The sequence below is a fragment of the Phaseolus vulgaris genome, chromosome 8, assembly GCF_051622355.1.
Source record: "Phaseolus vulgaris cultivar YP4 chromosome 8, ASM5162235v1, whole genome shotgun sequence".
NCBI lineage: Eukaryota > Viridiplantae > Streptophyta > Magnoliopsida > Fabales > Fabaceae > Phaseolus > Phaseolus vulgaris.
In genome coordinates, this window is record NC_143505.1 from 18,997,556 (window position 1) to 19,067,782 (window position 70,227).

Sequence of the window (70,227 nt, forward strand, 5' to 3'; positions counted from 1 at the left end):
TTATAAAAGGTATAAGAAAGGTGCGAAATCCCTAAAGAAGTTTGTTTCGGATGGCTTTCAAGAGAATCTAGCTTTGTTTGTTTTGAGTTTGAAGAGCAAATGGAAAAGAAAAAAGAGTGATGAATTGTTTTTCATTACAACCACTTTACCTTTCTCACTTTTTCCAATCAGAATATATATTCCTACCGATTAGTCAAGATATCTCTCTTAGATAAAACAAAATAAAACAATCATAATTATCTATATCCAAATCTAACTAACAATATTAATTTTTTAGAAAACTTAAATATAATTCAAATTTAGCTTATTTTATTTATTTTCTTAGACAGTCAATGTATTCAATGAATACAGTATCTTCATACAAATGTGTTAACTTGTAATTTTTCTCGGTTCATATGAAAGACTGATTATCCCAGTTTGTACATAATTCTTTTTCAACCATTTACGATATCTATGGAAAAAATGTTCATTTCATATTAATAAAAATATTAATACGAATTTTACTTTAAAATAAACAAACTAACCTGAAGATGACTAGAGATATGTGTTTTAGTTAATTTCGTTAATCCAGGAATATTCATTACTTTCTGGATTTTTTTGGGACGACGTCTACAAGATAATTAAAATACCATATTAGATCCTAACAAAAAATATTAATAAACAAAAGAAAAAAGAAGAGGCATTTTTACTAGTTCTTAGGCCGTCAATGACCTAAATAAAAGTCTTGTGTATAAAAAAATTATATAAGAAAATGGTAAGAATAAGAAAAATGAAGATGTATTTATTTTTTTAATGTGTATTTACATAACTCCATGTACAGGAAATATATACAAGTTTTCCCTCTCCAAATTATAAGCTAATTAGGTAGGATCCACTAATAATGAGATTTTATCAGTATTAAATTAATTGCATATAATTACGTATAATATCGTACAATAACTGCATACAATAATTGTGTATAATGTGACAATTAGTCCCCTCAAGTTGGTAGGCGAAGATCATGAATCTCCAACTTGTGTTGTAGCGTCATCTCCAGTGATTTCGTATAAATGTGGTAGATTGTAATTTTTCTCAGTACATATGAAAGACTGATTATCTCATCTTATACATGATTCTTTTTCAACCATTTACGATTATCTATGGAAAAAAAGGTTCATTTCATATTGATAAAAATATTAATACGAATTTTACTTTAAAATAAACAAACTATAACCTGAAGATGACTAGAGATATGTGCTTTTGTTTATACAGGGATATTCATTACTTCCTGAATTTGTTTGGGACAACGTCTACAAGATAATTAAAAAATAAAAAAAGAATTCTTACTAGTTCTAAATAAAAGTTGGGTGTATAAAAAATTTATATAAGAAAATGATAAGAATAAGAAAAATGAAGATGTATTTTGTTTTTTTTTATGTGTATTAGACAGGAAATATATATCAGTTTTCTCTTTCCAAATTATAAGCTAATTAGGTAGGGATCCACCAATCATAAGGTTTTATCTTTATTAAATTAAATGCATATAATTACGTACAATATCGTACAATAACTCCATACAATAATTGCATATAATGACAATTATTATTTTCTTAATACTCCCCTGAAGTTAGTAGGCGAAGATCATGAATTTCCAACTTGTGTTGTAGCGTCAAAAAATTTTCCTTGTCCAGTGTCTTCGTACAAATGTGGTAGCTTGCAATTTTTCTCGGTACATATGAAAGACTTATCCCAACTTGTACATGATTCTTTTTCAACCATTTACGATATATATGAAAAAAAGGTTCATTTCATATTAATAAAAATATTAATATGAATTTTACTTTAAAATAAACAAACTAACCTGAATATGACTAAAGATATGTGCTTTCGTTAATTTCGATAATCCAGGGATATTCATTATTAATTGGATTTTTTTGGGACAACATCTACATGATAATTAAAATACCGTATTAGATCATAACAAAAAATATTTATAAACAGAAGAAAAAAAAAACATTCTTACTAGTTTTTAGGCGGTCCATGGCATAAGTAAAAGTATAAAAGTCATGTGTATAAAAAAAATTATATAAGAAAATGGTAAGAATAAGAAAAATGAAGATGTATTTATTTTTTTTATGTGTATTCACATAACTACATGTATTTTCTTGTTTAGTGTCTTCCTACAAATGTGTTAGTTTGTAATTTTTCTCGTTATATATGAAATACTGATTATCCCAGCTTGTACATGATTCTTTTTCAACCATTTACGATATTTATGAAAAAAAAGGTTCATTTCATATTAATAAAAATATTAATACGAATTTTACTTTAAAATAAACAAACTAACCTGAATATGACTAGAGATATGTGCTTTCGTTAATTTCGATAATCCTGGGATATGCATTATTTCTTGGATTTTTTGGGACAACATCTACATGATAATTAAAATACAATATTAGATTATAACAAAAAATATTAATAAACAAAAAAAAAGCATTCTTACTAGTTCTTAGGCGGTCAATGTCATAAATAAAAGTATAAAAGTCGTGTGAATAAAAAATTATATAAGAAAATGGTAAGAATAAGAAAAATGAAGATGTATTTATTTTTTATGTGTATTTACATAACTACATGTATTTTCTTGTCTAGTGTCCTCGTACAAATGTGGTAGCTTGTAATTTTTCTCGGTACATATGAAAGACTGATTATACCAGTTTGTACATGATTCTTTTTCAACCATTATTTACGATATCTATGGAAAAAAGGTTCATTTCATATTAATAAAAATATTAATACGAATTTTACTTTAAAATAAACAAAGTAAGCTGAATATGACTAGAGATATGTGCTTTCGTTAATTTCGTTAATCCAGGGATATTCATTATTTCTTGGATTTTTTTGGGACAACATCTACATGATAATTAGAATACCATATTAGATCATAACAAAAAATATTAATACACACAAGAAAAAAAAAGCATTCTTACTAGTTCTTAGACGGTGAATGACCTAAATAAAAGTTCGGTGTATAAAAAAATTATATAAGAAAATGGTAAGAATAAAAAAAATAAAGATGTATTTATTTTTTTTATGTGTATTTACATAATTACATGTATTTTCTTATCTAGTGTCTTCGTACAAATGTGATAGCTTGTAATTTTTCTCGGTACATATGAAAGACTGATTATCCCAGCTTGTACATTACTCTTTTTCAACCATTTACGATATTTATGGAAAAAAGATTCATTTCATATTAAAAAAAATATTAATTCAAATTTTAGTTTAAAATAAACCAACTAACCTGAAGATTAGTAAAGATATTTGCTTTCGTTAGTTTCGTTAATCCAGGGATATTCATTATTTCCTGGATTTTTTAGGGACAACGTCTACAAGATAATTAAAATACCATATTAGATCATAAGAAAATGTATTAATAAACAAAAGAAAAAAAAGCATTCTTACTAGTTCTTAGGCGGTCAATGGCTTAAATAAAAGTATCACTACAAGAAAAAATGGTTTTAACGAAGGTTTATTTTTACATTATCTAGGGTTAAAACCTCCATTAAGTCATTTACCTAGGGTTGTAGTCTCCCCCGCTAAATCATCTCTGGGGAATGTGTTCCCCAGGGTTTTTTTAAACCTCAGGAAAAGCCTTTCAAAATACCATGGGTTTCAAAACCTCCGTAAAATACCATGGGTTTCAAAATCTCCGTAAAATACCATGGGTTTCAAAACCTCCGTAAAATACCATGGGTTTCAAAACCTCAGTAAAATACCATGGGTTTCAAAACCTCCGTAAAATACCATGGGTTTCAAAACCTCCGTAAAATACCATGGGTTTTAAAACCTCCGTAAAATACCATAGGTTTCAAAACTCCCGTAATATACCATGGGTTTCAAAACGTCCATAAAATGTTTTAGAACCTCCTTAAAAAATACCATAGGTTTCAAAATTATGAAATTTGTTTTTTTTTATTCATTTACCATTTAGGCATTCATGTGTTTTTTAAACCACAATTATTTACATCTATTGTATTTATTTATCTATGTTTGTTAAAGTTTTTTTTTTTCAATAAATAAAAGAAATAATTGGGACCAAGTTTTATCTTCAACAATATCTTAGGATGAAGATTAAGCAAAGATAAATTAGTGTTTAGCAAGCACTAAGGAAATGACTTTTCTATGTAAATTAGTACAATAAATAGTTATAATTGTTATAACATTTACAACTTTTAATTATAACTGAACAAAAATAGTTATAACTAAAACTTAAAAATATTATATTGTTTTTGTATAAAACTGAAAAGAAGATTGTGGCTGAGATAAATTCTTAAGGAATGAATTCTGTGAATTGTAAAATTGTGCAGGATTGGAATGCTAATAGAAATGGTAAGGTTGAGCAATATAAAAAAAAAAAAAAAGACAATAAAGAAATGCCTTGAAAACTGGTTCAACTTGTTTCTAAATAAAAAAAATTACAGCAGATAGCTTCTCCAATATTAAATACAAAAAGATAACAGAGTGGTTGATGCTATAGAAGTTGGAGAAGGCATAGAGAAACTATGAAGCTACGAAAAATTGAGAAAAAGTAAAAGAGATACATGAATTTTCAAGCTCTGGATACCATGATAAAATTAAAATAAAAAGAGTACATGTTTACAACCATTTCATAAAAAGAGTAGAAGGATAAAAGAAAATGATCTTCACTTTTGAGAAAGAACTGGCCCAGATTTCATGCATCCAATGTACACCCGTTATTTTGATCGGTGTCTCACTAGAGTTTGTCCTAGTGTTGCTGAAAAGGGAGTGAATAGTATAAAACAAGAATCCATGTGGAACAGTTTAAAGAATCCTACAATATTAATCACAAACACCTAAAGCAAGGTTAGTTTATGAGAAATTGAGAAAGCTTAAATACCTATATTTACATGAACATCGTCATCAACTTTGATATAGAAGTCAGCATCCCATAAGTTAACAGCAGTAGCAAAGTAGGTCTTTGTCTTTGCTGACAATTCAAGGTATCCTTCAACATGATCCTGCAGAATCAAAGCACTCAGATTTGTTGCATTTCTTTTAATTTTACCTCTAAATAAATGAATTCATGCTATTTTGTCAAGTGATTATTCAAGTAGAGACCAAATAAGTGAAGGGAGATTGGGGCAAAAATGCAGTAAGACAAATAGGACCATTACCAGTCTCAGAAAATCTTCATGCTTCTTATCTTCTGCTTCAATAGCTCTGTCTAGGATACCCCCTGATGTGGCACTGGTGAAAGAAAGGAAAAACCAAAAATCTCAAGTTACAATTAATTCAATATATTGAGTCTCTTCTTTTTCTGTTGCTGAAAGCAGTGTTGATTCCTACTACCATTAGGTACCTACTCCTACCAGATGATTCACTCATCTTGATATCTTCTGGTACTGGAGCACCACTTCGTATAGACTCCTGAGCTGCCTTTGCAGCTGCTAATTCCAACTCCAAGTTTGAAATTGTCTTATCAAGGGTTCTACATTCCATTCCATGTAGTTACACATTTTTAGTATAAAAGCAACAACAAAATAAAATTACAACAAATGGTAAGATAAGTATAACTTACTGTATGGCATTTTGTGTCTTGAAAGCCTCTTTATAGATGCCTTTAGTTTCACGTTTCACTTCCTTCTCTTGCAACTAAGGGAGACAAGCACACAAACACAGGAATTTCAAAGGATGATTTACATCATAGCCGAAACATTTAATTGAAACTATGTAGTGCCTTTGATAACTACCACGTAATTATTAAAACTGATCAAGCAGGGAGGAAATGTAACAAATGCTTACAATTCTTGAATTACAATCCTCTGAAACTACATTCAATTTTTCAGCTTCCATAGCTGTTGTCCTTCCAAGTCCTTTAGGTTCAGGAATAGTCCATATCCAGCTATACATTTAAATTTCTTATAAGCAAAGCACCACAATAATTGTGTAACAAAGTACCGCAGTAGGTACATAAACATGATGCATTATTGTCAAATCAGAATCTGAAAAGAAATCAATGTCAAGTTGTTATAGAAACTATGAACGTTGAATTAAATTTCTTTAGTGACCACGCTTTCATTAATCCTTCATGAGTCTATTATGATGTGCAAATAGATGCAATTAAAAATACTAAAGCACCCCAAATATGTTGGACCATTGCTATTTAATAACAAGGCAGATCCCAAAATAAAAGGTCCATTTCCACCAACTTGTAAATATAAAAATAAGTGCTTCAGTTGCAACTACCCAATCTCTTTTTCATAACCATGCTCTTCTCCCTGTTTAATTTAAAAGAATTATGGCCTAAATCATAGAAAAGTTAATACCAGTTGCTACTTTGCCCTCAAACTACCAGTTAGAATTTTTCGTATGACAACTGAACAGGCACACATATGCTGTGAACTGCAATAAAAGACCATTATTTTCAGCGTATCTGTAAATTAACAAAGGCATGTTACCACAATGAACCAAAGCATAATTTCTTTTCAAGAGCTGAAACATGTTGGAAGGGTTCTGAAACTTAGGGGGTAATGGTTTCCAAGCATGCAGGCATTCACAAGGCATGTTAAAACCGGTATAATTTTCTTATGTAGTTAAGAAGGGATAAAAAAGTGCATAAGATGCCATAAATTTCATACACTTCCACACAAAAGTCAGGTACCACACCACATACATGATTTCTGAATGAATAATGATGTGCATGGAAATTAAACTGAATTAGATAAAACCTAGAACTGAAGCGGAGAACCAGGCAGGGTCATGTTCGCGGGCGGCGCGGAGGTCGGTGATAGCTGCTGACCGGAGGGAGGGAATGCGTTGAGGAAGAGGTCGCAAGAGCAGCATTGACGACAGAGGTTGCGATATTTTCGGCGAGGAGAAGCTCCGACTATGACTTGGCGTCAACGACGAGGAGAAAGAACGAGAATGTGAAAAGACAAAGATGGAGATGAGATAAAATGAGAAGGTTGAGAGTTTCTCCAAGAACCGATTCCGTGGTGGAGCAAAGGCGGAAAGAGCTTCTCTGGAGCAGCAGCAAAATGAAGAATGGGTTTTGTGGCTTTTTTTATGGAAGTGTGGCTTAGCAATGTCGTGAGTATGTGGTGGAAAACTAAGTGTATAAGGAAGATAAAAAAAATTAATTATATTTGTTTAGGGATATTTAGGGAGGTTTTAGAAAACCTCAGGTATTTTACTGAGTTTTAGAAACCTCAGGTATTTTACTGAGGTTTGTACGAAAAACCTTAGTAATTTAACAATTAAAAAATATTTATTTATTAAATTTATATTTGAATTATATTAATATTTTCCTAAATAATTTTTGTTAAAATAATATTTTTAGTGATAAAAATACTAGTTTTTCTTATAGTAAATTTTTAAGAAAAATATTTATATAAAATAAATAAATAATTAATTAATTTTAATAAACTTATTTTGCAGAATTTTTAAAATAAATTTTTGTAAATATTAACTAAGATTAAAAAAATCTCTCTTATTTTACGGAAGTTTTAAAATAAATTTTAGAAATTAATGAAGGTTAAAAAAACCTCCGTTATCTTTGTGGAGGTTTTAAAATAAACCTTTGTAAATTAACTAAGGTTAAAAAAACTTTCGTTAATTTGTGAAGATTTTAAAATAAACCTTTGAAAATTAACGAAGGTTAAAAAAATCTCCGTTATTTTGTTAAGGTTTTAGAATAAACCTTTGGAATTTAACTAAGGTTAAAAAACCTCCATTATTTTGTTGAGGTTTTAGAAAAAAACCTTCATTAGTTAAATCAATTCCTAAGGTTATATTAACCTCTACTAAATAACTTCCATTAAAACCTTTTTTTCTTGTAGTGTATAAAAGTCCTGTGTATAAAAAAATTATATAAGAAAATGTCAAGAATATTGAAAAATGAAGATGTATTTATTTTTTATGTGTATTTACATAACTTCATGTACAAGAAATATATACAAGTTTTCTGTCTCCAAATTATAAGCTAATTGAGTAGGGATCCATCAATTATAAGGTTTTATCATTATTAAATTAATTGCATATAATCACATATAATATCCTACAATAAATGTATACAATAATTGCATATAATTTGACAATTATTATTTTCTTAATACTCCTCCTAAAGTTGGTAGGCGAATATCATGAATCTCCAACTTGTTTGGTAGTATGAAAAAATTCTCCTTGTCCTCATTATCCCAGCTTGTACATGATTCTTTTTCAACCATTTACGATATCTATGGAAAAAATATTCATTTCATATTAATAAAAATATTAATACGAATTTTACTTTAAAATAAACAAACAAACCTGAATACGACTAGAGATATGTGTTTTCGTTAATTTCGTTAATCCAGGGATATTCATTATTTCTTAGATTTTATTCGGACAACATCTACATGATAATTAAAATACCGTATTAGATCATAACAAAAAATATTAAAAAAAAAAGAAAAAAAAAAAGCATTCTTACTAGTTCTTAGGCTGTCAGTGGCATAAATAAAAGTATAAAAGTCCTGTGTTTTAAAAAATTATATAAGAAAATGGTAAGAATAAGAAAAATGAAGATGTATTTTTTTTTATGTGTATTAACATAACTACATGTATTTCCTTGTCCAGTGTCTTCGTACAAATGTGGTAGCTTGTAATTTTTCTCGGTACATATGAAAGACTAATTATCTCAGCTTGTACATGATTCTTTTCAACCATTTACGATATCTATGGAAAAAAAGGTTCTTTTCATATTAATAAAAATATTAATACGATATTTACTTTAAAATAAACAAACTAACCTCAAGATGACTAGAGATATGTGCTTTCGTTTATCCAGGGATATTCATTACTTCCTAGATTTTTTTGGAACAACGTCTACAAGATAATTAAAATAAAAAAAAAGAAGCATTCTTACTAGTTCTTAGGCGGTCAATGAATTAAATAAAAGTTTGGTGTATAAAAAAATTATATAATAAAATGGTAAGAATAAGAAAAATGAAGATGTATTTATTTTTTTATGTGTATTTACATAACTACATGTATTTCCTTGTCCAGTGTCTTCGTACAAATGTGGTAGCTTGTAATTTTTCTCGTACATATGAAAGACTGATTATCCCAGTTTGTACATGATTCTTTTTCCAACCATTTACGATATCTATGGAAAAAAGGTTCTTTTCATATTAATAAAAATATTAATATGATTTTACTTTAAAATAAACAAACTAACCTGAATATGACTTGAGATATGTGCTTTCGTTAATTTCGTTAATCCAGGGATATTCATTATTGTTTGGAATTTTTTGGGACAACATCTACATGATAATTAAAATATCATATTAGATCATAACAAAAAATATTAATAAACAAAAGAAAAAAAAATTCTTACTAGTTCTTAGGCGGTCAATGGCATAAACATGGAAAGAAGAAGAAAGTTCCATGCTTTCAACAAAAAGAAGTCCTTCATTCTTCTTAGGCATGCACATTTTCTTCTTTACTTTACCCAACTTCTTTGTTACACTTTTTATAATTATATGTTATTTATCATTATATTTATTCGTCTCTCACTTCTCTCTTTTCTCTGTAAATTTATTCTTTTCTTTAGAAAATTTGTTCTTTTGTATCTTCGTGCACTATTTTTTTCTTCTATTCTTCGTTATCCCTAGGTGTGTTTTTGTGTCAATACTATGTGAGTACACACTTTTTTTCACTTTTTAGAATTTAAAATTATTAATTATTCTTTTAAAATGGGTGATTTTGTTAGTCTTTGTATTTTCTTCGTTTGTTCAAAATCTATAAACATTGATTAGTTGTTGGATCCGAAAAAGTTGAATTAAAAGAAACATGTAAAAAATATAGTAAAGTGAAATTGTTTAAATTTAGAATAAAAAAGTAAAAAATGAAATTTTGCAATTTATTCATAATTGACATTCTTTCGTAGGAAACAAAATTTTAAAGAATGGAACACCTAGAAGGATGATAATCACTCGCACTGGTTAAGCCAATTCACACAAAGGTATACTAATTTTACATAATGATGATGTTATGACATCATTTTATTCTTAATGTACTATAAATTTATACGGTTGATACAAGTATGCGAATAATAACATTGTTTGTTTGAATTTTAATATTAAATATAAATAAATATATATATAAACGAAAAAATAAAAAATATGGATGGCACAAGAGTGCCTGTATTCCTGCTAGTATATATGATGCGATTTCTAATTTAATTTATATATGTAATTTTTCTATTTATTTTTAGTGATATTTTAAATTCATAATACAAAATCTATACCTATATATAAAGGGAATTCCCCTTTTTAATTGTTTTTAATTTTTTTTCCTATTTTATTCTTACATTAGTATTTAATCTTATTATTTTATTATGGGTATTACGTCATTTCTTATTGTTTTTACAACATTTAGTATACATGTAGATGAACGGTTTTTAAATTGAAAGATAGGTAGAGAAACGATTTTGAATTGAAAGAAAGGTGGAGGGACCGTTTTAATTTGAATTAAAAGAGAAGATTTATTTTCAAAATCTGTTACATAGAGGGAGTGTGTTCAAATTTTAAGAGAAAGAAAAATATTAGAGAAAATACTGGAAAAGATACGAACGAGAGACATTGAGCGTACACCACCACTCCCAACCACAACATCCATTTAATGGGACAGGGCTTAGCACAAGCGTGTCACGCCGGCGTGCAATGGTTTCGAAATAAAGAGTCTTGTGGAAAAACGACGCCATATCAGGGTGATCGAGGGAATGCAAGTAAATGAAGAGAAGCTTGAAGGAATTTCGCGAGCGCTAGAGTGCGTCCATGAAGCCCTTGCCGACAAAATTGGGCCCGGAAGAGCCGTAGTCCCTCTCGAAGGCAGCGACAAATCCATGGCGGCAATGGTTTCAGAACAAGAGTCTTGTGGCAAAACGACGACGTATCAAGGTGATCGGGGAATGAAAGTAAGCGAAGAGAAGCTTGAAGGAATTTTGCGAGCACTAGAGCGCGTCCATGAAGCCCTCGCCGACGAAATTGGGCTCGAAAGAGTCGATGTCTTTGATTGTGTTTCCAATAACCTCTTTCTCTTTACCATTGTTCTCTAAATAAACTTCTCATTATTCTTTCATTTTTATTTAATTTTATTAATAACTTTAGCTGTTGAAATTAACACGATTTGAAAATCATGAGAAAGGGTAAGGAGCATATGCACAACAATCGCCATTATTATAGGTCCAATTCCTTCCTTAATTTCTCTTTAATTTTAACTTTTCTCTTCATATCCTTCATCTTTACCCCTTTAATTTGGGGAAAATGATTATTAACATAACATTGATTTGTTTGTTTGCTTATTTATGTGTTTTGTTTGAGTTTTGAAAGGAAGTTATTTTTTTTCTAGTATATAAAGTAAAACAATTATTTCGGATACGAGCACTATAGATGTGGCAACTTCAAGTTGAGCAAGGATGGGGAGGCAAATTTTTTTGGTTGTTAATGGAAATGAGGTTGGTGGAAAAATATTACTCCTATCACATCTTTTTTAAATTATAATAATTTTTAGATTTTATTCATTTCGATGTTTAGCATTTTTTCGGATTAACAACAAAGATTGTTTGTTTTAGAATTGTGATCACTTGCCTGTGAAACTATTATGTATCACTTTTATTGTCATATTAAATCATTATTATTATCTTATTTTATATTTAGTATATTATTGCTTCTCAATTATGATAGTTGTTAGCAAATTACACGGAAGATAATGTAATTTGACCTTGAAATCATCATTAATGTTCACTAGATCGATCATGGGATTCCACTTATTTATATAGTTTTTTTCAATAATGTTTACATAAGTGTTTTTTCTTTTATAGTAATGTAATTGTATATCTGGAAAATTATGTTTGATTTTAATTCACCATTAATTAATATCTTTTGTCTTCCAGGTGTCAGACATGATGGTTGATATACTCGAAGGAAACCAGATGGTGACTCCTCATATTAAAGTTGATCCAGTTGTTGGTGTTGATGCTCAACCCAATAATGATCTAGTAGAGTCTAAAACACTTCTACACAGTAGTGTGGGAAAGTTTGATTGTGATCCGAACAAATATTTGTACAATTTGGTAACACACCCTCACAAGGAAGTTCCTGCTTCTAAAACATTGACTACTAATGATGAAGCAGTGGCATTGCCCAATCAACGTTTGGGCAACTTTGAAGAACCTGTGATCGACCATTCTAACAATGTTGATAAAAAAAAATTCTAACAATGTTGAGGCCTCACAAAGCAGTCAGACAGTTAACAATGAGGCACCATCCCCATTATTGACTAATGTATTTTCATATTCGTGGAATGTTTGTTCTGATATTTTTAGGGTGATAAATGGAGAGGATTAAATATAGTATAAAAGTATTCTACAATAATGATATTCTTTTCTTTTAATTCTCATGATTTTGAATCTCATACTTTTTTTTATTAATATTAGAAAAAAGCTGGTTTTTTTTATAAAAAGCATTAATTCATGTTAGGCATCACTATGCTACTTGACATCTCAACTAGGCTGAGACTTGAAGTAACAACAATCATTTTCCATTACATGAAAAAAAGTATTATTAAAAGAAGAAAAAATAAAAAAAATACAAAAATATGGGGATTAGACAAAAACTCATATGTTAACAAAAACGATACATAGGTAGACTATACCTATTCATAAAGAATTATAAGAACATACTAGATGGAAGCCTATTATATCAATGAAATGATTTTCTACGAATAAATCCTAAATTAGCCAACTTATCAGCACACGCATTCTCTTCATGAAAAATATGAGAAACCGTAAACCTGATTTTTCCATCGATTACGAAGCATTCAAAGAACAATTGCCCTAACAGTAAACACAACACAAACCAAGGAAAAAACAAAATCTTTTATTTTAGTATCTAACTAAATTTTATATATTTTATTTACAAACTCGCGATTTAACAAAGAACAAAACTTAAAAGTTAAAAAAATTACCATATAAATTGACATATTAACATGTCATATATTTTGTGATATGTTTTTATTTTTTTTTCTTTACATTTATTATGCATTTGAAATTTAACATTTGGTGTATAAAAGAAATGACGTTTTTTTCTATCTCCTATTATTTTTAATTATTTTATTAATTTTTTAACTAAAATTTCTATACATTAATTTTGTTGCATGGTCTAGTTTAATTATTAAGTTTAAATTATCAAATTCATAATAAAATATAAATATAAATAAAATTATATTATATTTTATTATTTTAAAAATATATGAGAGGAGATATTTTGTGACTTCTTTATTTTTAAAAACTAAATTTTGAATTTATATTTTGAATTATGAATTATGGAGTAATTGTAAACATAAATCAAAATGTTTTTCTTCTTTTATTTTTAAAAGCTAATATTTTGTCAACATAATTCAAAATTGTAGCTATATGATTTATTCAACCAAACATTTTCCTTCAAACCCCATTTTTCTCTCTTTCTTATTCAATGATCCAAAAAAATCACTTACGTCATTAAACATGTAACTTTCTTAATTCACGTTGAATTTAAAAAGGGAACACTTTTCCCTAAAAATGTAAATGTTTGTAATGATGCAGGAAAGAAGAAAAGAAAGAAAATTTCATGCTTTCAACAAAAAGAACTCTTTCATTCTTTTTAAGTATGTACATTCTCTTATTCACTTTACCCAACTTCTTTATTACATTTTTTATAATTATATGTTATTTATCATTATATTTAGTCGTTTCTCACTTTTTCTTTTTTTTTGTTTTATTTTTTCTGTAAATTTGTTATTTTCTTTAAATATGCGAATCACCTTGTACATTGAGAAACTGTGTTTCGTGATTCTTGAGTGCAACTTCAATTGATTCCTTCAATTTTTCCTCCTCCTGCAATTTGGACCTTGCAGTTTCCAACTCAAATTTTTTTTCTTGCAGTTCTTCTTTTGTTGAGGCCAGTAGATTTTGAAATGCACGTCTTCCTTTAGCTGTGTTTCTGATGTCTTTATCAGGTTTACTTCCTGGGTCAACTCATCAACTAAAACTAAAGAGTCCCTTGAAGACGGTCTTTTCTCAACTTCCAACAACTGTGATTTTGAAAGTGTCAACTCCTCTTGGATAGTAGAAAGTTCAGCAGTGGTTTTTTTTAAGTGCTTCTTCAATCTTTTGATTTTCAGAAATCTTATCATAAACACCTTTCAGTTCTTCTTTAAGGAGGCCAACTCATCTTCCATCCCTTTTGCAATTCTTCAAGTAGTCTCTCAAATTCTAAGACCTTCTTTCCCTCGGATTCAGCAAATGAACCACTCTGCTTATAGTAGCAAAGGCATTGTCTTCCTCTTCTTTCTTTACTTCACTTGGCAAACCTCCATTTGTCTCCTGCAATAAGTAAATAAAAAAGTGGACATCAAACATTGGTATAGTTTGTACTAAAAATGGACATCAAACATTGGTATAGTTTGTACTAAAAGCCTTTGCTACTATAATACTATCAAATATCAACAGTAGACCGTGCAGTGGAACATCTACAAATTTTGAAATATGGTAAATTACTTTACGGAAATCGTATATTAAAAGTTACAGGAAATAATCTCAAACAATTGTAAATGGAATAAGAGTCCAATAAGTAAAAAAAGGAAGTAGGTGTGCACAATATGTGCATTCCATTAAAATATTCAATTGAAACTAGATGACTAGTGACCAGTGCAATAACTATAGAAAAATACAACCTTGTTCTATTATATAACTCTCTTTCTTTACTTAAAATTTCAAATTATATAAAATGTCAAAAATACTTTTCTTTTTTATATCATTAATAAAAAGTTGTATAATGAAACAAGATGTTATAATATATCATTGCTGATAACGATAATATGTAACATATATGAAGCTAAGAGAAGCTTTAGAAAGAACTTTTAACTCGAGACTACTTTATACAAAAAGAAAATTCTAAAATAACTAGTGCAAGAAGAAAATGATACCTTGATACTGTCATTGTTATGATATGCCTCCACAACAACCTTTGTTCCTGGAACTTCCGATATACTTTGGTCTCTTCTTACATGTTCCTTCCTTATATTGACTGCTTTGCAAGAAAAAAAGACACTAGAGGAATTTAGATGTAGTTGTTGTTGAGGTACTTAATTCACATTCCCTCTAATGTGATAAAAGAAAGTGGATAAAAGAAGAACAGGAAAAATACAAGAGTTTGTTGGACCAGAACACTATTATTTTCATTATCATTATACCATACAAATAAAAAAAGTTAAGGTGAAAATGTTTATAAAAATAAACAAGTTTAGATTAATATGTTAATTTACTTTTTTTTTTAAGATGAAATGTGAAATATTTAGTAAAACGACAAAATTGCTCTCTCTCCCTCTCCTCCTAAACATAACTTTCCAACTCTAAAAGCACTATTGCAGAAAGGAAAAATAAGGGCGTTTTATTAAGTGCAGGTTTACGAACAGACGCATTCGAAAAAACACGGTGACATTTTGAAATTAAGTTCATTTACAAATACGGCTATTTATAATAGCCGCACTCGTAAATCAAGCGCTTTGATTTACAAATGCAACTATTTGTAATAGCCGCCCTTGTAAATCAAAGCGCTTGATTTACGAGTGCGACTGATACAAATAATCGCCCTCGTAAATCTTTTTTTACCCTAACTCACTTCAGAAGCGCGTCATTCACTACTCTTTCTTTCTACATAAGTGTTTCACCATTCATTATGCTCTCATTTGTGCTTCGCGTTCCTTTGTTCTTGAAGCGTTAGTGCCATAGTGGTAAGTTTGTGAGCTCTCTTTCTTCTTCACCAATGTATTTTTCGTCCATAGAACGTTATATATATTGTTCATACTGTATTATTGCCTTCATTGATACTATATCGTGTTTGTATTGAGTTCGAGGGTGTTCCACCCTCTGCATCTATGAAAAACATTTGGAAGAAGAGATCAATCTTCTTTGATCTTTCGTACTGGTCGAGGTTAGAAGTCAGACATTGTACAGATGTAATGCATGTTGAGAAGAATGTTTGTGATAGCTTAATTGGTACACTTCTTAACATTAACGTGAAGACGAAGGATGGTCTAAATGCTCGTTTAGATTTGATTGAGATGAACATACGAGGCGAGTTGACACCCATAGAAATGGGTAAGCGTACATATTTGCCCCCAGCCTGTTACACAATGTCAAAAGACGAAAAAATTAGTTTTTGTCAATGTCTAAAGGGTGTGTAAGTGCCACAAGGACATTCCTCAAATGTGAAGAGCCTAGTGTCAATGCAAGATTTGAATTAGAAGTCTCGTGGGCGGAGAGGTAGGTTCGTAAGAGAACACCTCCCCTCTCGAGTGAAAGCGCCAAGGTCGAACGAAACAGTTCGTCAGTTAAATCCTCCTCTCCCTCGAGCGAAGCTGAGGTCAATTAATAGTTCTTCTGTTCAATCCTCCTCGCCCTCGAGCGAAGCCGAGGTCAGTTAATAGTTCTTCAGTTAAATCCTCCTCACCTTCGAGCGAAGCCGAGGTCAGTTAATAGTTCTTCAGTTAAATCCTCTTCGCCCTTGAGCGAAGCCGAGGTCAGTCAAGAATTAGTTTCCCTTGCGTTAGAAGCCTCGTGAGCGGAGAGGTAGGTTCGTAGGAGAACACCTCCCCTATTGAGTGAAAACGCCAAGGTAAAACGAAATAATTCGCCAGATAAACCCTCCACGCCTTTGAGCGAAGCCGAGGTCAGTTGAAAGTTTGTTCCCCTTGCAATTAGAGGCCTCGAAGGTAGAGAAGTATGTTCGTAAAGAACACCTCTCCTTTCGAACAAGAACGCCAAGGAAGAACGACCTAGTTCACAGTTAAAACTCCTCCTCACGATGAGGGGAACATACGACAAAACGCTAGAAGAAACATCTTGGCGCCAGACACCATGATTGAGCAGTTATGCAAGTCAAAAAGCAGTTTTCGATCTAGAAATAAAAGCAGTTATATGCTCAAGAAAGTAAAGTTGCGGGCAGATAATAAAGAGCTTGTCTGCCAACCAAATACAAATTAAGGAAGGACCCTGGGAACGATTTGCCCGTTTTCAACACATATTGATACTTTAAGGGCATAATATCCATCCCGGGATGTGCGCAAGCAACTTGAGCAAGGGCGTCCCCACATCCTGCGTCATAAGCATCAAGAACATCTCCGGTCAGCTCAGCCTCAGCTTCTTCAAACCTCTTAGCTTGTTGATGAAGTTCGGCCTCTACTTGACCCAACTGCACCTCACGACTGATGGACCTTTGTTCAAGTCCCGTAATCTTGGACTTGGACACCTCATCAGCCTCTTCTAGCTCGAAGACCCGGATCCGTAGGGACAGAACTCTTGCCTCCAGTTCAGTAACCTCTCGGCACTTGGCATAAAGTTGTTTAGAGAGATGAGCTAACTCCTCTCTCAGTGCAGCCTCGCGGGAAGCAAACGAGCGAGCCAACGAGGATGGTTCCCCCGATTCAGCCCTGGATAGTAGAGCATTGGACTGAGCAAGAAGAGCCCCAAAATTGAAGCCCAGTCTCTCCCTCGCGGCGGCCTCATCCAAGTCCACAGTCACCCCTAGTTGGAAGCCCTTAAGGGCGGGCTGTAGGACAAGGGGCAACTCAAGGACAGGAGGAGTCCCAGAAGTGCCCATCTCACCAAGGTCAGGGAACAGGGGAACGTCGATCGTGTGATCCAAGGGCAAAACAGAGTGATCGGTAGAGGAAGAATGGGAAACCATCACTGGCGTAGGCTTGGGCCTTTTAGAGATTGGCCCCTCGGAGGAGTCCTCGTCTGATTCGATCACCACCGCTTTAACCTTTCAAGGGAGTGGGGTGGGAGACGATTGGACGACAACAAGAGGGACCGCGACCCCAGGATTGGAAAGAATGGGCGAAGGCGCGACGGTGGCAAAAGCAAGGACGTGCTGGCGAGAAGTGCCCACGTCCCTAGAAATCTCGCGGAGACGAGCGAGGATATCAGTCAGTCTAGCCCATTTCTCTTCACTCGAAACCATACATGCGTACAAATTTTAGAAGAAACACAAAGATAAAGCATGCAAATGCGCAGAAGTAGAGCGCGCAAACATGACATTACGATAACAAGAATCAGCTCCCCCAGAGTTTCGGGTTTCTTGAACCTTAACTCGAAGGAAACCCAGAAATAGAGGGTGATCGATACAGAGATTAAACAACACATACAGTTATCCAGAATCAGAATCAATGAACGAGTGAAAATGGTAATTAGAGTTCGTACCTACGAGTAGATAACGAGAAAATGCAGGAATGTGTAGAGGAAACACGAGTATACTTGAAGAAGAAGGCGAAACAATCAAGAGTTTCAAAGGATGATGGAACAAGTGATTGGACGCGCGCGTTTTCGAAAGTTTAAAAGCAAACAAAGAAGCATAAGCGACGTTAAGCCCTAGCCGTTGATCAAAAACACGTGTGCACAGATAAGACAGGCCCAGAAAGACGGCACAATATTTACGTCTTGTCACACAAAGTCATGTAGATCACCCAGGGCAAGGACTTAGCCTCTTCGCTGAACGAGTTACAGCTCAAGACTAGGGGCTTGTGTACTGACCAATCCCTGGGTGTTGATTGACCACTGGTAACGTTGGTACCATGTAAGCGGGTCCCACGAGCGGTGTGAGCCAGTGTCTCGCAAGGCACGTGCGCCAAGGAGCCAAGAGCGGTCAGACATCGGTCATCAGGATGTACCGACGTGCCACTAGACAGTGTGGAGAGATCGAACATCGGGAACCCAAACAGTAGAGCTGGGCTACGAGAGGTGGATCCCAAATCACACGCCATTTATCAGTAAGGGAGAAGCCTAGATCATGAGGGCCCATGCGTGTAGAGTGGATGACGCGTTCAAGCGTAACACAAAAAGGAGAGCCACTGGAAAGATATGACCTGCGAGGGTCACGTTTAGGGGTGAGCTGCATGCATGGCACGTGAACAACTAGGGCTCTCCCAAAGGCTGGTGACCCCAGAGATAAGGTGCACGAGGAGGAACCCAGGTGGTCATCCCGTCAGAGGTTGCACTCTAGTTAGGGACCCCACGCGCTAGGTTATCCTGAGAGTAAGGTAATAACAGTGCTGGGCCCACCCATCAGAAAGGCCCATTTCGGGTAAAGTGGAAACCCTAGTTTCAATCTATAAATAGTAAGGTAACGAACTTGACAAGGGAGGATATTCCCTTGCGCCGCTAAACACACATAGTTTTGGTGTTCCTAACCCTAGTACTGACTTGAACGTGGGAGTGCAAACGACCTCTGGACGTGCAAACGCAAGGATTCTGGATGTGGGAGTGACGTAGGCGCACGAAGACGTTTCGGATCAACCAGCAGGAACAAAATTCATCCATAACAGTGTTAAAAAAAGTAATACAGACAATAGTCATAATTAATTAATAACAAAGATTAACATATGATTATAATATCACTCAAGAAATTTAAATAAAGATATACATGGCGAAGATAAAGTGCCTTAATTTCACTCTTTTCATTACTGCTAACTCATAATCACTTATGTACCGGTGTGGGCGAGGCCGACCATTGGTCTCCCCGCCCGAGACCCACCTGGTTGCCCAAGACCTGGTCTACCTAACCGAGACCAAGGGAACCTGGCCGAGACCTGAGAGATTTGGCCGAGACGACGAGGCTGACGGTCCACCGGGCTGAGACCTTAGATGACTTGGCCAAGACGACCGAGACCTTAGAAGACTTGGCCGAGACGGCCGACCCATATTACCGCTAATGCTCAAACCAAGGTCAATGAAGCTAATCCATCATTAAGAATTAGGTAATGAAACCCTAAGCGATATCCATTCTGTTAAACGGGTCCAACAGGTCGGCCCATTAGAATAATATAAATAGCACACATCCCAATGAGTAAGGTATGTCATTTATTACTGTTCACCTACCTAAGAGCTGACCACCCGCTTTACTGACTTGAGCATCGGAGTGCCTTCGCAGGTACCCCCACCATCTGGTGTTCACCCGAGACCGAGTGCCGAAGGAGAAGCAGGAGGATGAGAAGAATCCCAGCTCATCACCTAGTCACCTGACCGACCGAAGGAAGGAGAAGAAGACTTCAACAGTTCTCTAGGTCCCATCTCCCTAGTAGGAAAATATTGGCGCCCACCGTGGGGCCGAGGGAAACTAGCTGTAGGGAAAAAAAGTAGATGGTCTCAACCAGAAGCATGGAGAGAATGACCGAAGCTGACTAGACGATCCTGCTGCTGTCTCTCTAGAGAGAGATGGCTGAGATGAGAAGGAAGGCCGATGAGGCTGCTTAGAAAAACGAGCAGGAGGTGCAAGTTCTCCGTAGGGAGAACGAAGAGATGAAAAAGAAGTTGGGAGAGGGAGGATCTTCTGTCATACCGACGAACGTTGTCGACAAGTCCTACACCTCTCCCCCCAACCCAGATGTGGCCAAGGGGACGAGAGGCCGACCCCCTCCCCGAGAGACCGAGATGGGTGACGAGTCCTGCCTAATCAGGTCCACCTGGACAAACCTGACGGCCGACTCAACCCGCCGACATCCATTTAGCAACACCATCATCGAAGTCCCACATGCTGACAGCCCTATGTCCGGGGCCCTTTGCCGACAACCTATGCATGCAGCCGGCTGACAGCCTGGGCGAGCTGAGAAAGAGAGCTGCTAAGTACATGCAGCTGGAAGAGCTCAGAGAGTTCTGCAACCAGGCCCGAGTCGAGGCCGGCGGGGAGAAAAACAAAGAAGAAAAAGACCGCCAGGGGCGACCGAGTTAAAGAAATGACCGACGCCGAGATAACTGAGACCGGCCAATCTGGTTCTCAAGATACACACCTCTGACGACCGAGAGGGGGAGGATTCTGGACGAGGCTCTCAATGCTGAGTTGATCCCTCCTCCAAGGAAGGTGGCCAACCCAAATAATGCCGACCAGAGAAAGCGGTGTCAGTACAACCAAAACACCGGACACTCGACCGAGGAGTGTCAGGCCCTTAAGGATAAGATCGAGGAACTCGTCCAGGCTGGGCATCTCCGCCGATTTGTCAGGAATGGCCGAGACCCACCCCGTCGGGCGGATCCACCCGGGCGGACAAGGTCACCTCAACGCCGCCGAAATGACCGAGATAACAGAGGCGACCGACAACCCGCAAGGGACAATCCCCCCCGAAGGGACGACCACCCCAGGGAGGCCGATAGGAGAGGTAACCGAGAGGTTATCAACACTATAGCTGGCGGTTTCGCCGAGGGAGGAAGCACGAACAACGCCCGGAAGAACCACCTGCGGACGGTACACCAGGTAAACGCGGTGGTATTCCGACCGAGGATGCCACCCATCACATTCACGGACGAGGACTTTAAGGGCGTGGACTATCGCCAACAGAACGACCCGATGGTGATAGCGGTCGATATAGACCGATTCACCATACGGAAGACCCTTATGGACCAGGGAAGTTCGGTAGACATCATCTACTGGAAAACTTTCAAGGCCATGAGGATAGCCGAGGCCGAGATGATGCCATACGACGATCACGTGGTAGGATTCTCGGGCGAGAGGGTGGGTACCAAGGGTTACATTGAGCTGTACACCACCTTCGGAGAGGGGAAGAGCACCAGGACCATCAAAATCCGATACCTGGTCATCAATGGCAACACCTCCTACCACATCCTCCTCGGCCGACCATCCATCAACTGGCTGATGGCCATTGTATCAACCCCTCACCTCGCAATGAAGTTCCCTTCAAGGACAAGTGACATTCTCACGATCCATGTAGACCAGAAAGAAGCACGAGAGTGCTACGCCGAGAGCCTCCGGGTGGAACCTTTAAGGAACGACACCTCTCCCCTCAGGGTGAGAAAGTCCTCCCGAAAGGATCGCTCCCCCAGGAAGGATGGATTGAGGAAGATCGAGTCAACCGTGGCGTTGGTGGACCTCGATCCCCGGGTGACCGAGGAGAGGCTTGAGGTGAGAGAAGAGCTGAGGAGAGTCCCCCTCCTCGACGAAGAGCATAGTACAGCTGTAGGAACAGCCTTGGCAGTGGCCGAGGCCGAGATCATGCATGCCGCGCTGAAAAAGAATATCGACATGTTCGCATGGACGTCGGCCGACATGCCGGGGGTGAGCCCGGACGTCATCACCCATCAATTGTCAATATTTAAGGAGGCCCGCCCGATCTCCCAAAAGAAGAGGGACTGGGTGACGAAAAGCGACTCGCGGTGAAGGAAGAGGCCGGCAAGCTCCTGTCGGCCGGGTTTATAAGGGAGGCCCGATATACGACTTGGTTGGCCAACGTGGTTATGGTCACCAAACCGAACGGTAATTGGAGGATGTGCGTCGACTACAGAAACATCAACAGTGCATGTCCGAAGGATACTTACCCTCTCCCAAATATTGACCGATTGGTGGATGGGGCGGCCGACCACAAAATTATGAGCTTCCCGGACGCTTACTCTGGCTATAAGCAGATAAGCATGCACCCCAGGGACTAGGAGAAAAGTCCTTCATGACGGCAGACGCTAACTACTATTACGAGGTCATGCCGTTCGGCCTCAAGAACGCAGGGGCGACCTACCAGCGCCTCATGGACAAAATCTTCAAAGGCCTAATCGGCCGGGCGGTAGAGGTATACGTTGACGACATAGTTGTAAAGTCCGACTCATTCGAGCAACATCTGAAGGACCTGGACGAGGTCTTCAAAGCCCTAAGGGGAGTCAACATGAAACTCAACCCTGAAAAGTGTACTTTTGGGGTTGAGGGGGGAAGTTCCTAGGCTTCATGCTCACCCACTGGGGGATAGAGGCCAACCCCAAAAAATGCCAGGCCATACTCAACATGAGAAGTCCGAACAACGTTAAGGAGGTACAACAGCTCCTAGGGCGGCTGACCGCCCTCTCCAGGTTCGTCCCCCACCTGACCGAGAGGACGAGGCCGATGGTCCAGTTGCTCCAAAAGGGCAAAAAATTCGCCTGGGATGACCGATGCGAGGAAATATTTAAACAATTCAAGGAATTCCTGACATCCCCAGCCGTCATCCAGAAGCCGAGACCCGACCACCCAGTCCTGGTGTATCTGGCAGTCTCGGAGGAAGCAGTCAGTGCTGCCCTGGTACAGGAGACCGAGGGCGAGGAGCGACCGGTGTACTTCGTCAGCCAAACCCTCCACTCAGCCGAGACCAGGTACCAGATGATAGAGAAGGTGGCTCTCGCCCTAGTCCTCACAGCAAGACGGATGCGACCGGTGTACTTCGTCAGCCAAACCCTCCACTCGGCCGAGACCAGGTACCAGATGATAGAGAAGGTGGCTCTCGCCCTAGTCCTCACAGCAAGACGGATGCGCCCTACTTTCAAAATCACTCCATAATTGTAAGAACCGACTACCCTATTTTCAAAATTTTATCTAAGTCGGACCTTGCAGGGAGAATGATAGGTTGGTCAGTCGAACTCTTCGAGTTCGACATACGCTACGAACCGAGGGGCGTCATCAAGTCCCAGTGCCTAGTTGACTTCTCGGCCGAGCTGACACCACTGCCCACCCTCTCGGGCGGGTGGACGCTCTATGTGGACGGCTCCTCAAATACAACATCCTGTGGAGCAGGAGTCGTCCTGGAGGTGCCTGGCGACCTCTTCCTGGAGCAAACTCTCCAATTCGGATTCCGGGCAACCAATAACCTGACCGAGTACGAGGCCTTACTTGTCGGGCTGAACCTAGCTTACGACATGGGAGCACGCGAAGTTACATGCAAAAGCGACTCCTAGGTGATGGTCGGCCAGGTCAATGGAGAGTTTGAAGTAAAAGAGCCTTTGCTGCAACGGTACTACCACGCGGCCAAAAACAGCATCACCCGTTTCAGAAAGCACCCTTGGAACATATATCGAGGGAGGACAATATGGCTGAGTTGTCGATCACCAAGAAGAAGAGCCACCAAAGAGCAGTCATACAGATATGGCTGAGACACCCCAGTGTAACTGAGGCCGAGGCCGAGTGCCTGGCTATAGACGAGGCCGAGGCCGAGGCCGAAAACTGGATGACACCCGTCATCCAGTACCTAACGGACGGCACGTGCAAGGCCGACCAAGAAAAGGCGATGAAGCAACAATGCGCCCGATACACCATGATCAACGAAGACTTGTACTGGAGAGGCTACTCGACCCCCCTGCTAAACATCACCAACAAACGGATCAAGTACATTATGGCCGAGATTCACGAGGGAATCTGCGGAAATCATGCTGGGGCGAGGACGATGGCCGCCAAGGTTCTGAGGGTCGGATACTATTGGCCGACCATATAGGGCGACTGTGCCGAATACGTGAAAAAATGTGCCAAGTGCCAGGAGTTCGGCCCTCTCCACCACACAAGGCCGAAAGAGCTGCACAGCATCAACTCCCTATGGCCGTTCGCCATTTGGGGAATGGACATTATCGGTCCCTTCTCCCCAGGAAAATGACAGACCAAGTTCCTCCTGGTGGGAGTCGACTACTTCACCAAATGGATCGAGGCCGAACCCCTTGCATCCATCTCGGCAAAAAATATGCAAAAATTCATATGGAGGAGCATTGTTTGTCGATTCGGCGTCCCGCACACAATAATAACTGACAATGGTCGACAATTTATTGACCGAGGCCTACAGTCCTTTTATGATAACCTGGGCATCTAGTCTGTCACAACCTCGGTAGAACACCCGCAAACCAATGGGCAGGTTGAGGCCGCCAACAAGGTCATACTCAACCAGCTGAAAAAGCGTTTGGGTAAGGCCAAAGGCTGATGGATCGAGGAGCTGATCAAGGTACTTTGGGCGTACAGATGCACCCCCCAGACTACCACGCAGGAGACACCCTACAGCCTGACATACGGGACCGAGGCCATGATCCCGGTTAAGGTGGCCGAGCCCACCATACGACGATAGATGTTCGACCTCACCCTAAACGAGAAAAGCCTAGAAGTCAACCTCGATTTGGTAAGTGAGTTTCGTGACAAAAGCAGGATCCGGGAGGTCGCCTGCAAAATCCGGGCGTCCAGGCGGTACAACACAAAAGTTTGGCCGAGGAGCTTCTAGAAGGGAGACCTCGTCTGGAGAATGCGCAGCGATGCCAAAAAAAATGAAGGGAAGTTCTCGTCCAACTGGGAGGGGCCTTTCCGAGTCCGAGAAGTCGCAAAGGGGGGAGCTTCTCACTTAGAATGGCTTTCGGGCAAAATTGTACCGAGGACGTGGAATGCCACGCACCTCAAGTTCTACTACAGCTAAATTTAATAAAGTCACGCACTTTTTCCTCAAGTTCTTCTACAACCTCTCGGCTCAGTCTGGACGAAGCCTTAACCGGCATACCCTGCCGAGACCGACCCCTAGGTTTGGTTTGGATGAAGCCTTAACCGGCATACCCTGCCAACACCTCTCTCGGCTCAGTCTGGATGAAGCCTTAACCGACATACCCTGCCAACACCTCTCTCGGCTCGGTCTGGATGAAGCTTAACCGGTATACCCTGTCGAGACCGACCCACAGGTTTGGTCTGGATGAAGCCTTAATCGGCATACCCTGCCAACACCTCACTCGACTCGGTCTGGATGAAGCCTTAACCAGCATACCTTGCCGAGACCGAACTCTCAGGTTTGGTCTAGATGAAGCCTTAAACGGAATACCCTGCCAACACCTCTCTCGGCTCGACTGGACGAAGCCTTAACCGTCATACCCTGCCGAGACCGACCCCTCAGGTTTGGTCTTGATGAAGCCTTAACCGGCATACCCTTCTGAGACCGACCCGTCAGGTTTGGTCTGGACGAAGCCTTAATCGGCATACCCTGTCAACGCCTCTCTCGGCCCGGCCTGGTCGAAGCCTTAACTGGCATACCCTGGCCGAGACCGACCGATACGCATCCAAGCTTACCATGGCCGAGGCCATTTTTACTTGTTCGATTAAAATCACAATTAATGGCCGACCGCCCATTTTTACTTGTTCGACTAAAATCACAATTAATGATCGACCGCCCATTTTTACTTGTTCGATTAAAGTCACAATTAATGGTCGACCGCCCATTTTTACTTGTTCGATTAAAGTCACAATTAATGGCCGACAACCCATTTTTACTCGTTCGACTAACACCACAGTTGATGGTCGATCGCCCAAACAAGATAACAACCGACACGTTTAACTTGTGTGAATTAATAAAAAGAAGCAGGGTAATATATTAAGATTGCAAAAGGAGGAAGCCACACCTTGGTCTCGGAGGAAACAAAATAGAAAGGCAAGAAAAGGCCACAGCTCGGCCAAGAGCAAACCTAGTCTTGAACTTCAATACATTCACCTTCCTCAGCCTCAGTTGGCCCGACCTCTTGTGCCGCCAAAGCACGCATCTCGGAGCTTGGAACCAACCGACCCTGGTGAACCTCATAATCCATGTTAAATTCACCAGTGGCTGGTGGCCCCCCCATAAAGAACATGGGTCTGGCGCACGGCTCGATCGAAGCATTGCTTAAGCAGCTCCTCCGACTCCTCGTAATTCTGGTCGAGCTCAGCCTCAACCTGCTCCTTTGCAATCTGGAGGGCGTCCAACTCAGCGGTTGTGGACGAAAACTTCTCCTTGGCCGTCTTTTTCACCTCAGCAACCTCAGTCGCCGCCTTCAAGGCCTCAGCCTTAGCCGTCGCTAAAAGCCGCCTCGCCTCGGCAGCATCCTTCTCGGCCAGCTCCTTTTCAACGGCTTTTCGGGCAATGCTGGCCGATAGGTCATCGTTGGCAGCCAAGGATCGCTTCAAGTTCTCACAAGCCTCAGGCAGCTCTTGCTCCAACCGAGAAATGTCCTCGGCATGCCGGTCACGACCTTCGATCCCATGCTCAACGAGGACAATTTTTTTTTTATCAGCAAAGAATTAAGTGAATTAAAAGGGACACTTCAGGGGTGTCCCAACCCGTATACAAGAACCAAAACTCACAAAACCTACTGAACAAGAGAAAAGACATTCCTAGGAAAAAACCTAAACATATGCACTCTACACAACAAAGGATATAAGCTATACCACAACTACAGCACAGCCAAACCAGAACATGAGCTCCAAGCCGCTCTTCAGCAGGTCCATGGGGGCGACCGATCGGATGGACTCCTGAGTCTCCTCGGGGAGAGCCACGTGAACTCGAATGCCTGCTCCGTGTGTCGGGGGGAAAGAGAGCTCGCCTCGATCATCTCATGACGAGGAGGCGGCATTGGCAGAGAGTCTGGGGAACGTGTGGTGGTGGCAATGTTACCACCATCCCTCGACCTTTTCTTGGATTTGCGGGAAGGACCGGCCGAGTCCCTTTCAGCACCAGGGGCGGGCAGGGCGTTCGCTGGAAGAACGTCGATACTTCGACGTCCCTTGCGGTCAGCCGCCCTCTTCCGATACTCATCAAGGACGCTAACGCCGACCGGTTTCTCTTGAACCATGGTAGCTGCAAATAAAAAAACACAAGTTAGAAGACGAAAATAAAAATACCAACCGACACAACAAAGGACGAACCCATACCCCTAATGGCCGCCCAACGCGTCGTCTCGGTATATGCACCGATCAGCGATCGGCAAGGAAGCTTCCTCGGGAGTGCATTGAAGAAGGAGAGAATCTCCACCTCCTCCTCACTCTCCGTCGGCCTCGGCCACAACTTAAAATCTGTGGGTTTGGAGGTCCAATAGAAAGGGAACTGAGACTGACCGGCTCGGTCAAAGAAAAAGGTCGTCGCCTCGGGCCGAATGACGACCTTGACGAACCTCTCCTTAAACCTCTTGTATGAGACCGCAAAAGGGTTGAACAAGTCGTGCCCTAGCCGACCGGCCAAGGACAACCAAGAAGCAAGGCGACCGAGGTGAGAGCCATAGTAACAAAGAAAAGAAGAGGGGGTGGGGCGAATCCGCATAGCATCACACAACAAGCGAAACGCCTGAAGGGACGCCCACGTATTCGGATGCACTTGGGTGGGAGCCACGTTGAGCGCCCGAAGGACACCCATTGTGAACTTATTGTAAGGGAGGGACACATGTAGGTCTGAAAAGAAGCAAGTATACATGTAAAAGAAGGGAGGGCCAACACCAGCCCGCCCCATACACACCCTCTCAGTTGACCCGTAAGGTAAGATGCTAAAGTAGTCGGGATCCCTAGAATCCTCGGAGTCCTCGCCCGCCTTCAACACCAGGTACTTGGCCAAAAACTTGGTCACAGATACCTCGGTATTGTAAGTGGACGAGAACTCAACCACCTTAGGATCCACCCAGCTAAGATCCACTATCGGAATGGCCGTCGGGGGAGAGCCCGACCGGTCAACAACGTTAACCGGGGGAGATTCCGACCAGCCAACAACGGTAACCGGGGGAGAGTTTGACCGGTCAACAGCATTAACCGGGTCGTCCCCCCTAACCACCTCTCCCATGGGTGGCGCCTCGGCCACCCCGACCGACAAAGAATCAGAGGTAGATGAAGAAGAAGAGGTTGACGAAGAAGAGGAAGAAAACCCAAGGGTAGGAGAGGGGCGACCAAGAGAGGGGGAAGAATGGTCGGACGAAGAAGACGTGGGTCGGGACACGGTCGACATCACTAACCTTGTAAAGATTGGACGAGGCCGAACCTAGTAAAAGAGGGCGAGAAGTCACTCGGATCTCAGAGCTAGGGGCGGAAGAACACTCAGCTATCAGACAAACTCACAAATGAAAACACAACGTCACGACACTGTGGAGACCCCTATTTATAAGGCCCATGGGCCTCAGAATTTGAAGCGCCAGATCAATCCTAACCGTTAAGATCTCTTGAATCCAACGGCCCGCAACGCTTCCCGCCCAAAAAAACCCCTCATTAATGCCAATCATGTCACGTCGCCTAAAGGTCACGTCACGCCGCCTAGGTCACGTCACACCTCGAGAAACGAATCGGCCGCACAACCAAGGAGGCCGACTGACACCCATCATTAAAAACTCATCGGGCACATCTAGCATACCTGCCCTCGAGCCTGGGGGGCAAGTGTACCGGTGTGGGCGAGGCCGACCATTGGTCTCCTTGCCCGAGACCCACCTGGTTGCCCGAGACCTGGTCTACCTGATCGAGACCAAGGGAACCTGGCCGAGACCTGAGAAATTTGGCCGAGACGACGAGGCCGACGGTCCACCCGGCCGAGACCTTAGATGACTTGGCCGAGACCATGCCGAGACCTTAGAAGACTTTGCCGAGACAGTCGAGACCAGCGAAGCTTGGCCGACGGCCGACCCATATTACCGCTAATGCTCAAACCAAGGTCAGTGAAGCTAATCCATCATTAAGAATTAGGTAATGCAACCCTAAGCGGTATCCACTCCGATAAACGGGCCCAACAAGGTATGCCCATTAGAATAATATAAATAGCACGCACCCCAAGGAGTAAGGTATGTCATTTATTACTGTTCACCTACCTGAGAGCTGACCACCCGCTTTACTGACTTGAGCATCGGAGTGCCTTCGTAGGTACCCCTACCATCCAATGTTCACCCGAGATCGAGTGCCGAAGGAGAAGCAGGAGGACGGGAAGAATCCCAGCTCATCACCCAGTCACCTAACCGACCGAAGGAATGAGAGGAGAACTTTAACAGTTCTCTAGGTCCCATCTCCCTAGTAGGAACAACTTTTACTGTAAATTGTAATCATCTGCGCTCTTCACGATGATGCTTTCTTTAATTTCAAACTTCAATTTAATCAAAACTTGATTGTTATTTATGTTACAATAATTGAATTTACAAAATATACTCTTATTTAGTTACATGGTACCCAGTAAATAGCTTAGTAAATTTTTTAAGTAGAGTTAGACTAAAAAAACGACACCATAAACCAATTAAAATTTACTATGAATATAATTTTTTAAAATTTAAAAAAAGTTAAAACTGCTAACCAATTATAATTAAATTTGTATTTGTAGTTATGCTTATTGAATTACAATAGTTGTGTCAAATTAAATAACTAAAATCCAGTTATGTCGTGTTTATAAACATAATAGAGAAGTGTTCACTAGAAAAAAAAAATGTTTTGATGATAACTAATTTAGAAAAAAAATAATAGTTTCTATAGTAACTAATTTAGATACTATTTTATAAACTAAAAATTATTAGTTACTAAAAATTATCTATTATTAATAAAAATTATAATATAATTAGATAATATAATTTTAGTAGCTAATAATAAAATAAAAATAAATAAATTTAGAGACATTTTTTTAGTCTCTTATTAAGATGTATTTAGAAACCAATATTTTAAGTCACTTTCGAAACTAATTTTTGGTTTATAAAAATAATAAAATTAGAAACTAATTTTTTAGTTTCTAATCATCATATAATTAGTTACTTAAATTTTTAATCACTATTATTTGAATTTAGATACCAATTTTAAATTTAGATACTAATTTTGAAGTAATTAATTTTATTTATTTCTTTGTTTGTTTCATTTTTTCCTTACTTTGTTTTTTCTTTCTTAAACCCTAAATTTCTTTTCCCTCATTCTCTTACTCAGAATCCCTAATCCTAACTCTCCCATCGCACCACCGCATTGCACCACCGCACTGCACCATCATATCGCACCCCATCTTCCTCTCTATCTACCGTTACCACTCTAGTGGCGCCATCACAGTTCCCGCAAACTCTGGCGGGGCTCCGGGAGCGTTTGGAGGAGGAATCACAATCGCTGTTGGACTTCATCTCGCTGAGGTCGGAGATCGCGTATTCGGTAGAGGTCGAGACGAAGAAGAAGCCACTTTCGAAGTCAAAATGGATGAAGGAGGTCGTTCTCGACAGCGAGAAGTATGTGCAGATCAAGAAGAAGCTCCGCGAATTGAAGTTTCACATTGTTTGCGAGGAGGCTCAATGCCCTAAATTGGACGAGGGCTAGTCCGACGGTGAGACCGAAACTAGTACAACAACTATCATGATTCTCGGTGACACTTGTACTCAAGGTTGTAGGTTATAATCCAATTGTTTCACCTGCTTTTCTGTGTTTAATTATATGTTTATTTGGTGATTGGAATATTATAATTATATTGTAAAAATAATTGTTACATTTTCGTAGAACTTGACTGGAGTCAAAGGTCGATAAGATCTATGAGGCTGCTGAGAAGATTATGGTAAGATATCATAGCATATGAAATTTAAGTTTTCCAATATACTATTTTAGCTTTTCATAATTTGACCTTTCCTGCGATGCAGAGTTTTGGATATATTATTGGAATTGACTTACATTTTAAAGTAAGTTGTTTACTGTTTTTGGAATTGATTCCATTTGTTAGTATATTATAATTATAATTACACAGAATCTTGTTCTTTGTGAGTCACTTTTAAGTTGATTTAACCGCTATTGTTTGTTTGAATAGCAAAAAGCTAACATTTTAATTGAAAATAGTCTTCAGTATTTGAACTTTTAAAAAAAACTAAATGTTTGTGTTAATCAAAATTCTTTGACAACCTGAAGGCCTCTTCTTAGAATAAGGTGACAGGGGGATCCACATTGTGAAGTGAAGTCTATGGTGACGACACAAGGCTATACTTGCAAAGAACACTTGGTATCTACTGTGTTTACATTTGTTTCTGTTTCTGGTCAAAATTCAACAAAATTTAGAGTCGCTAGTAACTACTAACTCGCTTATTATGTAATGTTTTAGGTGACAACACAAGATGATTATATTCTTAACTTGCCAAGAATTAGAGTGGGAGAATTAAGGGGGACACTTGCTCTTCTACAGTATGGGCTTTACATGGTTACTAAAACTTTCATAAGCAAATATATGTCATCGATTTTATTGTTGATGTTGGCAATTAATGTGATGTTGTGGTTGCAGAATAGCATAACATGGTTATTACTACCTTCAAAGAATTCTCTTGCGTTTCTTTTGGCGGATAATGGGTTTGATGTTTGGGTTGTTTAACACACATGGAACCTGTTAGAATGTATGGCTTTAAACAAGAAGGGGAGTGAATGGTTTAAAGAGGGTTTTCGCAAACTTTTTAGCCAAGAATGAAATTACTTCAAGAATAACTTGATTAAGAAATTAGTTTTCCAAAACACAAAGCAAAAAGCACAGCACTAGAAAAACAATCGGTTGTTTATACCAGTTCACAAATATAAAATATGAATTTAAAGAGTTAAAGGATAGAGAAAATGCACACAGGTTTATACTGGTTTACTCTAAACCCAGAGCTACATCCAGTCTTCCAAGAAACCACTAGGGAATCCACTAAGCAATCAACCCTAGATCACTTACAACACAACCAAAGAAGTGACCGTGATCCCCTCAAGACACACACTTCTTTTGGTCCAGCACAGCACCACTAAGAATGCTAATCTTGATCCCCTCAAGAACACACAACACTTCTCACCACTACACACAAAGTTTCTTTCAAAAGTACAAAGGATTACACTTGTTACAGAACAAATCTGAAATCAATGCAAGATTAACACATTGAAAGCATATTTTCAGATAAACAATCGGTTATTTACACAAAACAATCGGTTGTTTCTATCAGCAGCAGCAAAAACAATTTTTAATATCAGAGATTCCAGCAGATTTAAACAGTTCCAGAGAAAGATACACAAGAACCAATCAATTATCCCCCTATTTGTCTTCACAAATAGACTCTAACATGTATTAAAATAGATTTAGGAGAGATTATTAAGATCAAGGATACCTAACTCATTTCTTAGAAAGAAGAACCTCTCTTTTGGTATTGGTTTAGTGAAGATATCAACTAACTCTAGTATTGTCTCTACAAACTTCGCTTCACAGTCCCCATTGCTTATATGGTCCCTGATGAAATGATGGCGTATCTCAATATGCTTGGTCCTTGAGTGCTGAATATGATTTTTGGTAAGATTGATGGCACTTGTGTTGTCACACATTAAAGGGACCTTGCTGATTTGCAATCCAAAGTCTGCAAGTTGTTGTTTGAGCCATAGAATCTGTGAACAACAGCTTCCAGCAGCTATGTACTCAGCCTCAGCAGTAGAGAGAGCTACACATGCTTGCTTCTTGCTATGCCATGAGATGAGGCTTGAACCAAGAAGGTGGCAAGTGCCACTTGTGCTCTTTCTATCTAGCTTGCATCCTACAAAGTCAGAATCTGAATAACCAATTAAATGAATGGGAGAGTGAGAAGTATACCATAACCCAACAGTTGATGTTCCTTTGAGATATTTCAGAATTCCTTTTGCAGCTTTGAAGTGTGACTCTTTAGGATTTACTTGATATCTTGCACAAAGACACACCGCAAACATAATGTTCGGTCTACTTACTGTTAGATATAGCAAAGAGCCAATCAATCCTCTGTATTTGGTTTGATCTACTCCTTTTCCTGCAGCATCTGCATCCTTGTAGCACCTTGATGGCATAAGAGTGCTTGCTTCTTTACAACTCTCCATTTCAAATTTCTTGAGTATCTCTTTGCAATACTTAGATTGGTATAAAAAGATCACATCCTTTGTTTGCTTAACCTGCAATCCAAGAAAGAAAGACAATTCTCCCATCATAGACATTTCAAACTCACCTTTCATAGCAGCCACAAATTCTTCACACAAACTATCTTGTGTACCACCAAAGATGATGTCATCAACATAGATTTGCACAAGGATAATTTCAGAATTTGACTTTTTGATGAAGAAAGTCTTGTCAATCATTCCCCTTTCATAGCCATGAGACAACAGAAAGTTGCTAAGCCTCTCATACCACTGCCTTGGAGCTTGCTTCAGCCCATACAATGCCTTTTTCAACTTGAAGACATGATTGGGATGTTGATGATCTTCAAAGCCCGATGGTTGATCCACATACACTTCCTCATTGATGAAGCCATTCAAGAAAGCACTCTTGACATCTATTTGGAAGAGTTTAAAACCACTCATACATGCAAACGCCAGTAGCAACCTCATAGCCTCCAATCTTGAAACAGGAGCAAAGGTTTCACCATAATCAATGCCCTCCTCTTGATTGTAGCCTTTGGCAACTAGCCTTCCTTTGTTCCTTGTGATCACACCATCTTCATCCAACTTGTTTCTGAACACCCACTTTGAACATATGATGTTCATCTCAGCTATTTTAGGGACAAGAAACCATACCTCATTCCTTGTAAACTGATTCAACTCTTCATGCATAGCTTCAACCCACTTTTCATCCTTGAGAGCTTCATCAATTGACTTTGGTTCAATTTGAGAGACAAAAGTTATGTGCCTGCAGAAGTTTGAGATGGAGCTACGTGTAGAGACACCTTCCTTTATCTGCCCTATGATGTTTTCCACTGACAAATCTCTAGGAATCCTCCATTCTTTGGGCAACTCACTCTGTTGCAGAATTTCAATCGGTTGTTTCTGCGAATCAACCGGTTGTTTTTCTGCACTGATGCCCAACTTCTCCAAACTGATGTTCTGCTCATCCTCTTCAGTACTGGTCTTCGGGATTTGGATGCTTTTGCGATCTACCTCATCAAAGACAACATGAATAGACTCTTCTACAGTCATTAGCCTCTTGTTGTAGATTCTATATGCATGACTTGTGAGAGAATAACCTATGATGATGCCAAGATCAACTTTTTCATCAAACTTCCCTAGGTTTTCCTTTCCATTGTTGAGAACAAAACAGCTGCAGCCGAAAACTCTGAGATGATTGATGTTAGGCTTCCTTCCATTGAAGAGTTCATAAGGAATCTTCTTCAGAATTGGCCTAATTAACACTCTATTCATCACATAACAAGAAGTGCTAACAGCATCACCCTAAAAATACCTAGGAAGAGAAGATTCACTAACCATTGTTCTAGCTAGCTCTTCAAGGGACCTATTCTTCCTCTCTACCACACCATTCTGTTGTGGAGTTCTTGGAGCATAGAAATTGTGTAGAATCCCCATCTTTTCACAGAACTTGCTGAACTTTTCATTTTGGAATTCTCCTCCATGATCACTTCTTATAGAGCCTATGTTGTTGTTATTTATGTTTTGCAAGCTTCTTGAATGCAGAAAAGGCATCACTTTTTGATTCCAAGAAGAGAGTCCAAGTGAACCTGGAAAAATCTTCCACAATAACAAGAGCATAGTAATTTCCACCAAGGCCCATGGTTCTTAAAGGTCTAAAAGGATCCATGTGAAGTAGCTCAAGAGGTTTTAAAGAAGAAACAACATTTTTTTATTTTAAAAGAATTTTTCACTTGTTTCCCCTTTTGGCAAGCTTCACATATATGATCCTTCTCAAACTTGACCTTTGGTAGCCCTATCACAAGATCCTTTGAAATTAACTTGTTCAAGTGATTCATGTGAATATGATCAATTCTTCTATGCCAAAGCCAAGACTCATCTTGCTTGGATAGAAGACAACCAATTGAACATGGTGAAGAGATATCTAAAAGATAAACATTATTGATTCTCTTACCTACCAACATTACCTCTTTAGTGTTGGGGAGACAGATTTCACATGTGTTTGTCTTGAACATAACTTGATATCCCTTGTCACACAATTAACTAATGCTCAGCAAATTGTGTTTTAAGCCTTCTACATAGAGTACATCATGGATGACCAAGATATCTTTGTCTCCTATGGATCCTTTCCCAAGAATCCTTCCCTTGTTGTTGTCCCCATAGGTAACATGCCCTTCTTGCTTAAAGGAGATGCTCAGGAACTTTGGTTTGTCTCCAGTCATGTGCTTGGAGCATCCACTGTCCATGTACCATTGTTGCATGCTCTCCTCCAAGTTTTCCTACAAAGAAGATTTTCAAGTACAAAGATTTGGTCCCCTTATGAATGTGGGTCCATTTGGTTTACATTCATCAATTGAACCTTTACTACACTTAGGAATCCATTTCATAAAGCCCCTAGGAACAACATATTTTCTGATTTTACAGAACCTCACAAAATGACCTCTTTTCATGCAATAGAAGCACGTAACAACCGGTTGTTTCGATGGTCCAATCGGTTGTTTTTCTGGCATTTTCGAAAATGACTTTGAAAATCTATCTTGCTTGTTTTGTGGGTTAAAACCAAATCCAGCTTTTCCAAAAACACATTTTTGAGATGCCAAGACATTCTCAAAGTTGGACTGACCTTTAGAAAGCTTATCCACAGTTTTAACAAGATAGTGGACCTTCTTTTCAAGATTTTTGCAATTTTCACAAACAAGAGTATCACACTTGCAAGAGGATTTTTTGTAAACAATTTCAAGGTTTTCAAAATCTGTTTTTGAATTTTCCAATTCCTCTTCCAGTGTTTTGACTCTGTTTTTAAGCCAGCTATTCATTCCCTTTAACCGGTTGTTCAAGAAGGCCAATCAGTTGGCTTCTTCATGTGTTTCTTGAAAGGCTTGAAGCAATTGACTATAGTTTTCAGAGTTTGAGGAGTTAGATGAACTTACACTATTTAAGTCATCTTCCTTTCTGGCCATGAAGCAGAGGTTGAGGCTTTTCTTGTTTTGCCTTCTTTTCCTTCTTGCTTGACTTTTTGACCTTGCTTCCTTTGATTCATTGATGTTTCCATGAGTAGCCTTGAGTGTGTCCCACATCACTTTAGCAGTTTTGCATTTTGATATCCTGAAAAACTCATTAGTATCTAGTGCAGAAGATATTATGTTTTGAGCAGTACAATCAAGCTTGGCCATTTTACATTCTTCATTGGTCCATTTGGACCAAGGTTTTGCAATCAAAGAACCATTATTTTTAAACTTTGGAATTGAAGGACCATTCTCGATTGAATCCTAAATTCCTTGATCAATAGATTCCACAAAGATTTTCATTCTGGCCTCCCAATACTCGTAATTCAATCCACAGAATAAAGGTGGTTTATAGATTGAAGCACCTTCCTCAAAAGATAGTTTTCCAGCCATATAAAAAAAATTTCGGATCAAACTTGAATAACTTTCAAGAACCAAGCTCTTGATGCCAATTGTTAGAATGTATGTCTTTAAACTAGAGGGGGGTCAATGGTTTAAAGAGGGTTTTCGCAAAATTTTTAGCCAAAAATGAAATTACTTCAAGAATAACTTGATTAAGAAATCAGTTTGCCAAAACACAAAGCAAAAAGCACAGCACTAGAAAAACAATCGGTTGTTTATACCAGTTCACAAATATAAAAATTGAATTTAAAGAGTTAAAGGATAGAGAAAATGCACACAGAGGTTTATACATCCAGTCTTCCCAGAAACCACTGGGGAATCCACTAAGCAATCAACCCTAGATCACTTACAACACCACCAAAGAAGTGACCTTGATCCCCTCAAGACACACACTTCCTTTGGTCCAACACAACACCACTAAGAATGCTGATCTTGATCCCCTCTAGAACACACAACACTTCTCAGCACTACACACAAAGTTTCTTTCAAAAGTACAAAGGATTACACTTGTTACAAAACAAATATGAAATCAATACAAGATTAAAATCCTATCTCACACTCTTTGATCAATGCAATCTCTAAGCAATTCTCAACTTTTCAAAATCTCAAAATCAGTGAAAAATTCAAATCTTTTTTTCTGTATATTAAAACAAAGTTGTTTGTTGCATAATCTTAACAAATTATTAATTGCATTTAAAGATTGGTCAGAGGATTAAAAACTGGAGCGTAAACAGTTAGAAAATCATTTAATGCTCAGTCAAAGCACAAAATAGTTTTCTGTTATGGTCCCAAAACAAGCAATCGGTTGTTTTGGTTTGACAGCAAGTCAACCATTTAAAAACAGTTTTCAATCTTTCTAAAAACACCTAAGTATAAAACAATCGGTTGTTTCGACAAAACAACAAGTTTTGTCGAAGAAGAGGAAGAGAAGCCGAAGAAGAGGAAGAAGAGGTAGGCCGAGACAAAGAAGACATGACTAACCTTACAAAAGCAACACATCAACCTAAGATGAAGACAACCATTTGGTTCTCGGAAAAAATGTCTGAGTAATAATGAAGTGTCTCGACACTGTTGGGATCGCTATTTATAGCCTCCAAGTGTCTCGGGAGGCAAAACGTCGTAACCATCGCAACCGTTAGATCTCTTTAATCTAATGGTCCTCGACAGCTCCCGCTCGAAAAACCCCTCATCAATGCGGGTCATGTCAACCGCCGTCGACGTCACATCAATCATCAATAACCACAACCGTCACACCCAAGCCAAAAGGCCGACCAACCCAGCACTCCTTCAAGACTCTTCAAATCCAGTTATGTTCGAGCCTAGGGGGCAAGTGTATTGGTATAGGCCGAATGACCAATTCCATACATCGGCTCGTACAATTGGGTCGACTACGTTGCCCACGTCCAGGTGGGCCGACTGACATTCTCGATCCATTAACGCTTAATCCAGGTCAGTAAAGCTAAACCATCTTTAAGCACGACCCATCTCACTAATCAGGCCCAATAAGGTAAACCCATTAAAATAATATAAATAGCACATATTTCAAGAAGAAGGTACGTCATTAATTAATGTACTCTGACAACCGAGTGTCGAACGCCCTTTGCTGACTTGAGCGTCGAAGTGCCTTCTGCAAGTACCCCCGTTCGGCATTCCCCCGGAGACTAAGTGATCAGGAGATCGAAACCTAAAAGAGTAGTACGAAGACAGGAGCAAGCTGAAGTGTGAGTTGACCGATCGATAGGAGGGAGGAAGACAAAACCAGTCATCAATTCTCTCCCAGGAACATGTTATATTTATTTTTAGTATTATTAAATTATAGTTTTATTATATTTATCTAATATTAATTTTTTTCAATATTATGTTAAATTTCTTAAAAAATATGAATTTGAATTTAAAATTTAATTTAATTTAATTTTCTTTTATAGTATTATAGATCTAGATTTAAAATCTAATCTAAATATTTGGATTTGAATTTATAAAAATCTAAATTATTTTTATAGAAAATATAAATTTGAATTTAAAATCTAATTCAAATATTTTGATTTCCATTTATCCAAATTCCATCTATGACCATCTTTATTAGTGCGACTATGGAATCATTAATGGATTTCACGCTTTTTTTTATTATAAAAAATATTGTAAAATCTATAAAAAAAATATAACTTCTCAAAATAATGAGATCTATTGTTAGAAAAAAAACTAAATATAATTTTGAAAGATTTATGACTTAATATATATAATATATAAAAAAGTACTGTGAGACAGTGATCAGAATTCTTTGACTTATAAAACATCACGTTTTATTGCGTCAGAAAACGATATTTTCTTATCAACTTGTTAGACTTATGATACATAGAACTTGTTTATATTACATAGAACATGCTTATATTAAATAGAACATGTTTATATATTTGACAGGGTGTGGTACAAGAAAAACTGCCATTTATTATATGATTAGTTTGTTTGCCTAAGGGATATTTGGGATTTCGGTTGACCTTTATCAGAATGGAGGTGAAAAGCACAAACGAGATAGAAGAAGCCATGGATTCCAGTTATGATAGAAAAGCTTAAATAAAAGCATTTGATGAGACAAAAAGTGGTGTTAAAGGTATCGTAGATTCTGGGGTATGACATCCAATTTTGGAATGCGCAAATAATTTTATTTTTAATTTATTAATATAATTTTATTGTATTGTGTGAAACTTTGTTGTGTAGCTTAATTTTTTAATTTATTTTAGTAGAATAAGCATATCATGTAGTACAGATACCCTAACAAACTTACATTAAAATAAAGGTAGTTTTCTAGATATAATTGGTGATGGAAGAGTGTCTTCATCCGTTTAGCTTTTCTTAGGTGGATTGGCGAAAGTATTCATGGAGGAGAATGCACAAGGATCTCACGTAGAGAGTTGGACTCCTTGAAGGTGCATGCTATGTATGGAGAGTGAGTGGTGAGGCCATCTCACTTGAATAGGTGAAGAATGAAGACTAAAATGTCTATCCTAGAGAGGTAGGAGACAAGGAGCAAAATTGACACAATTTTGGCAGCAATTTGCTCTAGATTAATCTTGCCATTCCATGAGCCAAGAACCTTCTTTTATAGCAATGGAGGGTTGGAATTTGAAGAGCCAAATACAAATGTAATGAAAGCAAAATTCAAATGAGAAGAATTTGAAATTGGCGCCTAAATGAAAGTGAGCACATGAAGCATATTTAACATGTGATGGAAAACATTTAGCACATGTATCATATGGAACATGTGGAAAGCATGTACTCTTTCCATGGCTTAGTCATAACCGGCCTTGGTTAAAATTAGGTGTTTTAAGAAATCCTAATTTAACCAAGGTAGGTTTTTATATGCCAACTTTCATTTAAGGAAAATTAAAAATAAAATTTCCTATTCTAATTTTAACAAGAAAATAAAATCTTCTCTACACTATTTAAACTAGGATCTAGGCTTCTTCAAACATATAGAGAAATGTTTCCCTGCCATCAGTAGCAGTATCGCAGTCCTCTTGTATTTCCTTTACCATATATCTAGTTGTGGCCCTGATCTTCTAGTTGTTGGGCTTGCACTTGGACTTATGCTTGGGTCTCTTCTAGTAGTTGTTTATATTTTGATGAGTTTGAGGTCTTCTTGAATAAGTTTGTACCTTCCTTGAACCTAGAGTTGCCCTCTTGTTTGGGCCTACAAAGATAAACAAAAGCCCAATTAAACCCATATTTGCAATTAAGTCAATAAACAACCTCTAGGTAGTCATCCTCCTTATTATATGGTTGTGTGAGGCTGGACGGTTTCCATCATTCCCTCCTTCTTGAAAGGATTTGTCCTCAGATCTACAAGTTTGATCTCGAACAACAGCCTTATTCTTGCTTTGAAGCTATGCTCATCCTCCAGAATCAAATGTCCATCTATAGGAGTCATCAAACAAATCAAATGAGTTAGTTTCAACAGTTGTATAAAAATCAATCTTATTAAGTTGTCATTCCTTTTGTTTATTTTTTGTTTTTGACAACTTTTCACAAGATTTCTTTAGGGAGGAGTACATAATTTTATTTTCTTTCAAAAACTCAAATGGAGAAATATTAGTAGTTTTATGAACTACCCTATTGTATGCAAATTCAATATGGGAAAGGTACTCATCCCCAGATTTGTGGTTGTCTCTCATGATTACCCTAGGCATAGTAGAAAGAGATATATTTTCAACTTCATTTTGACCATTCGTTTGAGGATGATAAGAAATTGAAAATTTCAACTTAGTTCCAAGTTTTTCCAAAAGAATCCTCAAAAAATGGCCTACAAATTTATCTAAAACTATGCTTTGAGATATACCATGAAGTTTTACCACTTTTCTAAAGAGGAGCCTAGAGATATTATTAATATCATCCACTTTGTGATGTAAAATGAAATGTGCTATCTTGTTAGGCCTATCCACAACCATAAAAATGAAATCAAAATTTTTTGTTGTCCTAGGAAGTTCTAATATAAAATCTATGCTTATGTCTTCCCATGGAGCACTTGCAAAAGGTAAAGGAGCATAGAGTTCATGAGACATTGCCTTAGAATTAGTTTTTAAACAAGAAATGCATCTATGGTTATGTCTTTAAACATCTTTCCTCATGGGTGGCCAAAAGAATTTTCCTTTTAAAAGCTCTAGAGTTTTATCAACTCCAAATTGGCCCATGAGTTCTCCTTCATGAGACTTTAATTTTTTTTTATGTGTTCCTTTACAAAACTGGAGGTCTAAAGGTTGTTCAGAAAGAAGTAACTTTTCTATTTAGTTTTCAAATTTTTCTTCTTTCTGAATGACCTTGTGGGAACGAATACTCTTTTCCCACACCTCTTTTTTTAAGGGCTTTTTCTTGGTTTTCTACTTCTTTCTTTCTTCTCTCATTTTCTTCACTCTCACTAGTTTCTTCTTCTTGGCTAATATATTCATCTTTGTCCCTTAAGATCATAGTTCTTTCATTGGGACACAACATTGCTAAATGACCCTTACCAAGACATTTAATACATTGAATTTTTCTAGCTCGAGTGTGTGAGATATGCTCGTATTTGGATAGGTTTGGGGAAGGTTCTAAAGATGTTTCTTTGATATGCTCTTTCCCTCTTTGGGACTCGTCCTTGTCATAAGATACAAAGTATGAACTTTGTTTTTTACTTGATTGTTTTCTCAAAATTTGTTTTTCAACTTTAATGTTAAGTTGAATCAAGTCATATAAATCTCTATAAGGTAAAAGTTCAACTTTGTTTCTTATCTCAAGTTTGAGACCACTTAAAAACCTAGATTTGGTGGTATGCTTTTCTTCATTAATCTCTACCCTTATTATATATAACACCATCTTTTTCCAATATTCTTCTACACTTAGATTTTTTTGATGAAGTCTTTGGAGCTTGTCCATCAACTTCCTATTGTAGTAGGAAGGAATATGACAACATCTTAAGGCTCCCCTAAGATCATTCCAATACTCTATGGGAGGGTCCTTATGAAGGTGCCTTTCTCTCTCAAGGGCAATCCACCAATACATAGCATTACCTTGAAAGCTTAGGGTGGCTAAAGGTACATTTCTTTCCTCACTTACTCTATGGCAAGCAAACAATTGTTCTACCTTCATTTCCCAATCTTGGTAAGCTTCTTCATTTTCTTTCTCATGGAAATAAGGTAGATCTACCCTAACCTCCTTAGTGCTTTCTTTTATAGCTCTCCTAAGGGGTGGTTGATAATATTCATTAATTCTAAGGTTTTGTTCCCCAAAAGAATCATTTCCCCTAGAGCTAGATGCATGAGAAATTTTTTATTATTATTTGTTGTATTCATCCCTTTCTTTAACCATTTTCAACTCTTCTTTCATCAAAGCACAATGTTCACCCCTCTCTTTGAATTGGGTCTCATTGTAATTGTCTATATGAAAGTGATTGAAAGTCTTGTGCTAATTGTTTCAAAAGAGATTTAATAGACTCTCTATCACTTTCACTAGAATGATGAGAATGAGAAGACATGGTTAAAGTTATGTGTTAAAAGAAATTTACCAAAAGAAAGATAAGTGGAGTAATGTAGGTAGATTCCCAGGACAGGGAGGTGAATCACTTGGATTACCTAAGTACCAAACCTTTCCTAGCCAGGTTTTATCCTTCAAGACTTTCACAAACCTTTCTCTACGTAATTCACTTAGAGCACAATCAAGAATAAAAACACAATTTTATGCAAGAAAAACAAGATGCAAAGCAATTAAAAAATGCAAAGCAAGAAAATACGCAATAGAAAAATTGCTATCTAGAAAGCTTTAAACTAGACGTATCCTGAGGTGAAGCTTCTAGGCACTTAGAACCATTGAAGACACACTCACCGTCTAATGTGCAATTAATCCACTAATTATTCAAAGGTTTTGAAAATTACAACTCAAAGAAGATACAAAGAAAATTGAATTGACAAAATTTAGAAATTCCTATTCTATGCAATCCTTCTTTTTGCACTCCTTTTTTCTTTTTGGCACTCCTTCTTTATGTAAGTGTTTAAGCTCACTTGTTGTTGTTCTCTTGCTCAACCTCTCAAGGATATTCAACTTTGAGAATTCAAATCAGCACCTACTAAGTGATAAAGCTCTCACCAAAGATGTTAGCTCCAAACCTACAACGCACCTTTGAATTACTTATCCGCCAAGAAATGAGGTCAACAAAAGTTAAAGCAACAAAAAGTCAATTTGAAATTGGCGTACAACAAAGAAAGTTGGTATATGACAACTTGAAAGAGTAATTGAACAAAAATTGTCAAGCAAACAAAATAAGGTACTCAACAAAAGGCTAGCACACAAATTGAACCTAATGAATGGCACTAGAATTGGATTAATAAAACCAAAATAGTAGTACTGGAATTTTGAGGTATCAAATGCGTGACTTAAAATAATTATGCTGAACTAAATCTTTCAAATTTGAATTTGAATTTTAAACCACAGACAACTCAAGATCTTAACTAAGTTTTGGTGTTGGAATCATGCTAAAAGAGTTCATCAATCAATTATGATAAATTTTTCAAATTTGATGCTACTTCACCATTTTTTTTTTCCGCGCCAGAATTGCACACTGTTTGAATTTGATTTATCATTTTTTTTTCTATTTTGAATTTCGCCTCACTTTCTTTTAACACTTCAATCCGTTCAAATTCAGAATTTCACAGTTTTTCATAAACGGAATTAAATTTTGTAAACAAAAACAGCCAACACAGATTCAACAAAAATAGAGGAAGTCTAATTTGGAATTAAAAATAGTTTTAAGAAACTTCAAAAACACAATAGAATTGATGTATAGGAACTTGTGTGGATCTAGCACACAAGTATGAACTCAAATCTAAAAATTAAAATGCACCAAAGGATCAAACACAGAATTATAAATTTGGACTCAAAATTAAAATCAATGAACCAAAATTATCAAGAAAGGTACTACATAGAAGTGATGACAATTTAGGATGCACATGACTTGACAAAACATCTATGGATTCAAAAATCAAAATGAATCAAACACAAACAATATGAACCGATTAGAATTGCAAGAAAGACTCCAATCTAGCAAAATTAAAATAGCAACACCAAAACTCAAAGGAATCCTACACAAAATTGAAATCAAAAGCTCAAGAACAATTTGAACACATTTCACCGATTGGATTCATCCAAACAACATCTAAATCAAAATTAAAATGAAAAAAACAGCAAGATATTTAAGGATACAAGATAAACAACACGGAGTCATGAAGAACAACACAAAATTAAAATGAAAAAGAAGAAGGCACACTTAGCTCTTGAAGAACCTAGGCTCTGATACCACTTGATGGAAGAGTGCTTTCATCCGTTTAGCTTTTCTTTGGTAGATTGGCGAAAGCATTCATGGAGGAGAATGGACAAGGATCTCACGTAGAGAGTTGGACTCCTTGAAGGTGCATGCTATGTATGGAGAATGAGTGGTGAGGCCATCTCACTTGAATAGGTGAAGAATGAAGAGTAAAATGTCTATCCTAGAGAGGTAGGAGACAAGGAGCAAAATTGGCACAATTTTGACAGCAATTTGCTCTAGATTAATCTTACCATTTCATTAGCCAAGCACCTCCTTTTATAGCAATGGAGGGTTGGAATTTGAAGAGTCAAATACAAATGTAATGAAAGCTAAATTCAAATGAGAAGAATTTGAAATTGGCGCCTAAATGGAAGTGAGCATGTAGCACATGAAGCATATTTAACATGTGATGGAAAACATTTAGCACATGTATCATATGGAACATGTGGAAAGCATGTACTCTCTCCATGGCTTAGTCATAACCGGCCTTGGTTAAAATTAGGTGTTTTAAGAAATCCTAATTTAACCAAGGTAGGTTTTTAGATTCCAACTTTCATTTAAGGAAAATTACTAATAAAATTTCCTATTCTAATTTTAACAAGAAAATAAAATTTTCTCTACACTATTTAAACTAGGATCTAGGCTTCTTCAAACATATAGAGAAATGTTTCTATGCCATCAGTAGCAGTATCACAATCTTCTTGTATTTCCTTTACCATAGATCTAGTTGAGGCCCCGATCTTCTAGTTGTTGGGCTTGCACTTGGACTTGTGCTTGGGCCTCTTCTAGTAGTTGTTTATATTTTGATGAGTTTGAGGTCTTCTTGAATATGTTTGTACCTTCCTTGAACCTAGAGTTGTCCTCTTGTTTGGGCCTACAAAGATAAACAAAAGCCCAATTAAACCCATATTTGCAATTAAGTCAATAAACAACCTCTAGGTAGTCATCCTCCTTATTATATGGTTGTGTGAGGCTGGAAGGTTTCCATCAATTGGAATAACCCAAACCGCAGCCAAAATTGAAAATTTGGATATTCTCGCTCTAAACTCTCAATGGTCACTACATAATTGACAAATTCTTTTGTTAAAAGAATTGAGCAATTAATTGAACTTCATTAATAACTCTATATGCATATGGATCCAGATGAGTCCAAGTCTGCAAGAAATCAAAGGAAGATCATCCTTCAAAACAAGTTCCACAGCAAAATTAGCAAACTGACAGGTAGGACCTCATATGCTGTTTATTTTTTTGTAATGTAGAATTTAAGTTTATAATTGATGACTGTATTTCTTCAAACACTTTAGATAAAAATTTCAGAGAACAAAGTTCTTAGACGAGCACAATTTTATTTGGAGAAGCAAATTATGTTTTAAGAATAGGTATATTTGATTTGAATGAGGGCTAGTTTGGTGGTTGACGGGTGGGAGCTTATTCTCGGAGTGAGAAAGGAACGCTACTTGATCCATAAGCAAAGTTAAATTACAATGCTGATCATTCGGTGCCTTTAGTGTAGATTCTCAACTCGTGTTGTCCTCTATTTGGCTTTGAATCACTGTGAGGTGTTCCAGGATGTTGTTTAAGACCTCTTCTAGTTCTTTTGATGGTGGTTTGGGAGGCATGGGAAAGCAATGAAAGCACCAATTTGTTAGGCTTTTGCTACTACTAATACTAAAACTAGGGTTACCAAAAACTTCTTTGCCTTCATTTCATACTGATAGTCTCTTTTAAGGGTCATAAGAGGGTTGTGGGCTTTACCACTCTTAAAGAAAAAAAAGCATCTTAAACTGTAAATAAAAACATAATTATGGCAAACCTTTAAAATGCTTTTTAGGCCTATCCTATTATAAAATATTTCATCCAAATGGGTTGTTTCTCCAGCCTTGTACTTGTGTAGGGATGCACTCTAACAGTGGACAAAAAATCTAATTGGAATAAACTGCTCCATTTTTTGGACTGATCTGATCCATTTATTTAAATTCAGTTTTTATTTTAATCTGTATTTACAATTTTTTTTATCGGATTTTCATTTTGTTTATACATATTATCATATAAATTAGAAAAATTTGAATTTCCAAATTTTAAACTTCTAAGCTCTTTCTCCGGGGAAAGAGAAAAATACACTTTTTGAATTTTTTTTGGAATGCATAGTTCAAAAGAAAAAGATTAATTTTTATTTAATTGAAAATAGAAAAATTAATTTCAAATTGTGAAACTTAATTGCAATTATGAAACTCTGAAAAATTATTTTTGAATTCGAAATATATTTTCATATACAATGTACTATAAAATTAATTACAAATGGCATAATTTAAGATATAAATTACAAATATTAATTACAGATTATATACTTTAAAATATAATTTTAAATTATACAATTTAAAAATTGAATGATTGAAAATATATTTTGAGTTAATAACTAATTTTTACAGTTTGACATTGCAATCTATAATACATCATTTAATTTTTTTAAGTTTTATATTGGGAAATTTATAATTTTTTTAATCATTTAATCGAGAATATTTTTCATGACATGAAAGGATAATTTTTACATTTCTGAGAGTGCATGGAGGTGTATGAAAAAAGTCTATGTTATAATACTATTGTGCAAAAAAAAAGTGATACTAGCTTACATTAAGAAAAACTGTTCTTTTATCAGCAATTGTTAATTGGTTTGGGTGGGTTGGAGTAACTTATAAATCAACCCCACCTTTTATACACTAAATCTGGTTTATATAATTGAGAAGAAGGATAAATTAATACTATCTCTTAAATACAATCAATCATACAGAAGCTGCCAAAGTTATATATGTTAAATCTAATTTTAGTATTATTAAATTATAATTTTATTATATTTTCTTAATATTTATATAATGTTGAATTTGTTTATATTATTTTTTTTAAAATATGAATTTGAATTTAAAATCCAATTCAATTTTCTTTTATAAAATTATGGATCTAAATTTAAAATCCAATTTAGATATTTAGATTTGCATTTATAAAGATCTGAATTGTTTTTATAGAAAATATAAAGTTGGATTGAAAATCTGATCCAATTGGATCTGGATTGGATTTTCCAATCCATGACCATCCTTGTCACTTTGGAATCATTTACATGTTAAGTTTTTTTTATTATAAAAAATTATTGTAAGATCTATAATAAAGAATAACTTCTCAAAATAATGAGATCTATTGTTAGAAAAAAAAATTAAATGTAATCTTCAAAGACTTATGACTTATTATATGTAAAATAGAAAGGTACTGTGACACAATTATCAGAGTTCATTCACGTGGGACGTTATAAGATAAGCCGCAATAAAACATCACGTTTTATTGTGTCCGAAAACGATATTTTCTTATTAACTTGTTAGACTTTTGATACATAAAACATGTTTATATTAAATAGAACATGTTTATATATTGTGTGTGGTACAAGAAAATCTGCCATTTATTATATAATTAGTTTGTTTCCCTAAGAGATATTTGGGATTTGGGTTGAACTTAATATCAGAATGGAGGTGAAAAGCACAAACCAGATAGAAGAAGCCATGGATTCCAGTTATGATAGAAAAGCTGAAATAAAAGCATTTGATGAGACAAAAAGTGGTGTTAAAGGTCTTTTAGATTCTGGGGTAAAAAGGGTCCCTCGTATGTTCCATTCTGGTATTGATATAACTGAAAACACAGGTAGTGACTCAAAGTTGAATGTTCCTGTCATAGACCTTGAAAGCATACACAACAACCCTGCTCTGCGTAAAGAAGCTGTCACAAAAATTCGTAGTGCATGTCAGGAGTGGGGATTTTTCCAAGTGATCAATCATGGAATTCCAATTCCTGTTATGGATGACATGATTGATGGAATCAGAAGGTTTCATGAACAAGATGCTGATGTAAGGAAACAGTTTTTCTCTCGAGATTTGAAGAGCAAAATTCTTTATTACTCCAATAATAACCTGTCCAAAGACAAATTTGCTAATTGGAGAGATACAGTTGGATGTTCTATGGCTCCCAATCCACCCAAACCAGAGGAGTTGCCTGCAGTATTTGGGTAATGAATTAATACGGTTTTTAGATTTTTCAGTGGTTTATAATTTTGTAATAATGGTTCCCCTTTTTCTTCGTATTCTTTATTGAGTATCTTGGTGGATATGTTTGAAGGAGAACTTAGTTTCATGTAACTGAAGATATGATGTTTGATAAATGGTTTTTCGAATAATTGTCTTCTTGAACTGTTGGAATTCTTGATAAATTGTGTATGTACTTGCAGAGACATAATTACTGAATATTCCAAGAAAGCAATGGCACTGGGTTGTACAATTTTTGAGTTGTTGTCAGAGGCTCTTGGTCTCAAACCATCTTATCTCAAAGAATTGAATTGTGCAGAAGGACTTTTCATTCAGGGCCATTACTATCCACCTTGCCCTCAACCTGAATTAACTTTGGGCACCTCCAAGCACACTGATACTGCCTTCATTACAATACTTCTACAAGACCAACTGGGTGGTCTTCAAATTCTTCATGAGAATCAATGGTTAAATGTTCCTCCTGTGCATCGAGGTCTTGTTGTAAACATAGGAGATATTTTACAAGTAAGTATTCACATTTTCAGTAGTTTATATGGCCAGATAATTGTATCAGTTGAAGTATTAAAATTAAAATCAAACACAGGTATTAAAATCAAGTTGATGCATACCTGGGAAAACCATGAAGATATCAATTTTTATTTTCTGCTTATAGATGTGATTTAGAATACAATGAACCTCTTAATTACAGTTTGTTGTGAGAGTATGTTTTTATTGATTTCCTAGCTTTGGTTTCAGCTTATAACAAATGACAACTTTGTGAGTGTTTTTCACCGGGTCTTGGCAAACCATGGAGGGCCAAGAGTTTCAGTAGCTAGCTTCTTTACAAATTCACATGATCCAGATAAAGGCATGTCAAAGGTTTATGGTCCAATTAAAGAGTTATTATCAGAGGAAAACCCACCAATGTATAGGAAGACTTCCATAGGAGAGATCATGGCTCACCATTTTGCCAAGGGGCTTGATGGGAACCATGCTTTGAAACCTTTCAGGTTGTGAAATGAACAAATTTCTACCGACAAAAGAACTTGATAAAATTGATGTAACTCCAGATTCTCTTAGAGATGTCTGTAGTGTTATTTGTTGTGCCTTTTATTGTCTTAATTTCCATTACAAGTTGTTTGTAAAGCAGCAGCATCAAGTTATTTTGAAGATAGAATAAGGTAATACCTATATTCTCAATGTTATTATTAAAATAATTTATTCTTAAAGATTTTGGTTCTCTTTAGTGTTCTAATTAGGGATGGTAAAGAGGGGTGAGCCATGCATCCGCAGCCCGCTAAAAAAATGCAAAGTGGATTGCTTATTTTAACCTGTTGGTCCGCTTAGGCCCGTTCCGCATAACTCGTGCGGACCAAGTGTAGGGTGGGGCGGGTTGGCCCGTATAACCCGCATAACTTTAAAATGTATAAATTTTTTTCTACACCCTCGTATTTTCTTCATGTAACCTCATATTTTACATTCTGAAATTTTTAATAACATTTTATTATGCATGTTTCATGAAAATAATATTATGAGACCATTTACCTAATGCATCTAAATAAATAAAAATTCAAAATTTTTATTTAAAATTTTTATTTCTTTAATAAATATTTCTTATGTGGGCTGACCCGTAGGCCTGCGGGCCAACCCTTATGCGAGGCGAGTTAGAAAAATCAGCCCACAAATTTTATATGGGGCGGGCCAACCCAACCCGCTTTTTGCGGGCCATGTGCGGGGCGGGCCAGCCCGCATTGCCACCCCTAATTCTAATTAACTTTTTATTTTCATCTAACTACGAAGGACTTAGATAGTACCTAAAATAGGTTGTACAATTATTGATATGTCGTCTCCTTACTTCTTCCTTTAAGTCTCCTCCTTTTGTTATTGGTACTCGGTCGGGGTGGGTTTGAAAAGGTATTCCAACATTCAATTACGTACTTTGTGTAGAAAGTGTATATTGTAAAACTGATTAAAATGTACCTTACACCTTCGCAAAGAGTTTTATTTATAGTGTTGGTTATGGATCATCGCCATGATGGACCGGATATCAGTTATTGACTGATATGCACGGTGATTCCTGATTAATAGGGAGGTATATTGATATATTGGAATATCTAGAGAATATTTGTAATATCTTTTAGTTAATCAGTATTTAGTTTATTTGTCGAATATATTTTCTTCCCGTAAATTTCGAGATATGAATGTCACTCATTAAGTGTAAGTGTTGTTGTAACTGTCGTTACTGTTATTTATTGTGACGTGACTTGAGGTGTTCTTTGACTCGATCGATTGGTCACAGATTTCGAGACTGACTTGTCTGATACCAACTAGTACATCAACTAATTTATTTTCTCTTCAAATTCTTACAACTCGTCAATAAATTTATTTTTTACTTGTCAAATATAAGAAAAAATATATGAGTTGATAAACCAGTTGAAAAAAAATAAAATAATAATGACGTTAAATAAAAAATAAAAAATATTTAAAGTAATGTACTACAATAAAAAATTTTAAGAAAAATTCTAAAATTAAAAGATAGTTAAAAACTTAATTAAACTTTAATATATTAAATTTAAAATAATTTAAGTTAGTAGGTCACATTTAATAACTTTTTCTTCATTTTGTTTTCCTTTTATTCATCGTTTACTTTTAATATACCACCTCTCCTACAGCTTTTCCCTTTCACATGTTAATAAAGCATGAAAGTTGGGGAATAATTTAAATCAATGCACGCATATAAAAAAATCAGGTTAAATAAGTTTTGAAGATGATCGAATCTTATAAAGTATCTAATAATTTTTTTAATAAATTAGATAACTAATAAATTATAAAAATTTAGTTTAAGTTCTTGAAAACAAAATTATTTATATTTCATTTTTAATATTAAGTTGATTCTTTCAATTTATCCAATTTCTGTACTTCTTCATAAAGATTCTCCTTTGATTGATTTACTTTGCTAAGCTGTTATTGGCACATATACATATTTCACCTTGCATGAAGCTTTTAATACTCTTTATTCATCAAAGCCTCTTCAAAATACATAACTTCTTATCCCACTATGTTAAATCTCATATAATTAGAGATAAAATCAAGATAGAATATTTTATTGTACCTTCAAATTTTATTATATTTGAATATTTTTTTATAAGTTATTTAGGAATTAAATTTAGTTTGCCGTACAAAATTTAACACTATCAATCTCTATTTTAAGGACATGTTTGAAAAAAGTACACATATTTCAGTAAGTTTCTTTGTACGAAGGATTTATATATATATATATATATATATATATATATATATATATATATATATATATATATATATACCAAAAATATATCTTTTATGAGTTAAAACTAGTTTATATATAATTAAAAATTAAAATTTTAAAAACTTATAGAATTTTTTTTACAAATTAACTTATGCATATATTAATTTTAATTTATTAGAAAACTTATTTTATTTTATTTTATTTTTAAATTATGTATAAAGTTTATTTAAGCATATCTTATATCAAAATAATAGTGGGTCAAACATGATTATTACCTCACATGACATTAAATATTGTTTGACTGATTAAACATCCTAAGAAAACAATCACGTTTTTAATCATCTTTAAAAACTTCGGTTCATCGTTATTTCTATTATTTTGTCTTCTTCACCAAATTTCGTTACTTGTAGAATGATACTTCTTAGTGTTATTATTTATCTATACCTATATATATATAAAGGAGATTCCTCTCTTAACTGCTCTTAATTTTTTTTTCTTATTTTATTTTTATATTAATATTTAATTTTATTATAGTATTATGGTCATTGTGTCTTTTCTTATTCCCCTCTTAACTGCTCTTAATTTTTTTTTCCATTTTATCCTTACTTAATAATTTATTGTATTAATTTATTTTGGTTATTTGGACATTTTATAATTTCAAAAATTAATAAAATAATTTTTTAATTTATTTTATTTGTTATTATTTAACTGGAGAGTGGAGAGAATGGAGAGAGTGGAGGGATTGTTTTAAAGATCTTCTTCTCTATTAAATAATGTAATATTTTGTGGACCACTTTAGCATGATAGTGAAAATTTGGTACGTTATTTTTCTGATTTAAACTGATATTTTTTTTTTATTAAAATTGATTTAAGAAAGAGATTTTATGATTCTCCACTACACATAACCCACACAACATAAGAATTGTTCACGTTAGTGTCTGTGTTCCCGCTAGTTTATTATAAGGTCAATTTTAAAAAGAATTGTTATTTTTGTTTAAATAAATTTTAGGTTTCAACATGCTCCTCATTTTTATTTTTAATATTTAATTAATTATTCTTTTAAATTGAATATTTAATAAATTATAAAAATTTCAGTTATGTTTTAAACAATATTTATTTATATTTTTTCCTTAATATTATATTATCTCTATAATAATTTTAAAATTTTCTTTTCTTTCTTTAATATTTTTATTAAAATATATGATGAAAATATACTTAAAATATTTAATATTTTAAATTATCAAACACATGTTTCAATTTAACTAGTTCGAAAAAGGTAAAATTGGTATTGATAACATAAGAGACTTAAACCAAAATATTTAATTTATTAGCTAAAAGAAATTAAATAATCAAAATAAAATTGATCATATATTATATACTTAAAACTTATTTAAGTCTTTTAAGATATTTTATAATTTTTATATAATTGTATTTTTTTATTATACATCCTTATTAAATATTATTAAATTGTGTATTTTACATTAATAAATAGTAATAAATTATGTATTTTACATTATTAGTAATAAAATTTAATTTGATATATATGCTTATAAAGTTCAAGTAAATTAATTATTATTGTTGGTAAGGGTGATTGTATAGAAGTGAGTTATATTATATTAAAGACCAAAGAAATAAATAATTAACTAATCACTCTTAGAAGAGAAAAGTTAAAAAAGTTTTATATCAGTGAAAATTAGTTGATATTAATTTGTAAATAATTTATTTAAAATATTATTCTTAACTTGTGTGTCAAGTTTATGAAAATCTGATTTTATTTTTTATTCTTCCTCTTTACAAGTGATAATGTTGAAGTTTGTGCAACTGGTGTGTATGATTTTTCCCTTGTTGACTGCCATTTGGATTTAGTTATATAATCTCTCACTTTTCTCAGTTCTGCAACTTGTGTTTGAGATAGTCAATGCTGTTCTGGTACTTCTCTCTGGATATGGTGATCAAAAACTCAAACCAGTTGGAGGAAATAGTTGATTCTACATATGATAGGAAAGATGAAGTGAAAAGATTTGATGATTCAAAAGCTGGAGTTCAAGGTCTTGTTGAGTCTGGAGTTACAAAGATCCCTCGCATGTTCCATTCTGAGAACTTGGATATCATTGAAACCTCAGCCACTGACTCCAGCTTCAAAGTCCCCATCATAGATCTCAAAGACATAAACTCAACTCTGCATACAGAAGTAATTGAGAAAATTCGAAGTGCATGTCATGAATGGGGATTTTTCCAGGTGATTAATCATGGAATTTCTATCAGTGTCTTGGATGAGATGATTGATGGAATTCGTAGATTTCATGAACAAGACACTGAGATAAGAAAAGAGTTCTATTCTAGGGATGTGAAGAAAAAAGTTTTGTATTACTCCAACCTTAGCTTGTTCAGTGGCCAATCTGCTAATTGGAGAGATACTTTTGGTTTTGCTGCTGCTCCTGATCAAGCTAAACCTGAAGAACTACCATCTGTATGCAGGTGAGATTTTCATTTTGATAAACTGTGAAGATTTTGATTAACTAACTATATGATAGTCTATGATTGGATGGAAGTGTAAAATTATTTATACTCTTGTGTTGTGTGTCTTCTAATTATATTCTTTATCTTATTATATGCCTACCATCTATGCTTTTGAATAAGAAAAACTAAAGAGAATGGCTTTGCAGCTTTTCTATTATATGTTACTGGCAAAGCATTTTCTAGTCAATAGTCACACTTGTCAGTACATTTCAGTGTTACACTTTTTGCATTAAGAGTTTATTTTGAATTTTTTGTCCTTGATGAGTTTATTACTCTTTTGCAGGGATATTTTGATTGAATATTCAAAGAAAATAAGGGATTTGGGTTTTACAATCTTTGAATTATTGTCAGAGGCTTTGGGACTTGATGCTTCTTACCTTAAAGAATTTAATTGTGCTGAAGGGCTCTTTATCTTGGGTCACTACTATCCAGCATGCCCTGAACCTGAATTAACCATGGGCACCACCAAACATACAGATAGTAACTTCATGACTTTACTTCTACAAGACCAACTTGGTGGTCTTCAAGTTCTTCATCAGAATCAATGGATCAATGTTCCTCCTGTACATGGAGCTCTGGTTGTAAACATGGGAGATCTTCTACAGGTAGAATTCTGTTCTAAATTATTACTGTTAAATTTTAGAAACTTGCCTTTGATAGGTTATTTTTGTTAGGAAATATGCAGATACTATTGGAAACCATACAATAGAATTCAGCAAAAGGTTTTCTGATATTGGTAAGATCTTAATGATACAGCTTTTGCTTAAGGCCTAGGAAAGAAAAATCTGGAAGGAAAAAGTTGATTTACTGACCCCATCAAACGGGTCAAATACGGTATTATAGAAAATTGGGGTAACACCTATGAAAGATATTGTTGTGACACTTATCAATGAAAAATTGATCAAAGAATTAGATAGAATGGTCTAAATATGTGCAAAGAAATTAATGTAGTCACTGATCAAGAAAGTGGATTGTGCGATCATGAAAGTTATTGCAGGAGAGTCTAAAAGAGGATGCTAAGGAAATTATTATAAGGAATCTCAACATGAACATTGTTTTCAAATATTTGGTTTTGACTGAGCCAACAGTGTCATGTGACCATGTAGTGACATGACAGGACTAAACCACTGTTGGTGTTATAAAATATGATATTATATTTTTCAGCTATGACTTTCTTTGGTTCAGAGTATCTGATTCAGCCACCCATTTCTGACTTTTTTTCAGTTCATTGATTTATCTTAGTAAGATTAATGTGATAAAGAAATTTCCAATAAACTTACAGAAGTAGTTGAGTCTTCTTTTTCTTTCCTTGTGTACTGTTTATATATTATTCAATCAATTTTTTTGTTATTGTTGTTTCCCTATAGACTAATCCATAGTGATGAAACAGAGCTAAGAACTACAAAAGTGAGGGGTAAAAAATATCAATCTGAGATCTGAAAAACTCATATGTTTCTAAATGAAATGACAATAGAGGAAACCCTATGTGTATCAAAAAGGAATTGAATACAAGGTTCTTAATATTAAGCATCTAAATCTAAAACTCGTTCATACCAGCATATGCTTTCTTATTGTTTCTCTTTAATTCCATCAATTCTCTGAGCTTCATTGATGCATTACTACCTGCTATGGATAATTATCATGACATGACAACACATTTTTTTCTTGCTAATTCCATTTCAACAAGGTACTCAGAAGTTACAATATCTATAAAACTGAGACTCCCGTTCTTTCAAATATAACAATTGTTGAATTTCTGCCGTGAATCATGGGGAATAAAATCTGCTGTATGTTTTGAATGAACTACAATCACAGGATACAAATGTCATGAATGAAGATTTGGTTTTTCTGCCATCAATCTTTGCTGAAGTTTAGTGTGACCATATGGTTAAACTTAAACATTATAAATGCTAAACTGTTTTCTTTAGTTGTACAAATTTCCAGAATAAATTTTTGATTAAATACCTGAATTCAGTGAAAGCAAAATCAGATGATTTATAATAGCTTCTTCTTCATTGATACAAGTTATGAGAAATTTATCAATTTCCTTCATACTGGTGCAGCTTATTACAAATGACAGGTTTGTGAGTGTGTATCACCGGGTCTTACCAAACACAGGTCCAAGAGTTTCTGTGGCAAGCTTCTTTGTAAATTCACGTGACACAAAGGTGTATTGTCCAATTAAGGAACTGCTTTCAGAGGAAAATCCACCTATCTACAGAGACACTACCATAAAAGAATTGTTGGCACATTATTTTGCGAAGGGTCTTGATGGGAACTCTTCCTTGGACCCCTTCAGGTTGTGAATCAAGCATGGAAATGCACTCTTAATTATCATGGCTGTAATTTATCTAAATAACAAGCAACTTTCTACAGACTGAAAATAAATGAACTATTTTTGTTGATCTTTTCTAAACATAACTTTATACTGTGTGTGTTGGTGGTGAAGAGAGCTACTTGTTGAAGACATTCTAGGGTATCAGTTTGTTTTTTTTAAGCAAGGTCCAAAAACAAATTGCAAGAAATTCTGTAAAGTTCTGAACATGGTAAGCATCTTAGTTTCTTTCGAGCAATGGAGTTATCATATATAACTAAAGATTTCAAGATCGAATAGAAATTGAGATTTTCCTAAATCTATAATTATAACAAATAGAATAGAAGGCACTTCTAGGGTAAGTTTTAAAAAAAAATCAAAAAGAAAAAAATTCAAATTTTAACTAAAAATAGCAAGCTGAAACTCATTCTGGGAGTGACAAGTGACACTCTATAGGACTTACACGTGTGCAAAACTCCATTTCTTTAAATACTCCATTTCTTTATATACACTTTCAGTGTTTCTCTCTCCTATTACTCAACTTCTCCGTCTCTCTTCTCTGGTTCCCTGCACCGTTCTTCTCTTTGTTTCCTTCTCTCTCCTATTACTCAACTTTCTCTTATTTCTCTATGTTATTATTTTTTCTTTTTGGTTTTTCTTATGAAAGTTTCGTTTTTTTTCATGTTTCTGATATTTTTGTCTTCTTTGGGTTTCCTGCGGTTCTCTCCTATTTCTTTAGGTTATTATTTATTCTTTTTGGGTTTTTCTTATCAAAGTTTCGTTCTTTTCATGTTTCTGCTGTTTTTTCATCTACATTTCATTTCAGTTTCTTTTTTTCATCTACATTTCATTTCAGTTTCTTTTTTTCATCTACATTTCATTTCAGTTTCTTCCGCAACCAGTAGTGGAAGTGAAATGGATTTTCGTTCATATCCATTGTATGTTCAAGCACCAAGGTAAAATCTTTTCCAGGGTAAGTTTGTCTGTCCTCATGGTTTGGACTTCCACTCAAAGAGATATTTTTTTGGGTTTTGTTTATCAAAGTTTCGTTTTTTTCATGTCTCTGCTAATTCTTTTCATCTCTTTTACCGTTTCTTTGCTTCTTTGTTCTTGACATTGTTGATTATGTTTTTTTTTTTTTTTTTTTACGTCTCATAGCATAAAAATGATATTTTTTTTTGTTTTTCTTATCAAAGTTTCAATATTTTCATGTTTCTGTTGATTATGTTCATCTCTTTTACCGTTTCTTGCTTCTTTGTTCTTCACATTGTTGATCCTGTGTTTTGTTGTTACGTCTCATAGCATAAAAATGATATTTTTTTTTGTTTTTCTTATCAAAGTTTCATTATTTTCATGTTTCTGCTTATTCTTTTTATCTCTTTTACCACTTCTTTGTTTCTTTGCTGATAAAATCGTTAATGGAGTTTTTTTTACTTAGGATTTGGACTTCCACTCAAAGAGATCTCCTTTTTGTTGTTAAACTTTCTTTGGCAAATTTTTTACACATTTTTTTATCTATATTTCAGTTTGTGCAGCTTCCTGTAGTGGAAGTGGAATGAATTTTTGTTCATATCAATAATTTTCGTTAATGAAGTTATTTTTGGGCTACTTAGGGTTTTGACTTCCTCTCAAAGATGTGCAGCCAAATTTTGTTGGGATGGAGGAAATTTTGTCAGATCCATGCACTTTGTGAAGACCACAAATTGATCTTTCATAGTGGAATTCATATGATGGTGTTGTAAGTGCTGGGAAAATTCAAGATTGTATTCTTCTGAATTTAATTTTCCAAAGACAATGTTCTGATTATAGAGATTCCATTACTATTATAGAGTTATGTAATTTGCAAATTGTTGTAATGTCCACCGGAGAAAATTAATTGTTTACTTTATTTTAGTTATCAAGTTTTGTTTAGATACATGGTCAAATTTTGTAATTTCATATTAAATATTATTATGGAATTTATTTTGTATTTTTTATTTCAATATGTTACTTTATAGTTTACTTTGAAAAGAGAAATGAAATGTGTGTTATTTGTTTATAATAATGTGTTGGCAAAAATAAGTTAAACTTCATAAAAAGTTATTCTTCAATTTAATGTATTTAATTATATTTAATGTATTTAATTTTATTATTCGCATTAATGTATTCCTCCAAAAAACTTTAACGTTAAGATTATTCGCATTATATTATTCTTCAAAATTCAAATTTCAAATTCAAATTCAAAACTTTAATGTATTTAATATTTAAAATTTACAATTCCAAGATCATTAATTACCTTTCTGACTCATATCTTCTTTTTTCTGACTTACTCTGCTACACACTTATTTCCAATTGCAAGATTATTATTATTATTATTATTAATCTTAAAATATTTTCAAATTTTACAATTCCAATATCATTAATTACCTTTCTGATTCATATCTTCTTTTTCTGACTTCTTCTGTCGCACACTTATTTCCAATTCCAAGATTATTATTATTAATAATAATTTTAAAATATTTAATTTTTCATATTTTCAAATTTTACAATTCCAATATCATTAATTACTTTTCTGATTCATATCTTCTTTTTCTGACTTCTTCTGGCACACTTATTTCCAATTCCAAGATTATTATTATTATTATTAATCTTCAAATATTTAATTTTTCAGATTTTAAAATTTCAACAATATTAATTACCTTTCTGACAATACTTTCATTATGTTTTCTTACTATTTCTGGTCCTATTATTTATTTTCTACTTAAATAAAAATATAAAATTTATAAGTTTTTTAACATCCTAAATAAATATAAATTCACTCAATTTTAATGTCATTCTTAAATAAAAATCGAAAATCAATAAAGTTACTAGATTATTCAAAATTCTAAATAAATACATATCTCAAATAAATAAAACATTTATAAGTTTTCAAAATACTCAATAATAAAAAATATTAAATTATTTTATTTCTAACTTAAATAAAAAACTAAAATAAAGGAAATTTATAGGTTTTTCAAAATCAAAATAAATATAAGTCCAAAAAATATTTAATGTCATTCTTAAATAAAAATTCAAAATAATACAATTCCTAAATCATTTAATCTCATTCTTAAATAAAAACTGAAAATCAATAAAATTTCTAAATTATTTAATGTCATTCTTAAATTAAAATCTAAATTAATTAAATTTTTATGTTTTTTAAATTTCTAAATGAATACAAATCCTAAATAATAAATAACATTTATAATGTTTTTAAAATCCTAAATAAATACAAAATCTAAATGATTTAATATTTTAAATAAATAATTTTTTTAAATAAATTAAATTCCTAAATTATTCAAAATCCTAAATGGAAATAAAAAATGTCATACTTAATTTAATGGAAATAAAAAAAATCCTAAATTATTTAAAATTATAAACAAATACAAATCTTAAATTAATAAATGTAGTACTTAAATAAAAATTTTGCAATAAATAAAATAAATAAATTATTGAAAATTAGAAATAAATACAAATTCTAATTATTGAATGTCATACTTAAATAAAAATTTATAATACATAAAATTCTTAAATTATTTAAAAATATAAATAAACACAAATTCTAAATTATTGAATGTCATACTTGAATAAAAATTTATAATAATAATATTTTTAAATAATTTAAGAATTTTAAACACATAAAAATCCTAAATTATTTAATGTCCTACTTAAATAAATAATTTTTTTTAATTATTCTAAATAACAAAATAATAAAAATTATTATAACTGTTTACACATAACTGTTTATTGTTACTAATTTTCTAAACAAATTTTGTCAGTTTGTTATACTTTAATTATTTATCTCTATGTATTATTTTATGTTCATGTATTGTATATATTAACTTAGCATGAAGTTGGTGAACAATACTTCATTTCCTTCGTAAATATCTTATGGGAAGATAATATTAGATAATTATTTATATAATTTAATTTGTTCAAATTATTTTTTTTATTGTAATGTATTTGTTATGGCAAAACCTTATTCATTCCTTTTTATTTATAATTAATTTGTAGACTACTAATCTATGTAGCATAGACATTGAAACGGGGAAACGGGACACTGGGACACACGAATCTATATATTATATAATTATGAATTATATAAATTGACAATAAAGATTTATGGGCACAAGTATTAATTTATATGACAAAATGTGACTTCATAATTTAATATGATTTTCCCCTACAATATGTTTCTGGAAGAAACAAACATTTTTTATTAATTTTATTATAACTGTAATTGGTATAATATAATCAACTAATTTTTTAATTTCAATAATTATTGTGAGAGATTTTTGCATATTAACTTAGCACGAAGTCGGTGAATAGAACTTCATTTTCTTCCTAAATATCTTATGAGAACATAATATTAGATAATTCTTTATATAATTTAAATTTGTTCAAATTATTTTTTTCCATTGTAAATGTATTTGTTATGGCAAAAATTTATGCATTCATTTTTATTTATAATTAATTTATGGACTACTAATCTATGTAGCATAGAAATTGACACGGGGACACGGGACACGGGGAAACAGGGAGACAGGGACACGGATCTATATATTATATAATTATGAATTATATAACTTAACAATAAAGATTTATGTGCACAAGTATTAATTTATATGACTAAATGTGACTTCTTAATTTAATATGATTCTCGCTTACAATATGTATATGGAAGAAATACACATTTTCTATTACTTTTACTATAACACTACTTGGTATAATATAATGAATTAATTTTTTAATTGCAATAATTATTCGAAGAGATTTTTGCATATTACGTTAGCATGAAGTTGGGGGACAGTACTTCATTTTCTACGTAAATATCTTATGGGAACATAATATTAGATAATTATTTATATAATGTAAATTTGTTCAAATTATTTTTTTCTATTGTAATGTATTTGTTATGGCAAAAATTTATTCATTCCTTTTTATTTATTATTAATTTGTGCACTACTAATTTATGTAGCATAGCCACGGGGACACAAGGACACGGGGACACTGATCTATATATTATATAATTATGAATTATATAAATTGACAATAAATATTTATGTGCACAAGTATTAATTTATATGACAAAATGTAACTTCATAATTTAATATGATTTTCGCCTACAATATGTTTCTGGAAGAAACACACATTTTTTATTACTATTGCTATAACTGTACTTGGTATAATATAATGAATTAATTTTTTAATTGCAATAATTATTATGAGAGATATTTGCATATTAACTTAGCATAAAGTTGGTGAACAATACTTCATTTTCTTCGTAAATATCTTATGGGAACATAATATTATATAATTATTTATATAATGTAAATTTGTTCAAATTATTTTTTTCTATTGTAATGTATTTTTTATGACAAAAATTTATTCATTCCTTTTTATTTATAATTAATTTTTGCACTACTAATCTATGTAGCATAGACACTGACACGGGGACACGGGGACAAAAATCTATATATTATATAATTATGAATTATATAACATGACAATAAAGATTTATGTGCACAAGTATTAATTTATATGACAAAATGTGACTTCATAATTTGATATGATTTTCGCCTACAATATGTTTCTGGAAGAAACACACATTTTTTATTACTTTTATTATAACTTTAATTGGTATAATATAATGAATTAATTTTTTAATTGCAATAATTATTCTGAGAGATATTTGCATATTAACTTAGCATGAAGTTGGTGAACAATACTTCATTTTCTTCGTAAATATCTTATGGGAACATACTATTATATAATTATTTATATAATGTAAATTTGTTCAAATTATTTTTTTCTATTGTAATGTATTTGTTAAGGCAAAAATTTATGCATTCATTTTTATTTATAATTAATTTATTAACTACTAATCTATGTAGCATAACATTGACACGGGGAAACAGAGTCACAGGGACACAGATTTATATATTATATAATTATGAATTATATAAATTGACAATAAAGATATATGTGCACAAGTATTAATTTATATGACAAAATGTGACTTCATAATTTAATATCATTTTCGCCTATAATATGTTTCTGGAAGAAATACACATTTTTTATTACTTTTACCATAACAGTACTTGGTATAATATAATGAATTAATTTTTTAATTGCAATAATTATTCTGAGGGATTTTTGCATATTAACTTAGCATGAAGTTGGTGAAGAGTAATTCATTTTCTTCGTAAATATCTTATGAGAACATATTATTAGATAATTATTTATATAATGTAAATTTGTTAAAATTATTTTTTTCTAATGTAATTTATTTTGTTATGGAATTTTTTTTTTCATTCCTTTTTATTTATAATTAATTTGTGGACTACTAATCTATTTAGCATAGCCACGGACATGGGCACACGAGGACACAGGAACACGAGGACACGGGGAAACGGGACATGAGGACACAGGTACACGAGGTCAAGGATCTATATATTAAATAATTATGAATTATATAAATTGACAATAAAGATTTATGTGGACAAATATTAATTTATATGACAAAATGTGACTTCATAATTTGATATGATTTTCGCCTACAATATGTTTCTGGAAAAAAATACACATTTTTTATTACTTTTACTATAACTGTACTTGGTATAATATAATGAATTAATTTTTTAATTGCAATAATTATTTTGAGAGATCTTTGCATATTAATTTAACATGAAGTCAGTGAAACATACTTCATTTTTTCGTAAATATCTTATGAGAACATAATATTAGATAATTATTTAAATAATGTAAATTTGTTCAAATTATTTTTTTCTATTGTAGTGTATTTGTTATGACAAAAATTTATTCATTCCTTTTTATTTATAATTAATTTGTGGACTACTAATCTATGTAGCATACACACGAACATGGGGACACGAGGATAAGGGGGACACACGGACACGGATCTATATATTATATAATTATGAATTATATAAATTGACAAAAAAAAATTATGTGCACAAGTATTAATTTATATGACAAAATGTGACTTCATAATTTAATATGATTATCGCCTACAATATGTTTCTGGAAGAAAAACACATTTTTTATTACTTTTACTATAATTGTAATTGGTATAATATAATGAATTAATTTTTTAATTGTAATAATTATTCTGAGAGATTCTTGCATATTAACTTAGCATGAAGTTGGTGAACAGTACTTCATTTTCTTCGTAAATATCTTATGGGAACATAATATGAGATAATTATTTATATATTGTAAATTTGTTCAAATTATTTTTTTTTCTGTGGTAATGTATTTGTTATGACAAAAATTTATTCATTCCTTTTTATTTATAACCAATGTGTGAACTACTAATCTTTGTAGCATAGACACTGACAGAGAGACACGGGACACAGGGAAACAAGGACACGGGGACACAGAGACACAGATTTATATATTATATAATTATGAATTATATAAATTGACAATAAAGATATATGTGGACAAGTATTAATTTATATGACAAAATGTGACTTCATAATTTAATATCATTTTCGCTTATAATATGTTTAGGGAAGAAATACACCTTTTTTATTACTTTTACGATAACAATACTTGATATAATATAAAGAATTAAGTTTTTAATTGCAATAATTATTCTGAGAGATTTTTGCAAATTAACTTAGCATGAAGTTGGTGAACAGTACTTCATTTTCCTCGTAAATATCTTATGGGAACATAATATTCGATAATTATTTATATAATGTAAATTTGTTCAAATTATTTTTTTCTATTGTAATGTATTTGTTAAGGCAAAAATTTATTCTTTCCTTTTTATTTATAATTAATTTGTTGACTACTAATCTATGTAGCATAGACAGTGACACGGGGACACGTGGACACAGATCTATATATTAAATAATTATGAATTCTAGAAATTGACAATAAAGATTTATGTGCACAAGTATTAATTTATATGACAAAATGTGACTTCATAATTTAATATGATTTTCGCCTACAATATGTTTTTGGAAGAAACACACATTTTTTATTACTTTTGCTATAACTGTACTTGGCATAATATAATGAATTAATTTTTTAATTGCAGTAATTATTCTCAGAGATATTTGCATATTAACATAGCATGAAGTTGGTGAACAATACTTCATTTTCTTCGTAAATATGTTATGGGAACATAATATTATATAATTATTTATATAATGTAATTTGTTCAAATTTTTTTTTTTTATTGTAATGTATTTGTTATGGCAAAAACTTATTCATTCCTTTTTATTTATAATTAATTTGTAGACTACTAATCTATGTAGCATAGACATTGAAACGGGGAAACGGGACACTGGGACACGAATCTATATATTATATAATTATGAATTATATAAATTGACAATAAAGATTTATTGCACAAGTATTAATTTATATGACAAAATGTGACTTCATAATTTAATATGATTTTCCCCTACAATATGTTTCTGGGAGAAACACACATTTTTTATTACTTTTATTATAATTGTAATTGGTATAATATAATCAACTAATTTTTTAATTGCAATAATTATTCGGAGAGATTATTGCATATTAACTTAGCATGAAGTTGGTGAATAGAACTTCATTTTCTTCCTAAATATCTTATGAGAACATAATATTAGATAATTCTTTATATAATTTAAATTTGTTCAAATTATGTTTTTTCTATTGTAATGTATTTGTTATGGCAAAAATTTATGCATTCATTTTTATTTATAATTAATTTATGGTGTACTAATCTATGTAGCATAGACATTGACACGGGGACACGGGACACGGGGAAACATGGAGACAGGGACACGAATCTATATATTATATAATTATGAATTATATAACTTAACAATAAAGATTTATGTGCACAAGTATTAATTTATATGACTAAATGTGACTTCTTAATTTAATATGATTCTCACGTACAATATGTATTGGGAAGAAATACACATTTTTTATTACTTTTACTATTACACTACTTGGTATAATATAATGAATTAATTTTTTAATTGCACTAATTATTCAGAGAGATTTTTGCATATTAAGTTAGCATGAAGTTGGGAAACAGTACTTCATTTTCTTCGTAAATATCTTATGGGAACATAATATTTGATAATTATTTATATAATGTAAATTTCTTCAAATTATTTTTTTCTATTGTAATGTATTTGTTATGACAAAAATTTATTCATTCTTTTTTATTTATTATTAATTTGTGCACTACTAATTTATGTAGCATAGACACGGGGACACGGGGACACAAATCTATATATTATATAATTATGAATTATATAAATTGACAATAAATATTTATGTGCAGAAGTATTAATTTTTATGACAAAATGTGACTTCATAATTTAATATCATTTTTGCCTACAATATGTTTATGGAAGAAACACACATTTTTTATTATTTTTATTATAACTTTAATTGGTATAATATAATGAATTAATTTTTTAATTGGAATAATTATTCTGAGAGATTTTTGTGTATTAACTTAGCATGAAGATGGTGAACAATACTTCATTTTCTTCGTAAATATCTTATGGTTACATAATATTAGATAATTATTTATATAATGTAAATTTGTTCAAATTATTTTTTCTATTGTAATGTATTTGTTAAGGCAAAAATTTATTCATTCCTTTTTATTTATAATTAATATGTGGACTACTAATCTATGTAGCATAGACAGGGACACGTGGACACATATCTATATATTAAATAATTATAAATTATAGAAATTGATAATAAAGATTTATGTGGTATTAATTTATATGACAAAATGTGACTTCATAATTTAATATGATATTCGCCTAAAATATGTTTCTGGAAGAAACACACATTTTTTTATTACTTTTGCTATAACTGTACTTGGTATAATATAATGAATTAATTTTTTAATTGCAATAATTATTATGAGAGATATTTGCATATTAACTTAGCATGAAGTTGGTGAACAATACTTCATTTTCTTCGTAAATATCTTATGGGAACATAATATTATATAATTATTTATATAATGTAAATTTGTTCAAATTATTTTTTTCTATTGTAATGTATTTTTTATGACAAAAATTTATTCATTCCTTTTTATTTATAATAAATTTTTGCACTACTAATCTATGTAGCATAAACACTGACACGGGACACGGGGACACAAATCTATATATTATATAATTATGAATTATATAACATGACAATAAAGATTTATGTGCACAAGTATTAATTTATATGACAAAATGTGACTTCATAATTTGATATGATTTTCGCCTACAATATGTTTCTGGAAGAAACACATTTTTTATTACTTTTATTATAACTTTAATTGGTATAATATAATGAATTAATTTTTTAATTGCAATAATTATTCTGAGAGATTTTTGCATATTAACTTAGCATGAAGTTGGTGAACAATACTTCATTTTCTTCGTAAATATCTTATGGGAACATAATATTAAATAATTATATATATAATGTAAATTTGTTCAATATTTTTTATTGTAATGTATTTGTTATGACAAAAACTTATTCATTCATTTTTATTTATAAATAATTTGTAGACTACTAATCTATGTAGCATAGACACTGACATGGGGACACAAAGACACAAATCTATATATTATATAATTATGAATTATATAAATTTACTGTAAAGATTTATGTGGACAAGTATTAATTTATATCACAAAATGTGACTTCATAATTTAATATGATTTTCACCTACAATATGTTTCTGAAAGAAACACACATTTTTTATTACTTTTACTATAACTGTATTTGGTATAATATAATGAATTAATTTTTTAATTGCAATAATTATTCTGAGAGATTATTGCATATTAATGTAGCATGAAGTTGGTGAACAATACTTCATTTTCTTCGTAAATATCTTATGGGAACATAATATTAGATAATTATTTATATAGTGTAAATTTGTTCAAATTATTTTTTTTTATTGTAATGTATTTGTTATGCCAAAAATTTATTCATTTCTTTTTATTTATAATTAATTTTTTGACTACTAATCTATGTAGCATAGACACTGACACGGGAACACGGGTGGACACGGGACATGGGGACACGGGACACGGGACACGGGGACACATATCTATATATTATATAATTATGAATTATATAAATCGACAATAAAGATTTATGTGCACAAATATTAATTTATATGACAAAATGTGACTTCATAATTTAATATGATTTTAGCCTACAATATGTTTCTAGACGAAACACACCTTTTTTTTATTACTTTTACTATAACTGTAATTGGTATAATATAATGAATTAATTTTTTAATTGTTATAATTATTCTGAGAGATTTTTGCATATTAACTTAGCATAAAGTTGATGAATAGTACTTCATTTTCTTCGTAAATATCTTATGGGAACATAATATTAGATAATTATTTATATAATGTAAATTTGTTCAAATTATTTTGTTCTATTGTAATGTGTTTGATATGGCAAAAATTTATTCATTCCTTTTTATTTATAATTAATTTGTGGACTACTAATCTATGTAGCATAGACACTGACACGGGGACACGGAGACACAAATCTATATATTATATAATTATGAATTATATAAATTGACAATAAAGATTTATGTGCACAAGTATTAATTTATATGACAAAATGTGACTTCATAATTTAATATGATTTTCGCCTACAATATGTTTCTGGATGAAACACACATTTTTTTATTACTTTTATTATAACTGTACTTGGTATAATATAATGAATTAATTTTTTATTTGCAATAATTATTCTGAGAGATTTTTGCATATTAACTTAGCTTGAAGTTGGTGAACAATACTTCATTTTCTTCGTAAATATCTTATGGGAACATAATATTAGATAATTATTTATATAATGTAAATTTGTTCAAATTATTTATAATTGTTGCTTTTTTTATCTAGAAACCTGATAATGTATATATGTTTATTATTGTTGTATGGTTTTTAAGATCTTTAGTTATTTATATAATAGTATTTCATTGTATTTATATTTCATTATGTTTTATTTGTGTTATATTACATTACATTTTAATTGAATTTATATCATAAAAGGTGAATTCATAATTTAATATGATTTTGCCTATCTGTTACTGGAAGAAACACACATTTACTGATAGTTTTTTTTAATAATTGTACTTGGTATAATCTATTGAATTCTATTTTTTAATTGCAAAGATTTTTTGGAGAGTTTTTTTTTGCAGATTAAATTATAGTATGAAGATAACATGAGGTTGGTGAAGAGGACTTCACCATAAATACGTAATAGATACATAGTATTAAATAATTGTTTATAGAATAATGTATTTGTTCAAATTATTTTATTATATTGATATTGTATTGTAATGTATTTATTATGGCAAAAATATATTCATGAATTTTTAATTATTTATGTTATATTATATTAAATTCATTAATATACTAAAAGAAACTTATACTATTGCAATATATTTAATTTCATTTCATCAACTTAATAATTTATATATATCTAAATAAATTTATTATTTTTAATATTAATATTTAAATATAAAATATTAGAAAAATCCACGTGCGTTGCACGGGTCAACGTACTAGTACTTTTAAAATCAAGTTTGTTATTTCTTTTTTCTCTATCGTGTTTGGTTCAAATTAGTGATAGTCCTTGTTTTTGTGGGAGAGGTAGTTGTATGGTCACTCTTTAGGTGAAAAAAAGGTATTGGTCCTGGTTTTCTATAGATCTTCATCTCTCTTGTATATTAACTTGAAAAAATTCTTTTCGAAAATATGAACTAATGTACTCAAGAAATGTAAGTATAATTGTTTTTGTTTTTTCTGGTTTTTAACTATTTTTATTATTTTTCTGGTTTTATAACATGGTATCAAGATATCCTTTATTTTTAAGGGTCTTTGAGGCAGTGAAAACTAGTTAGAAATTCTCATACAAACCAAAAAATGTATCGAAAGAATGACATCCAATAACACTTCTCTACCTCCATCTCCAATTCTTGTTGGAGAAAATTATGATGGGCAACAAAATGAAATGAGAAGTTTTTCAGAGCTCAAACTCAATGGGAAATGGTGAGAAATGGAAGTAATCAAGAGCATTTACCAAACTATTAGTGACTCTAATAAGGCTCTATAATGAAGAAGTGGCAAACAATGGCAGAACATTTACCAACATACATGCAATAATACACGATGATGTTTTTATCAAGATCTTGAATCTCGAGACAAAAAAAGGTTTTGGACAAGCTTAATGAGGAGTTCCAAGGCAGAGAAAGAATAAGCATGCTGAAAGTGTTGAATAGACATAGTAAAAAAACGAGTGTGAATTTGATTATATTCATCTCCTTTCTTATTTCTTACATGG

At 33.7% G+C, this 70,227-nt stretch overlaps 2 protein-coding genes, 1 long non-coding RNA gene and 1 pseudogene across 6 annotated transcripts; 3 read left to right on the plus strand and 1 right to left on the minus strand.

Annotated features, from left to right (window-relative positions):
• Positions 1-4,577: 4,577 nt before the first annotated feature.
• Positions 4,578-6,319, minus strand: LOC150025488 (putative beta-1,3-galactosyltransferase 2; annotated as a pseudogene). The gene is made up of 5 exons (XR_016515224.1): positions 5,803-6,319; positions 5,579-5,652; positions 5,175-5,488; positions 4,898-5,018; positions 4,578-4,774 (listed from the first exon to the last, which is right to left on the minus strand). The product of XR_016515224.1 is annotated as a putative beta-1,3-galactosyltransferase 2 (transcript).
• A 24,166-nt stretch (positions 6,320-30,485) lies between these two features.
• LOC137824504 (uncharacterized) lies at positions 30,486-38,629 on the plus strand. Of its 2 annotated transcripts, XR_016514557.1 has the most exons (6): positions 30,486-30,948; positions 31,062-31,116; positions 31,199-31,237; positions 31,461-31,551; positions 31,651-31,730; positions 31,828-38,629. It is a non-coding gene; the product is annotated as an uncharacterized LOC137824504 (long non-coding RNA). The 2 variants fall into 2 exon arrangements; XR_011083265.2 differs by having other exon boundaries at positions 31,651-38,629.
• A 9,471-nt stretch (positions 38,630-48,100) lies between these two features.
• Positions 48,101-49,962, plus strand: LOC137826368 (1-aminocyclopropane-1-carboxylate oxidase homolog 1). Its single transcript, XM_068632310.2, has 3 exons — positions 48,101-48,717; positions 48,937-49,258; positions 49,490-49,962. The coding sequence occupies exons 1-3, from the start codon at positions 48,182-48,184 to the stop codon at positions 49,748-49,750; spliced, it is 1,119 nt and encodes a 372-aa protein (XP_068488411.1). The 5' UTR covers positions 48,101-48,181; the 3' UTR covers positions 49,751-49,962.
• Positions 49,963-53,768: 3,806 nt separating this feature from the next.
• On the plus strand, positions 53,769-56,924 carry LOC137826287 (1-aminocyclopropane-1-carboxylate oxidase homolog 1). Of its 2 annotated transcripts, none has more exons than XM_068632197.2 (3): positions 53,769-54,479; positions 54,805-55,126; positions 56,585-56,924. In XM_068632197.2, exons 1-3 carry the CDS (start codon positions 53,920-53,922, stop codon positions 56,825-56,827), a joined length of 1,125 nt encoding a protein of 374 aa, XP_068488298.2. In that variant the 5' UTR covers positions 53,769-53,919; the 3' UTR covers positions 56,828-56,924. The 2 variants fall into 2 exon arrangements, with proteins under 2 accessions (XP_068488298.2, XP_090149833.1); XM_090293707.1 differs by lacking the exon at positions 56,585-56,924 and adding an exon at positions 55,196-56,471 and having other exon boundaries at positions 53,812-54,479.
• Positions 56,925-70,227: the final 13,303 nt, after the last annotated feature.

Bases quoted from the DNA above. Each gene is read 5' to 3' on its own strand.
- LOC137826368 (XM_068632310.2), top strand. From the start codon at position 48,182: ATGGAGGTGAAAAGCACAAACCAGATAGAAGAAGCCATGGATTCCAGT. The intron at 48,718-48,936 runs GTAATGAATTAA...ATGTACTTGCAG, and splicing joins GAGTTGCCTGCAGTATTTGG to AGACATAATTACTGAATATT. The intron at 49,259-49,489 runs GTAAGTATTCAC...CTTTGGTTTCAG, and splicing joins ACATAGGAGATATTTTACAA to CTTATAACAAATGACAACTT.
- LOC137826287 (XM_068632197.2), top strand. From the start codon at position 53,920: ATGCTGTTCTGGTACTTCTCTCTGGATATGGTGATCAAAAACTCAAAC. The intron at 54,480-54,804 runs GTGAGATTTTCA...ACTCTTTTGCAG, and splicing joins GAACTACCATCTGTATGCAG to GGATATTTTGATTGAATATT. The intron at 55,127-56,584 runs GTAGAATTCTGT...ATACTGGTGCAG, and splicing joins ACATGGGAGATCTTCTACAG to CTTATTACAAATGACAGGTT.